The following is a 72,089-nucleotide window of genomic DNA, read 5'->3' on the forward strand; positions in this document are numbered from 1 at the left end:
GGTGGAAGTCTGGGTGGTGGAGGGTGTTTGATGTAATTTAGGTATACAGATAGTTGAAAGCAATTTTGTTATAAAGCAGGCTGAAAGGGAAATAAGAAAAAAAATTATATAAAAAAAGCCAAAAATATTGTTACCTAAACTAAAATAATAGGACGAGTAGAGAAGGTGGAGATAAGATAAGCCTGGAACACCCCCCCCCCCCCCATGATATCGAGTATAAAAAAATAAAAAACACACCATAAAATATCAAAATCACAGTTTGGTTGCGGCAGCTTCATTAAATCCACAGGATCCTCCATATATGGATATTCAGAACAACGTGTCTGGAATTACTACTCGTGGAAAAAATGGATTATTCATCATCATATTGTTGATATCAAATGTTTGGCGCTAATAATTTAAAAAGTCTTCTCTAAAGAGTTCTCTATATGGACCATTTAAATATTTATAGAGGGTGATCATATCCCCCCTTATACGTCTCTTCTCAAGGATAATAGATAGATAGATAATAGATAATAATAGAGAATAGATTCAGTTCAGCTAATCTCTCCTCATGGCTGAGCTCCTCCATTCCTTTTTTAGTTTATTTGACCTTCTCTGTACTGTCTCAAGATTCCCAAATATTCTTTGAAATTGCTACCTACTTTTACAGTAATATATATTACTCTGTATAAGTATCACCCTGAAAAAAAGCACACAACCCCCACTCACTAAAAGGGTAAAAAGGGTTTTTTAACATTTAAGTTCAAAGATGTTTTTTTTGTTGGGTTCAACCAAGGTTTTTGCCAAACTGGGTTAGAGTCAATCATAATTAAAAACTAGACTAATGGCATCAAGTCCATTGTTAAGGTAGACGGTGAGTAGGAGGGTGGTGGTTCCACCATTGACAACCTCCTCTCTCGGCTGTGTACCCAAACACGCCAACAAAGTTAGCCTGAATGTTATGTTTGTTTCCTATAAAATCCAATGTTGGATCTTCAGGTGGAAATTGCATTTTAACTGAATCCCAACAGCAACTCTGATCTACAAAATCCATGAAATGATACTTATGCATCAATAAAGTTTTTTTCTTAGGAAAAGAGTTTTATATATGAATGTTGCTGCTGAGTGTTCTGAAGAACAAAATGAACCCAGACATGCAGAAACAGCAGACAAATCTCGTAATGAGACCTTGTAAGGTACGTAAACACACAACAGCGCTTACATTTAATTATTTGTTAATTAAATTTCCATTAATCTGTAAATAGCCTTCAAGACGTTAAATACAGCGTGTGCACTCACCCTGAGTCATTTTTAATTAACAAACCTGAATGAAATAGGAGTTCTATTTCAAGGTTAATACATTTATTCGTACCTTATGACATTTAGACATTGATGACATTATAACAAGACCATTTGGCAATAATCTGTTTGAATAAACATAAAACTCACACCTTCATTAAAGAAGTGATAAAGAAGAATCCGCCATGGATTTCAAACACCACAGTGGGAAAAATTATTATAATGCTGACCGTTGCTAAAGCACGGAGGATGTTTAAGAGCATTGCCACAAGAGCATTCACCAGAATGAGTCAGCAGCAAAGATTGCAGTTTTGGGAGATGTGGCGGTGACAGTTTCCTGGACCTGTCATTGTTTTAAGGTGCGTACTAAAAGATAAGTTTTGTGCATTGTCCACAAGTATACTGGTAATGTCTACTTTAGCACAATCGCATCCACATGAGATGGAGTGGCACAGAGCTAGTCATTGCATGCTTTGCCAAGGTACATGAATTAAGGAGGAGAAAGCAGAATAAGCTAATCATCGCTCTGCTTTTCTGCCGTCCATTCATAGGGTGGTGGTGGGTCCATGAAAGCCTCAAGGGAAGGTGGTTTGGTAATGTTGGCTGCCACTAGGGTAGAATAAAGAGGAAATGATAAAAAAGATGTACTGTAAAGGATAGTTCTGTATTACAGGTAAGTACGGCAACTGCTTTATTTTTCATCTTCTCATTTTTTTTTTTTTTTGGCTGAAATTCTGCCCAACATCTCAGGATGTTGACCTTGAGGAATCAGCAAACCAGAAATGGATCTGGTCCAGGATTGAAAACATTTGCAAAATAACAGCATAAGATTAAACCAGCCCCTGGTATCTAAGGCAAAAAAACTTTTTGGCACTGACTGAAATTTATGTTATCTGTTTAGAAAATATTTATTGTGTTATGATCTCTGTTAGGGCACAGTGAAGTGTGGGCAGTGCAGAAAATAATTACACAGAATGTACTAAGACTGGTCTGGATCTAATAATACAGATGCTGGAACAAGAGTGGAATGACGGCAGAGTTGGTGGATGAGGTAGTTGTACGCCCCTTGTAGAGTGACGGGTGGCACACAGGCCTGAGCTTGTTCATTTGCTCTGCATCATTAGCCCAACATGCCGCATCTGATGACTCTCCATACATTTGTAGAGCGATGAAGCGCTGTAGAGACCATTTAGCTGAAGCTCTTCTCTATTTCTTCTCATTTTGCTCACAGTCAGCTCGAATAAATAGATGAAATGCCTCAAATTAGAGCGGAGACCCATAAAATCTCTCTGTATGGTTGAGTTCTCATCTCCTATGAATGCCGCAACTAAAAGCTGTGATTGCTTCTCTAGAACTCACCATGTCTGTATCACACCTGCCTCTGGGCAGAAAATACTGAAATTCATCAATAAACACCCTGCCTGATTCTTACAATGCACGGAAATCTTTGCTTCCTACAATGGAGGAATAAATATAAATCCAATCAATAAAATCTCACACAGGTTTTAATATTAAAGGGGACCTAAACTGAGAAAATAAAAGCCACCAGAAGGCAGTACTAAATGACATACAATTTCTTTTTTTGTCAAAAATATAAAACCTTGGCTCCCGGGGGCTTTTTGTTTTGACTCTTAATTGCACAAAGGATGTGCCATGTAGTGTAGAGCTTGGCTTTGTGTGCAGTGTTGCTCATCTACTGTAGAGCCAGCTGCTGGGGGCTATGTAGCTCCTGTGTTTGTGCAGGGATTACATCGCCAATAGACGTTCAATGGCCATCTTCTTATGTTATAAAACATGAAATAATATCTGATTGATAATATCAAAAGAACGATGTGTTAGTCCTAAAATGAGCTATGTATTACATTGTTATCTTCATTCATGGTAAAGTTAACGAAAACAGGCTCAGACAGAAAAGATCTGATCCATGGGGGGTATACAGGTGTAAAAGCTGAACTTATTAAAAAACACAAGTACATTTTTATTACTTTTATTTCCTCTTTTTACTTCAAGATTTTATTTTATTTTATGCCAACTTAGTACAGCACTGATCATTAATCAAATACATACTAACATTCGAAGCCAATTTAAACCAGTTAGTGTGTTGCAGTGCCAAGCATTTTTATGATAATACATCTCTCAAGCAGATGTGTTGCTGCTCACAACAACATATTGTAACACAATAGGCCTTTTCAAAGTTGCCCAAGACTGGAGACAATAGAATATCATAGGTGAACCTGGGTGATTCAGCAAACCTAGAATGAATCTGGTCCAGGATTGTAAACATTGGCATAATAATAGCAAATTATTTAGGAAATACATTCTAGATTTGTTGGATCACTTAATTTCACCCAAGATGGTCTATCTTCTTCTGTCTTGGGGAGCTTTAATAAATCAAGGTCATGTGGTGCATTGTATAAAAAAAAATGGTGCATGTCCATTTTTTGGTCCTTTTTATGAACTGTTGGCCCATTAAACCCATACAAATGCATAGACATGGATGGCAGATAATATTGGACTCCCATAAGCACAGGGGATACATAAGACACCTACTAAATAGAAGGTTGTTGGTTCCTCATATCCATTGGTACATCAAGCTAGATAAACCCTTAAAATCAATGATCAATCCTTGCCATAATCTACATACAGCCTCAAAGACAAGTATGCAAACAATACAAATAATTTTTGGCTCTAGCCAAGTGAGTTATGTGCAGCCCTAAAATGGCCAGTAAAGTAATTCCATTCTTCTTGTTTTGTGTTAATGAGGAGGACAATCAATTTCTCATTAACGTTAGATATTTTAGTTTTATTCTCCAGCTCGTTCCTACGTTAATTGCTGGTTTACGTCTTGTGCTGCGGATCCAGTCCCAGCTCAGCCGTTTCTGTAGTGTTCTCAGAGTTTTCTAGATCATCTCACACCTCATTATTCTATCATTCATCAGGATGCCTGTCAGACTGATTGTTTTTCCAATAAGACAATCTATGGAAATGAGGGTGACCTTCCCTCCGACTCAGACACTGTTATTTTGTGACTATGACATAATGTGGATAGGATGATATGTTAGCGGTTGAGAAAAAAAAAAGTTTATAACAGCCACAAGAATTGTTTTCACTTTTAAGGTAACAGCAGATATGGGACATATGGAGGATAATGAGCACCTTACACGTGTTTATAGCAAGCATTTCAAACTGATGTTTCTAAAGCGCAATTGTAACCATTAAATGAAATTTAAATATCATTTACAGTACATATAATTACCCAAGGTGTAAAAACAATGGCTTAAATCTCATATAAGCTTTAGCATGTTAATGTTGTTATAAAAAATAATTGCCATCATTTTTAAATGTGCAGATTTTATTAAAAAATGTTAATCCGCTTGTTAGGAGACACATATCTGTCCGGCAATCCCATGCTGTGCGCCAACACAGTATTACACCCTGTTTATTATGTCTGGCAGTGTCACTTGTAGCAGCAAGGAAAATGACAAAAAAGCAGTAACTCCTGCTCCCCTTTAGCTGTGCAGCCTGAGATGTACCTTTCTGGCATCCCCAGCACAAACTTTGAGACTGTGCAAAGGCTGAATAGATTAGTCCCTGGCTTCATCTTGCATTGCCATTGTCTGCTAGGACTTGATAGCCTCTCTGCTCACAGTCACCAGTTGCTTGTTATAGTATTATGGTGGGCTAATCTGCTGCTGGTGGTTATTTTGTTGGATTTACTGTTGCTGACCCTGCCTGTTTCTGTCCATGCAATTGTAGGCTGCCTGGACCGACCTTTTACCTGTTACCCCCACTGCCTGTGTTTATCCTTGGATACTTCATCTGGTGAGCTGATTACATATGTAATTCTGTATTCTGGATTTGCCTCTGCTGGAATCCCTTGTACTGCATTTTCTGTGGGCTCCTGTTCCTCTGTTAGTCCTTTGCCAGATGCCATTCATTGCACACAGAAGTTCTGGGGGTCTGTTTACTCCAGTGTTGGAGAGCTTTAAAAAATAAGGCCCAGTATGTACCAAGACTCAGCATGAACATGGGTCTGTAATACCAGTCTGTAACATAACTGGGGTAGCTATTGCCAACAACTACCCCCTCCCTGGCCATTTACCCACCCCCTTGTCCCAAATAAACACGCCACACCAGTTATTAACAAAGCACTTTACTAAACATCACAACATCATACCTGTATTATAACACTAAACAACCTAACAAACATATCTTTACCCTGCCTTGGAAAAGATATCCTTTGTTAGCAGTCCCTTCAACAACAACCCCTGAAAGCACCACTGTTTTACGGCTTCATTTGGGAATGCCACACATACAGCGGGCCCCCATCATTTCTGAAAACTGTTAACCAAACTTAACTAACCAGGATTACTGCCCTCAAGGACCTTAGCGGTCCCTCATTGAAACAAACCAAAAGCAGCCCATAAGGGATGGGTGGCAGGGTGTTCGCTCTAGACCTTAGCAGACTGATTACTTTCTCCGCACCCCCCTACCCCCTACTTATCCTCTCTCATGCCCTCCCACTTCCACCTGAACCAATAATACCCTCAGTCCTCTCTTTGAACCAACTACCCTAACTTTTCTTCTGCCAGCTTCCCCTCGTACCTTGTCATTTGTCCTTTCGCCTACTCCTATCATCACCAGGTCCAAGACTTACTTTTTTATCCACATTATTGCTTGTTTTTATGTAAACTGGATCCTTATCTCTTCTTCTTCACTCTTCTTCACTCGTCTTTTTTTGTGCTCCTGGTGTTCTACACCTGATGTTCTGCACCTTGTTAAAGCTTGGGCCTTGGTAAATCTCATTGGTCTACCAATGTACTTTAAAACCTGGATTTTAATATGTAGTTAGCAGATTTAAGTGGCTATAGCATTTTCTATTCCTCTGGGATGATTTTCTACAAGATTTTAGAGTGTGTTGTGGGTATTTGAGCCAGAAAAGCATTTGTGAGGTCAAGTAATGACATTGGATCAGACATTGGACATCTAAGTTCCTCCACACCAATTTGGTCACGCCACGCCTTAACGGACTGGGTTTTGCACATACGGGCACAGTCAAGCCAAAAGCAGAAATGGGTCTTCCTCAAAACTGGCACCACAACCTTTGAAGTGTCTAAAATATCTTTCAACATTAACAGCATCCTTCACTACAAACAGTTGACGTCAGGAACCTGCATACTTTTCACCTTTGTAAATAAATGCATGCTATAAGAAATTTTAAAACACTAGCAAAGGTACATAAAATTTCTCATTCTGTGCTGAGTTATTTTACACATATATCTATGCAATAAAAAAAAACATTTTATATACATTGTTGCCATTTTTAGAAACATTTTATATGCTCAATTTACTTTTTAAAAGCGCAGCTAGCCTTCAATCAAGATCCCTCTTGTCATTTTTTTTATGCAAAAAATTTCCTTTGCAATGCTATTTTACGCTCCGATAAACCTCCTTATTAAGCATTCCAACTTCTTGATCTATGAAACAATTGGGAAGTAGCATTAAAAGAATCTTCTATCTATCTACCAATAGCTTACCCTTAACACCTCATGGTGATTATCACCATAGATCCGCCAATGTGCTGATGTCAGCAGGAGCATAATCCTTTGCTGATCAGAAACTCTTTTTACATGTAGCTAATAAATAAATCTTTATGACACGCGGAGAAAATGAAGTGAGGCAGCTCTGATTGCTGTCTTTCAGATCTCTCTATCCCATGGTTTTTTAGCTAGAGGAAAATTCTGCCCTTCAACATAATTGTTTGGAAAATTGCTTAGAGAATGGATTGCAAGCCTTATGACGTAGGTTTGTTGCTAAAGATGTACATTTAAAGATGGGTAGATGGAACTCAACAACAAATCCTGAAAATTGCTATGTTATATATGGCTGAATAAGTTTGCTGTTTCTGCATTGAGCCTATTTTCAAAACCTAGCTTCTTTCCATAGTAAGAGAAACACAATTGATGTCTCTATAATGAAGAAGCTTTTAATGCTCGAAAATCACCTTCGAGTTTGGGTCCCATCTAGTGGAGAAAATCTCAGAGAGTATATTTTATTTATAGGTGATAAAACTGGAGGATATTTTCTTCCAAATTAGAAACTGGTTTAAGGCAGGGAACAATGTGGATTAAAGGGGTGCATTTTAAGAAAGGTGGTATGTAGGGTAGAAAGGATGTGTTGCAATGCAGGTGGCAAAGTTTGGGGGATTGTAGCAAGGGCTGGAGGCAAGGTAGAAGGGATACACAAAAAGCTGGTATACAAGATAGGTGAAAGGGATGAACAGTGAGCTGATGGTGGATAGGAGGGATGAGTTTTGGGCCAGGGGGTGGGTTCAGTGGAAAGGTAATGTCGTCAAGTACAGTAAATACTGTGGACCAATGGGCGAAGTGGGTGTTAGGGATGAGACATTACTTGTGATCAGAGGTGATTTAGAAGGATACTTTGGAAGCCAGAGAACAAAGGTCAGAGGGAGATATTACTTCTTTCCACTTATAACCCCTTACCCCCACTATCAGCTGCATTTTACTCTCAGCTTACTCCTTGCCCCCGCCCATGCCTAGCTCCTTGCTGCCCTGTAGCCCTTTCACCCCTGACTCCTTGTTATATATGAGCCAGGGAAGCAGTATCTATCAGCCATGTCAAAGATCTCTATGTGCATCATCCTATAAAGTGTTAACAACTCTCTTTTAGGCCTTCTGTACCTGGCATATTTTATCATGACAGCATATATTGTCCAAACTGTTGCTATTCTGGATCTCTGCTGCTCTGTTCTGCCAGAAAGATTGTTAAGCAAGCACTCAGCTGCATTGAAGCTTAGTTTGAAGAGGGTTACAGTGCTTGTCTTTCCAACCCTATGACCCGCAAGGAGTTAGAAGAGGAATGTTGCAGGGATCAAGGAGAAGAAGGTTGCTTTGGGGTTATCATTCCCCAGGCCAATGTTACTATGATGTGTGGGCCACAAAATGAATTCCTAAGGGTCTTGTGCATCCCACAGAATTGAACGCATACTCACTGCTACAAAGGGTAAGATCAACACAGAATATTACATAAGAATACTGGCTCCATATCCATTCATCATTCTTATACAGTGCTGCATTTAAATAGCTTCATGAACTTTCACCTCTTGTAACTGTTTTTTGACTTTACCTACCTAATGTGTGTTTTATTAGCATTGAAGCGTGAACTCATGTAATGACAATATTATTGGCTGCATCAAAAAATGGAAATTAGAAAAAAAGAAATTAAGGTTAAATAATATATGTAAACCAAATATCTTAAAAAATAACTAATGGACTCATGGATTGAAATACAAAAAATAATAGAAATGTTTCCCATGCTGTATGAACAAAACGAAATGGAAGAATGCAAGAACAAAAGCCAGATTACCTGTGTATATAATAAGGTTCACACACTTTCTATTTATGATTGGATTCTTGTTTACACGTTTTTTGTTCTAGTTGAAAGGTGCTTCTTACTTAGTATCCTCTACTTTTAAGGTTGTTCAATTCAGAACAATCTCTTTTCACCTTTTTTGGGGATCCCCTTGATCGTCAAATTTAACTTTACTGTACTTTACAGAACGCTACTGTAGTGCCTGGTGCAAAGGTATTTGATATGATGATTGCTCAGAGGTCAGTCCTAATATACTCTATTCCTACACCAGTAAAGCACCATACTTGCTGAATAACCCGATATTGCTTCCAAAACTTTGTATATCCTCTCCAGATTGACAACAATGATTGATATATAAATATTACCTCACTAATATTCAATACATATATTATATGTAGTCCTGCAGACCTTGGGATTAAAATTCATGGGAGTCAATATTCTGTTATTTGTGTACATACCTTTATTGACAAAGGACTGGCATTATCAAGTTATTTAGAGCCAATGTATATATAAATATATATATATAAATAATTATATAATCTAATGTTAACTGATTGGAAATAATTTATTTCTCCAACACAAATGCCACTCTAAACCCGATCTTTTTCTTTCCATGGGATATGTGCTCCCGTATGTGTTACTCACCTTGAACTCCTCTGCAGCCAACAGGAGCAGCAATTCTATTCGCTGGTTACTTCCCGGTCCTAAGCCATCTGTTGGTGGAAGTTTGAACATCACCTGGGCTGATTCTGCTTCAGAGCTCCCTCTGGTAGTGGGATCTGTTACCTGCTGGTCACATGATCTGCATTTGTCATATGACCTCCTCGATAAAAGGAAGTGACTGGCAACAGGAAGTTCTCTAAACAAGGAGTTCTCCTAAACTTTGCTTCCATGTTCCTGTCTGAATTTCCTGATCCAGATTCCGACTCTTTGGTATACCAACCCCAGCTCTGTCTGACTACTTGTGATTGCCCCCTGCCCTGACCTTTGGCTCATCTGCCTTCGTTTTTGCCTCACATTCTTGTACTACGCTTTGGTCCTCCCCAGTCAGCAGTTACCAGTACCTGCGTGTACGGGGCCACAACCTGGGCACCGCCTCCTAAAGTTCATCACAATTTGCAGGGTGTCCTGGCGTAGCTGGAGGCTGGTGTCTTAGACTCTTCACCTTGTACATATCCATGCCAAGTGGGCTGGTGACACAAAGAGTCCACCATTCTGTCTGTAACACCATGACAGGGTGGTTGCCTTTTATGAAATAATGACTTGGCAGCCATTTACCTCCCTCTCTTTTTTTAATAATATATGATTACCCCTTAAGTATAAGAGAAGTTCATCAGTGAACCCACACAACATATATATATATATATATATATATATATATAAATTCTTTATACCATATGACCACGTGTTAAAACAAGCAATTTTATTCTTGCCATAGCTAGACTACCTGTAGTGCTCATTTACTGTAACTTTCTACTTTAATCCAATTATATAAAATGTTGTTAGCATGCAAAAGGCAGCATGCAATAGATATGTCTTAGCATTCAGGTTGACCGTGAAAAAAAGCGTTTCTTGAAATGACATCAACTAATATATAATTTGGCATAAATGTGTTTTTCTTTATGTTTGTCTTTTTATCAAAAAAAAAAACACATTGAAAAGTATGAACATAAGGAAAATTATGTTTCGCTTAACTGCGAAGATTTCTAAATCTCTTTTTTTAAAGTGTTAAAGTAGTGGAAAATTACTCTATACTTTATAAATGTTCTTGTTTCAATTGTATAGTTACATTTGAATACAGCCAACACTCAAACATTTCTATTACTTATGTGAATGGAAGTTTTATGCAAAAAAAAATAAATAACACTTGAATTGAAGATGCTGTAGGAGTAGAGTTTTTCTTCCCATTGCCTAAACCTTTATAACTTCATTTTACTGAAATTATAATGTTTGTATGTTCATCATTTACCTAACAATACAATATTTATGTATAATCATTTTATATTAAAAGAAAGAAAAATAATTAATGTTATATAGGTGTTTGATCAATTAACGACAGTAACAAATAACAGTATTGTCAAATAATTCCCTTGGTGTCAAATTTTAAAGATCCTTTAAAATTTGATTGGCCCCTGATTATCAGTTGGGACACTAGCAACCAATAGCAGTCAGGATTGAGAGTTAGCGTCTGCTGGAAAAGTGGGAAAAAATAATACAGAGGTTTTAAAGTTTTAACGGGTTTCAATGGATTTGATTTTCACATTGACTTTAAGATAGATGAATTTCATATAAAAATATTTATTTAATAAATTGTTTATTATTACATATGTTAACCATACCTTACTAGTAAAACATATTAGATTTATACATCCAAGAAACTGTGTTTTATATGTCCCAGCTAGCTTTTCCTACAAACCAATTGTGGACACTCAAATGACTTTGTTGAAAATCACTAGGAGCTTGATTGATTAAATCACTTCAAGACAAGAGAACACCATCATTTAAGGTCCATCAGTTTTTTTTACTTTTTTTATTTATATATTGTTACAGCGCAGATTCTACAGCTGCAGTATTGAAACTTGCAACTCTCTGCTGTCATTTTGACAGTCAGAAATTACCAGCAAATATGAACATGTGAGCAGGGTCAAAAAGGTTTATTTTGGTCAAATAGGTTTTAAAAATTAAAATACATGTACCGTTCTTTCAATAAAATGATCAATTGAGCTGATCGTTCAAACATTAAAATCGACCATGGTCAACCAAACATTCTTCTAGGATATTTTATCAAGTGGCAGTTGTGGCCAACAGTGGGCCCCCTGTGCAGAAATGACTTGGCTATGTGCAGAATCTGTTGGCTATGGAGGGCCAGGGCCCTCATGCATCAGTATAGTTTGCACCTCCCTATGTCCGCCACTGATTCTAGTAACTGAGATTTCTTCTGCATTGAGATTTAAATCCTTTACCATTCGAATGAGATTCCAATCACCTGTTTACTGGGACTGAACAGAGGAATGCTGAGAAATAAAAAAAAGGTATATTTTCTTGTACAAGTAAAATTTACAGGGCTTCCCCTTTAATAAAACATGAATATATGGCTCTTCCATGCAAAGTGCAAAACCAATACACATGTATAGTCTTCCCCTTTGGCGATTACAAGTTCATAATTACCACAAGTTTTCTTTGCCAAGAAGAGTGAAGCCGGGAGCCTCCTCAATAATTTACAGAATTGCTTTCAGAGAGAGGCAATCAATTATTGATTTTACCAGGAGAAATGCTCTCCTACAGACAACTGGGTTTTACTTTTTTATTTTGATTTTTCGTACATGTAGAATGTATAAAACAACCTGATTTGTCAGGTCTAACAGCCGGGTTTCATAATGGCAGGATAATGGGCACATATTGTATTTACACATCAGAAAGAGAAAGTTGCATAAACATTTTTCTGTGTCGCGTCATGTCACAGTTTTCAGTTTTGTGCATTTTTCCGAGAAACTGTTTTACATTTACACAAAAACTAGTTATGAGTTGCACAATGTAAAACTTGGAGTGCATTAAAGAGGTTTCTCAACTTTGGAGAGAAAGAGACTTGTCACTGTATTTGCCCTACTTCTGGTAAAGTTTATGTAAGTGTAGCTTTGTATAGAGCAGGTTCAGGTTATTTGTTTTGCTGTCTGGTCCCTTCCAGGGGAATTTCTTCTCAAACCTTTCTCCAAAGATTTAATGTTGTGATACATTTAATGTGAACATTTTACCAAAGTGAACAAAAGATTGATCCCACATTTGTCCACATTGGAGGATTTCCATCTTCTATTGTTCTAATGACAACTTAAAATGTTCAAGTGTTCAAGTGTCAATAGTCCACAAAAAAATAGATAAAACTATCTAGCAGGAAAACCAACAGCAAAAAAAAAAAAAAAAAAAAAACACAAACTTAACAAAGAGTCTAAAACTTTCCCACTTTATCCAAAACATAAAAGAAAAGAAAATGGCTGGACATTCACTTTAATCATAAAATGTCGCCAATAAAGCTTAATTTTGGAAGGTTTATAAACCCCTGTAATGAAGAATAGAAGGTGTGTACTGAACACAGTTGAAAGGAACTTGGTATGTTCGACCACATTAGCTATTTAAAATATTCATTTTATTGAACGTGTATGCTTTAAACAACTCTGTATACAATGACATTAAAAATGTGAATAATTTACACCAGTCAAGGATATGTATAAACAACATTAGTAGAAATATTACAACAAAAAAACTCCTGGATGGAGGATGTTTCATACAATTACTCAAAACGGATGAATAATATTTGTTGGATATTTGTCCCAGTGTTGTATATTGTTGAGCTTATTCAAGCCAGTCCTCTGAACAGATATACAGACAACTGTATGATTTTCTATGCGTTTTGTAGCACATGCTGCTTCCTTAAGAGAAAAAAACTTAATATGTCTCACAAAGTGTTAATTTTATGCAATAGGTTCTGCAGGAGGACTTCTGAAGAGCAAGAAAGACTGCTTCCTGTTTGCTGTTTGCCCCAACCTCAGCTTGTTCATGACTACACCTCCTGCTAGTTCTGATCCTAGTCTGTCTTGAGTCAGCTCATTTGGCAATTCCTACACCAGAGCCATCTTATACTATTTGCCTCAAGTTGGGGGAAACTGGGGACCACAATCTGGTGACTTATTAGCTGAAAAGGAGACCGGTAACCATTAGGGTCAATGGGCTATTAACTCTTGCAAGATGATTTGGTGAACACTCTGTGTATCAAGTATTCCTGCTTCACCTTCCAGGGAGCATACCTGCAACATTACCCTTCAATTGTTGTTCTATCTGGGCTTGGAAGATCTATAATGCAATTCTTAAATTAATGTGAAAAGAAAGTGTCCCTTATGGTAAATGAATTAAATGATTTCCCTCAAACAGAGGCCGTGGATAGTGTGTGGCATCTACTCATCTGACAAGAAGATTTGGCATTATAGGTTTGCTCTGTCCACTTTGTAATTAATTATGTTAGTATATAAACCACAAAAATGATCTTCAATTATTTGATTCCTTTTGCTCTTTTATAAAAGTGCTTCCCAGATGGAAAAGTGAAGGCATTGTCAGGGGGAAATGAAAATGATGTGATCTTTGATGATGTTACCCTTACACATTAGGTTGCAATCTTCATCTCCCATTAATATGTATTTGATTAGTGGTGGAAAAAGCCAGCAGTGGGCCTCTGTGTAGAACTTGCCCCCAATACCCCCCCGCTTAACTCACTTGGGACCCCTGTGGGGGCCCTTGTTAGCTGAGGAGGGTTCAGGGTCAAAGTGCAGTGGAACTTTTTGCTCTTCCTTTTATCTGCCCCATATCTGATGTTAGGTACATTTTATGTGGCTGATGGTATCCTACCGAATGGGTAAAATTCATTAGTCTGACATCTCTCCGCACATTATACATGAATATAGTAAGCCCAATCTGAACAGTTCTGATGCTGAAAGGATTTTTATTATTAAAACCTTTCCCTGAAAACTACAGAGAGATGTAAAGTCGACAATTAGCCGGAGCCTGAACAAAGAAGATCATTTTCTTCAGTCAATTCGAAGAACAAAGAAACTGGAAGACTTTGTGCGCTCCTTTCCTTGTTTTGATCATGTTAATATCTGGAATTTTATGATAGAATTGTGTTAGCATTAAAATCATGGAAACCTTCTAACACAGCCAACGCAACCTCTAAAGACAGAAACAGCAGTCAAATGAAGGACATGTTAATATTATCGGATGTAAGTTCTAGTTGTAGAGATTTTTATTTCAGCCAACAAAATGTGTGCCAGTGTGGGTACACAAAGAGGTCCAAGGAAGGAACAAACAGGGGTCACAGAATATTATTATTTATTTTACTGCTCTCAAAAATGCCCACTGCATTTGTATTTGTCGAATTACTGCTTCTTTACAATGGAGTAGTTGAAGTCACTGGGGACTTGTGGACTCTATTGGTCAGCACAAATGCCCGCTTTTTCTCTCATTTTTTAATTTCTAGTTTTAGTTTAGTAGATCACATGATTTCCAATAACATTTGCTCAAAAATGCAGCAATAACATTAAACTTCCAGGAGCATACTAAATATGCAAAGCCTGCTTACGTGACAAGAATTACCTAATTGAATGCTAGAGATGGTCAATGAGATACAGAATACAAAATTTAATTTTTATGCAACTCACATTCAAATGTCATGCAAATTGCACTACTTTAAAACTGAGCCAAATTAAATGCTATATTTGAATTTGAGTTTGATCCAGTTTAAAGTCAATGTGGTTTGTGTGGCATTTGCATATGATTTGCATAAAAGTCAAATTATCTGAATTTCATTGACCATCTCTATGCCTTAACAATGCAGCTTATAATGTGAAACTAAACATGAGTGCTAATCCAAATGGTGAAAATGTTCAGAAAGATTTGGTACTCTTATGCAACAGTCAGCACATTTCAAGGTCCAAATGCTATTATTGACCCTTACAATATCTTGACTGTTGTATCCTAATATACGATCCTAATATTGTTAGTTGAAATTACTTGGACTCCCTCATTTGGTGTGGCCTATATTTGGTGATTGGTTTTACCTTTTGACACTTTATTGGCACTAATTAAACTGAAGTGGGAGGCACTAGAAAATAGCCAGAAAAGGGTGGAAAGTAAAGCGGACATTAAAGTCTATCCAAAGCCAAACTTTTATAGTAATATTTGGATACAATGGCTTGGTTTATATTAATCTTCCCTAAGTGGGGGAATTCAGGCTTTTGTTCTCCCTATTTACCATGTTCTTTAAGGCCATAAATAAAGGAAAATCTCAAAAATGTGATCTGTCACCAAAACAAAAATAGATACATTTTTCTTTGAATAATTTTGATACTTATTTAAGTGACAACTGTCCTAATAAAATGGACACAGATGGAAAGGAAATCCCGTATCACAGTATTTATACAGCGCTGACATAATAAGTAGCGATTTACACAGTCCACAGTCATGTCACTAACTGTCCCTCAGAGTTGCTCACAATCCATAGTCATATGTCTTTAATACAGTTCAACACTTCAATATAATGGGGTGCTATTATATGCAAACAATACCACAAGGGCCTGAAGGACAGCAAGGCTAAGCTAAATAACCTAATTGTATGTTTTTAGAATGTGGGAGGAAACCCACGCAAACACAGGGAGAACCTGGAAACCCAATGCAGATAGAGTCCTGGCCGAGATTCAAACACTTCAATATAATGGGGTGCTAATATTTGCAAATAATGCCACAAGGGCCTGAATTTGAAGCCTGCAAGAAAGAGGTGACATGTGGAGGAGAAACAAAATTATAGCTGAGGTACCGTAAGACCTGAAAGTTATTTGAAGGGTGTTAATAACAGTGAAGAAAGGCTGGATTCACCCTCAAATTAGTACTGAATATGGGGTAGGTAGAACAGAGAATGTATATGGGAGCAAGTTTGGAGAAAATGCTGCAGGGAGGTTGAGTTGGATTTTCTGCATTTTTTAGGATTTTTGTATATTGAAATGATAACCAATAATTATCGCTATTTGTTTATAGCCAAAAGCATTTTAGCAAATTACGGCCATTTAGCAAAACATTTGGGTTTAGAAAAATGCTGTTGTTGGGAACATTTTATATCTCTTTTTCTGCATGTGGAGGAGGAAAGAAGCCTATACGAGGAGGAAGGCTGATGAATAGAGGAGAATATTTTTATGCTTTGTAATGATTTTGTAGTTTTTTATTTGCACATTTCTATTGCTTTATTTTTCTTCTAGCCTACAGAAGGAATTAAATAAAGAAGAAAAATGGCCTTGTGTACAATTTTTACGTTTGTCATGCATCTAAGTGCATGACAAAGTATGACTACCAAAATGGAATATGTTTCAATTGGAATAAGCTTGTGTTCAGGGTTATGTTAGGTTTGAGCTTCCATAAATGTTTTTTTTTTTTTGCTGTTTGTGGTGCAGGAGATTTGGGGTCCTAAAGCAAAACACACAGTTTGTTGTCACCTTTTATAATATGACACACACAGCACAATCTCCACAGACTTTGAAGCAAAAATAAATTCAGCCAGTTGATCGATGCCGTCATTTGGATAATAGTGGTAAAAATAAAAATTTAACATCACTTCCTACTTTAGTTTTAATTCTTTTACTTTTTTCTGCAGGTCCACCAATCCCTTGCTTAATTTTAAATACAATATCAAGTTTAGGAGTTTTGTAATTAGCTCACAAATCCATGTTTATTCATAGCTCAGCAAAAATACCATTAACAACAGGTTGTCATTAATCGTGAAGGACTACTACTATGATATTGTGGAATGTGGCACCAATAAAAGTCAAGAAATTACTTTTTTTCTTGAGTATTTTTCCAGTTTGTAAAATTGTTTTTTAACTTTTTTTTTTAATTTTAACAGTAAATGACTGTTACAAGTAAGTGACTGCTTATCATGAAAAAGAACTGGAACAAGACTGAATCCAGCCCAAAAGCTAACTGTTTGATGCTAAAACAAGAACCACAAAACTATATTTTGGAATTTGCGGTAGGTGTCAAAATGCATCTACAATTAACCTCTCATTAGCCCCCCCCCTCTTCCCCTTCTATTTACCCTACCTCCCTTCCCACTACCTTTTCTGGCCTTTCTTTAGTAGAGCGCCATGAAAAACCTTTGCTACCAACAAAAACAAATAAACAGAATTTTCTTGTACGTGATTGGACAGTTGGATGTAAAAAATGTTCTCTGTGTTGGTCATGGTCATGGCCGTTCCCAATAGTGCAAAGAAAGAAAACATTATTGATTGTTTTCTCTTGTGTGTACATTTAAATATTGCTTTATCTTTATAGTGTGTGCTTTAGACAGAAACCAGCCTAACTGATGGATGAGGAAATGCTCGATAAAGGGATATTTGATTTTACAACTGCGCAACGGATCTGCAATAATCACCCTTTGTTATTTGCAGAATACATTACATTAATTAAAGGAAGACTTTGTTTGCAAAGTTAATATTTTGTAATGAAAGAAAAGAAGATGCATTATATGTCAAGCGTAATCCGTTTAGCCAGGTGCACTTTGGGAAATTAATTACCAAACACAAATAATGCCTGTGATGTAGAGCTTGAGCAGCTGTAGACATCAGCATCTGCCTACAGCATCGATTCCCGATAGTTCTCTCCTCTGCCGTTCCTGATATATAGAACCCAGTCCAAGCAAACTACATGCTAAACCCAATCATTTTCATAATGGACAACCAGAGCCCTGCGATCGATAAGGTTGGAGAAGGAGAAGGGTCATGCTGAGTCAGATTTGGTTCCATTGAAAATTGGGTTTACAAAAGAATAGAACAAGCAATGACTAAAATACTTGAATTGTTTGTGGGGTGGGGTGGGGTGGGGGGGCTGACCTTTTTCCTCTATGTTTCTGCCATTGTCTGCTTTTCTGTTACCTCCAGCCTGAGGGAACAGACGAGAGCACATCGAGAAGAAAGACTTTCTTTTACATGTTAAGAACCTTTATCTGAATTAATTCAAAACTAATACAAACAATTTTTTTTAGTTGAAAGAATAGGGGGCATTTAGGACACATGGCTCAGATGTCTTTGGTGGTGTTGCCATCTAGCTTTCTGACCTTGTTCTTATAGAGCAGTATTTCTTGATCTTGTTAACATGATTGAGCCCTTGAAAATAACTTTCAGGTCTTCAGGGAACCCCTTCTATAATTACTAAATCCACAACTCACAGTATATTAGTGTAGTGGTCAATAGGAAGAATGCCTCTTACATTGACAGCCATTGGTTAGAATGTCACGCCTACACCAAAAAGGTAATTGGTGTCACTTACTGGCCTGAGAGGTACAAACTGCTCATTGCTCATGGAACCCCCAGCAACCTCTGCAGGAACCCTGGTTGAGAAACACTGGTCTAGACAAACTTACTTCACTGTTTTTGTATTTATTTATTTACATTTCTTTTTGGCACATTGTAAGCATAATATATCTCCCAGTTATCTAAATTTTATTCGATAGGCCATTTAGTAGGGCTATGTACACACGCTCGATTATTGTCATTGGAAACAATCTTTCATAATCGTTTCCAGTGACAAACTACTGAAAGACGAATGAACGAGCACTATACATACAGCACAGTTCTGTTCTATAGAAAGGGGGAACCCGCTGCACTCTCCTCCCTTCACTTCACCTGACATATTTCTAACTGTTAACAACACTGGTATTCGTCCCTCCCCTCAGGCACGTAGTTTTGGTGTCACCTTTGATTGGGCCCTTTCATCTACCCCCCATATTCAGAACGTTTCCAGGTCCTGTCACTTTCACCTATGCAACATCTGCAAAATCCGCCCCTACCTGTCCCCTGAGACCACCAAACTCTTTGTACATGCTCTTATCATCTCTGGTCTGGACTACTGTAACCTCCTCCTCTCTGGTATTCCTCCAACCCGACTCTCTCCCCTACAATCTATTATGAATGCTGCAGGTAGACTCATCCGTCCTTCCTTCCGCTCCTCTTCCGCTGCATCTCTTTGTAGTTCTCTTCACTGGCTTTCATTTCACCTTAGAATCAAGTTCAAGCTCCTATGCTTTGCCTTCAAATCATGCCTCCCTCACTCATAACCTCATCACACGCACGGCTACAAGACTTTTCTAGAGCTGCCCCAATTCTCTGGAACAGTCTTCATCATCCTATTCGGCTTGTTCCTACTTTCTGCCCTAACACTAACACTAAGTTACAGTCACAGTCAGTGTCCTGCTTCTGTTCGATTACAACTACCTATCCACCGACCCCATTCAGTTTATCACTGCAGACTTGCTTGTTGCTGCAGCCATTGGACTCCGAGCCTATTCCCAGATCCTGACAGCCTCTGATTTTTTTCCCAACATCTTTACTTTACATAACTTTGTATTTTATTAAATGTGACTTTACAGGTCATGGCCCACCACACGGCCAATTCTCCTATTTAATTTTTACCTTCTGTTTGTAACTAAGCAACACTGATTCATACAATTATTTTAAATAATGCAGTTACAAACAGTCAGAGTTCATTTAGTGATATCAGAAGGTCTTGTAATTCCTAAGGAACGGATTTCTGTTGGGTATCTACAGCAAAATTTCATAAATGGCTTCCATGTTTTTCATTTTTTAAATTAATGAATAAACTGCTGCAAAGCCGATCTAACATAATTCTGAGAGCCAAGCACCTGGTGTTATTAAAAGTTTGTATAACAGTTAAAAAAAAACAAAACAAAGAAAATTGTTTCTAAAGCATTAGTTAGGTTATAAAAGTGACTGGCAGACTTACACCCCAACTTAATGGGTGAATGAGAGTTCTTCTATTTTGGAAATTCTGTCCTAAACAGCTTAAATGCTTGAAAAGTGCCTATATTTGTCCCAATAATTTTACAAGGGGCATTTTAAGTGTTTAGAAGCATGTATAGATGTTTATGTTTTTTGGAGAATTTGTGAAGCATTTTGGGGTGTTTATGGGCATTTGTTGGGTGTTCATGTCCTTTTTAACACTTTCTAGGTGCTACATATGTTTTCTTTACAGCCCAAAAATGTCTGTTGTCGAGTGGACTATTGGAATAAATAGGGATTTTAAACTTTGGCACTGGGGAAACCTTCTGTGTAGACTAATCCTTAGGGTATAATGGACATGAAATGGCACCTTTGAGTTACCCCTTTCTATCTATCTATCTATCTATCTATCCTGGGCCTGTCCTTTGCTGACTTTTCTTTGGCCTCATTATTTGATATTTTATTTTTACAAGAAAAAAAAAATAACAATGAAAACAAACAACAAAAGAACACAAACTGCAACCAAATATGCAAAAAATAATCATGATAAAAAAATAAAAAGACAACAAAAATGGAAAAAGTACACAAAGTACACTAAGTGACCCAAAATACATTCTCAAAATATAGATAGTTACATAGGCTGAATAAAAGACACACATTCATCCAGTTCAACCACTAGGAAAATAAACATACTACAAACCAGCATATCCCTAATCAAACCATACAATCCACCCAGTGGAAGGTGAAAAAAAACTATAACGTGTGGTTCAATGTACTCTAACAGGGGAAAATGTTCTTCCTGATCCCGTGCGGCAATCAGATGTTCCCTGGATCAACAATCTCTGTTGTCTATACTTTAAAACTTTACTACATAGTTATATTCTGTCCCTCTAGAAAAACAGTAAAGAATCCCTTCCTTATCCGGAGCTTAAACTTTTTTTCCTCCAGATGCAAAGAGTGCCCTCTTGACCTTTGCAATGACCTTAAAGTGATTATTTGGGAAGAAAATTCTCTATATGGACCATCTATATATTTATATAGAGTGATCATATACCCCCTATATGTTTCTTTTCAAGGGAGAATAGATTCAGATTAGAAATACATTTTTTCTTTTTTTTTTTTTTTTTTGCAAAATCCATTTACACCGCAGATTGAGAGGTTTTGAGTATCTCTGCTTCCCTAATGTTTTACCAAAGATGAAAAAAATAATTTGCAAGGAAATAATAATGTGATGTCATTGCACTCATCTCTTGTCTCTGACACTATCCTCCAACTGGCTTTTGAAAGTCAAAGGGAACTAGATCTACTAGACTTCTTCAGAAATTGCTCACAAGGAACTCAAGAAGAAATTAATTTCTTCAACTGATGTCTATGAAAACAGATGAGAATGTGTATATCTTATGTTATTTATATTAATATATATATATATATATATATATATATATATATATATATATATATATATAGTACCAGTTTATTTTTTAAAGCCACCATGGGCTGTAGTATTATGAACCTCTGTCTTATTATCCAAGATCCCAGAAGATGAACTTGTTTTCTTTGTTGGTATGGAACTGCAACTGGAATAATATGACAAAAAGTCTTCCATGGCACAAAAAAAAACCAAAAAAAAAAACCTCAATATTAAAAAAAAATAGTCTCTATAGACCGTCTAGCCTCTCCTCAGCCCTTTATTAAGCCAGGAGTAATAACCAGTGCTGTTATTAAGCTCTCATGAAAAGCTGACACCAGAGGTCTGTGACACCTGACACAACTTCAGTGGTGCTTGCTAAAAATGTGAAACTTTTAGTTGACACATTAATGCCATTTAATCAAAAATAAACTTTCAATTGAGTGTTCCCAACCCGATATTTTATGATAGAATCATTGCTGTAATATACAAGTCACAATAATTGCACAAAACAGCACATAATTATTTTTTAGCCAGTGTACAAAATGTAAATTTAAATTAAAAGACTTTAATTTGTAAAATTAGGATAATATGAATTGATCAATGTTTACCCACTGAATTAAGGGTTGCCCTTGTATCAAGTCCCTTCCAGTGCTAGAATATTCATCAGAATGGTTGATGATATTTATTGGGCCTGATTTATTAAAGCTCTCCATAATTGGAAAAGATAAACTATCATAGGAGAACCTGGGTTATCCAGCAAACTTGTAATGGATCTGGTCCAGGGTTAAAAACATTTGCCAAATAATATGTATGATTTTATGAAATCAATTCCAGGTTTTCTGGATCATGCAGGTTCTCTTATGATAGTCTATGTTCTCCTGGTATGAAGAGCTTTATGAAACAGACCAAATATGAATGCAGTCCAACAAGTCTAGAGGAACTGGATACGGGGGCATCCCTTTGCCTTTCCCGTTGAGTATTCTATCTTCAACAATTTTATTTTATTTTTTATTAATTTTGGACTTATATGGCTCCTTAATCTATCCCTGTATTTCGTATGTTTTGGGATGGGGAATGGCTATCAGAAATGCATGCTGCAACTAATGTTCAAAGGGAATATAGGCTCTATTTATAAAACATGTGACATTCCCTCAAACATTCCCTGGTATGAATCAATTACTGTCATTGAAGCACATTGATCTGGAAGATTTCCACCAGGTAATGTCTGATTAAATGTCAGTTTCCCTGTTTTATTCATAGAGCCCTACGAGATGGTGCTCTGATAATGTCTGTGAAATGCATCACTTGTCTCTCTTCTTTGATATCTTCAACAAAGTGACTGGTTTAATTTTTGGATACAGAGACCTAAAAATTCATACTGCACTACAAAGTATGATGAATTGCTCTGTCATTTTATTATGTCTGGTATTATATTTTCTACAAGGTTAGGTTATTAGGAATATTTGGGTTTGTTGGTCCCATATTTGTTCGCTTTAGGACAGTAAGCCTTAAAATTAAACTAAATTTTGTAAAATAAAGGATCAGGCAGGTGATTATTGCAGAAAGGGACAGGCGATGATGAAAAAGCTGAGCTGTGCATCCAAAGTGTCACCCTTGATTGCCAAGGGAAACCCGAGCAAGACCTTGCATGTGCTGGGGATGAACTAGCTCCTGAACCTGCACAGGAGTTACATGAGCCTGGTATGGCTAACCAAGATGGATGAAGATTGTCTCTGGGAAGAAGAAGAAATTAAGATGTTGGCACACTGCAATGGAACAGAGATAGGTGAGTCACGTGGGTTTAGTTCTGCTTTTCACATAGGTACATTTTTAGATTGAAAAAAGACAGAAGTCCATCAAGTTCAACCATTAGGGAAATAAACATATCCCAGATAAAAAACATATACACATAGTTGATCCAGGGGAAAGCAAAAAAAGAACTCTGATAAAGCCCCGTTTAATTTGCTCCAACAGGGGAAAAAAATTCCTTCCTGATCTCTGTGTTAATTTTCCATTTGGACTTGGCTAAAAAACAAATTGCCCCTCTTAAATCATATACTGTGGCTTCAGGGAAAGGAAGGAGGTCACATACGGAAAATAAAACTTAATGGAAAATTTAACTCTTCCCAATTATATCCAAACACATTCACATTAAAATTGTTTTTGTTTCGAAAAAAAAAATGCAATCAAGTAAATAAATATATAACATTTCTGAAAGTGTTTCACTGCTATTTTAAGCCATCATTTTTCCACAATGGCCTCTCATGCATAGTTAATTGACTCAATTGTTTTATTAATCACATTGCGTGTTCCACCATTGCACATTACGCATCTATTATTACTAAGCAGCCTCATGAAAGTGGAGACAATTGATTTTTGTTGTGTTTTACTCTAATCATTTTTGTATGCTGGTAAACCGATATCGGACTTCATTAGCTATATGATCTAGTTACCAATCTCTCATTATTGATAAATAATGGTCAGGACTTAATGTCATAAGCAAGGAAGATAACGTCATAACAAATAAAGTATAAAATTAGGTATAATATTGAAGAAGAGCATTAATTAGCCTCTCTATGAAACATTCTCTTGCACAACGAACAAATATTTCGACTCAACCACTTTTATCTAATTCCTTTTTAGCGCTCGCTATTCTTGTACGGAGCGAATTGAGGGAAAAAGGTTCTAATTAAATGCTTTTATTGTACAGACTTTTCCTTGATGTTGCTGTGTCACCCAGTGTGAATCAGCGGGATGTCTTTTGGAGGGTAGGTGAGCAGCCTGCTGGAGTCTGTTAAACTCACTTCAAAGATGAAATATACAAAGGTTCTGTTATGACATATACACTATCAATAAGTGAATCAAGAAATTGTATTTCTGCTTGTAAGGAAAGGTAATGATTCCCTATCTTTAAAGTTCATTGTCAGCAATGTTGCTTAAAACAAAGCTCTAGGTACTCATTAAAAATACTCATCCGGAAGCTCAATGCCTAATATCAATTTATACAGCATTGGAACTTTGTTAGGTGAATGGAGATCTCATGATGCAGAATGGCTCAGAGCAAGAGGAACAGGAGAACTGGTTAATTGTTAAAAGGAAAAACTACAAAAAATGAACTTTGGAGCTGATTTATAGGAACGAGTTAAGAGGTTCTCAGTATGAGGCTACCTGAAGTCTTACAAACTTCTTGTCAGGCCTGTGCTCTGTGCTCCTGCCGTATCACTTGCAGCAGCAAGGAGAACAAGGAAATAATCTCCGCTTCCCTTTAGCTGTGCGGCCTAAGATGAACCTTCACAGCATCCCCAAGAACATACTCTGAGGCTGTGCACAGGAGATTTTAGGAGCAGATGTGTTCCTGGCTCCATTCTGCCCTTCATTTGGCTGATATGACCTTATAGCTTTATGCTCTCAGTCAGCAGTTGCCTGTAGTGTTAAGCTGGGCTGACCAGCTGCTGGGGTGTTATTTTGTTTGATTTACAGTAGCTGACCGGGCCTGTTTCTGACCTGGGAGTTTATGTTGCCTAGACCGACCTTTGTCTGTGACCCCAACTCTGCTTTGTCTTTATCCTTGGATACCAGGTCTGGTGGTCTGATTACCTGTGTGTGACCTTTGGTTCTGTACTCTGCAACTGTTGGAATCCTTTTTTACTGTATAAACTGTGGGCTCCTGGTCCTCTGTCAGACCTTCCCAATAGGCCCTAGGGGCAACTATGTGCTAGGACGGAGCATCTAACTTCCTGAGGCTGAGCAGGGGCTTGCTCTAGGTGAAGAGCATGTCATTGGATTAGGAGGCTGGTATAAGGCGAGCACTGGGGCTAGACCAGGGCCTTACACGAACCTTTTGTCATGGCAGTTGTCTGAAAATATTTCCAGGAGAGCTTGAAAGAGGTAAGCTGGGCAGTGAAACCCTTTTGATATGGTATCTCTTCTTTGTGTGGATAAGTGCAAATGTTCTGGTAGTTATTTTCATATGTTGTATGCACTTTTTTGCAGATACAGCTTTTAAAATTAACTACCAGGACTCAACACAAATGAAGGGATGCCATACCAAAAATGGATCCCTACCCAGTTTAACTGGTGTAGTTTGGCTTTCAATTTATGATTATGAACCGCTAATGCCCATTGCAAACTGTGTAACTTAATTTATTGAGTCCTCTCCTAATAATGAAATATTGCTTTGGCATTTACACTCTACTCTTTGTGTGGTTTGGTTACTCAAGGTTTTTCTGGAAGTGTGATTAGAAGTTATGGTCATGAGATTTTATCCACTGGAAAAATTATCTGGAGAATTGTAGGCAAGTGTGGTCATTTTTGCACGTGCATGTGCTTGTTTATAATGATAGTCCTGTGTGATAGGACTTACCTGCCGACATTTCAAGCAAAGTTAGCCTTTGTTCGCTTTGCTATTAATTGATCTGTAAGCAAAGCACAGATAAAAATGTTTATACTCAACGAATAGGCTGTTGAAACTGAGAATGCTCATGCAAAATTATAAAACGTTCCTGAGCGTATTATTGTACCTGAACACTTGTTATAAAAAAAAACAAACTCTGGCACTGATCAAGAAACCACAGTTATGGCACAACATGAAAAACAAATTGGTTATAGGTTGGCAATTACAAGACCGCATACTCTTAGTGCATTTTTTTAACCTATACGCTGAACATACAATGAGAAGTGAAAAGGCTGAATAAAGACGAGAGAGTATTCAAGATTGGTAGACAAAGAATAAACAATATGCTGATGACTCATTACATTATACTTATTGCTTAAAATGTAGGAGACCTTGAAGACTGCATAAGGAACAAAGCAAAATAATGAGACTTTAGCTAAATATCAAGTAAACCCATGACATTAAGAAATGTAAAGTGAACATCACTCTGACCTCTCACCACACGGACGATGCACAGAGGGTCTGTCCTTAGAGGCATGAAGAAGGGGAAAACTGTGAATAGGGAAGAATAGGAAGAAAAAGCAAATTTTTGTTGAGTGGGGTTTTTGTTGTTGAGGGTGTTGATTTTCATAATAATAATGCCCTATGCCAACAAATGTAAACTCAGTACTACAGATTCAAATATATAAAGGAATTTTAAAGGTATTCATCACACATTAATAAACTAATAAAAGCATGACATTTGTTTAAAACATTTGTTGCTAGAGAAAACGTACTGATAGTAGAACATCAACCATTCCAGCATGGTTTGGATATCATCACCCAATTAAACTCTATGCATTTGACAGACGGGCAAAGCTGCTTTATCAGGAGAAGAGGGTGCAGAAAACTAACATATTACATGTAGACTGGGGTCTTTTTGGATAATGTGCAGTCTCCCAGCCTCCTTGTTGGTTGACTACAAAAAAGGGACCAAGGGTTGAATGCATGGTGCAGTTTGGTGTTGCTGGTCTAAATGTAATATGCTAGTTTTCTGCAATCTCTTCTCCCAATAAAGCAGCTTTATCCATCAGCAAAATGCATACAGTTTAATTGGAAGACTATGGTCTTGCAAACTTTAATCATTTTGGATCAGGTGGAGTTCCCCAGCTTCCCCTGTTTTTCTGACTCTGGCTGAATGCATTGTGAGGTTTGACGTTGCTAACCTACGTTTAATATTCAAGTTTTCTGCACCCTCTTCTTCTGATAAAGCAGCTTTGTCCATCTGTGAAAACACGTAGAGTTTAATTAATGACAATAACCTAACAGTGCTGAAATAGATTTCAGCACAGTTTGTGCTGAATTTCAGCACACATGATTAAACATGATTAAAATAAACATTTTAATCATATTGTAAATAAATGCCAGGCTTTTATGGCTACAATAATGTGTGATGAATGTCCTTTTACACATTTAAATCTTAGTTAATTTAAGAATGGAGATTTGGTTTGGGGGGCACTCGTTACTACTTACCTTACTCTATATGCCTTATTGTTCATCTCATACTCCTAAACAAAGGGTTCATTTTTCTAACTGTTGCTGGTTGCTAAGAAGTTCAGGATTACTTTTAATGAGGTCCTTTAAGGTAGACTCAGGCAAAGTGTTCATTTTCTGTTCATATTCTGTGTTCAGAAAAGGTAAAATATGATAAAAGTTTATTATATGATTATATGGTTTCTTTGTGTCAGTGAGTTTCTCGCTTGTGACGCATTTATTAGGACAAAAGGTAAAATAGGGTAAACTCAGATTCCAATGAACAATTCAAAACAAAAGTCATGCCCAAAACAAAAGGATGCCCAAAAATGCCTGTTTTTCTTTGCCTATTCCAACATAACTGGTTTCCCAATCTTCAATGGATTAAACTTCCTTGCTCTTCTCTGTATTGAATATTTTTTTTCAATTCTGTCTTAGCAGCTGTATGTGTACTAGGTGCCATCTTTCACCAAAGCAAGGCTACTCCAATGGAAAAATTGTCAAAATAATTTGCAGCATGCGTCAGACATCAGACTGGTAGTTTTATGTAATGTCTCCTTTTTCCCTGACCCATAATATATATTATATCTTAAAATGAATCTATCACCAAAAGTTTTACTTTATGAAAATAGTTAAATAACCCTTTTATGTAAGGTAAACATTTCATAAAAGTAAATATTCAGTATAAGCTCCTCCTTCCTAATTAAACAGTTCTTGAAAAAATTGAATCTAGTGCCTGCCCCTAGGACAATTATACAACAAAATGAAACAAAGAAGGCAAAGCAGGATTTTTTTGGAAATAGAAGAATTATATTTTGCTAAATACATATGGTACCTTAAGGACTTACGTTCATAGGTTTTACAAAAAACACCATCCTATTGTAGTCATACCATAGTGTATTGACTTCATCCACTAATGGTATGGTTAAGGGTGTCTGATCTAAAAAAATAATTCTTCCTGTTCTTTTCCTATAGCCCACATTATGGGTGGACAGAGGTGAGTCATCATAAAGGTGTAATCGAAGAATAAAGTAATTGCACTTCCCGAAACATTTCACCACTCTGGCTTCCTCAGGGGAGATTGAGGCAAACATCAAAGAATAGCTCGTGATCAATGGCGTTAGTTGGTGTAAAGAACCAGGAGGTAAAACCTGGATGCTACCAGAGTAAGGGTTAAGTCTTCAACCCTTCTGTGTCACACCCACATTCTGTGTGTCATGCACTGGAGTTGGTAGGTGCTTTTTGGTCTCCTAGTGTTATTGTTAACCCCTCCTCACCACCTCCAGGTGGGCGGAAAGCACCTACCAGTTCGACTGCATGACACATGGAGCCTCCTCTCTCTACACTCTACAGACCCCTCTTCACTGGATCTTGGAAGAATTAACCCTTTCTCTCCTCTATAGTTCTATAGGTCAATCTGATATAGCCTCCTGGTATCATCCAGGTATATCCTTCTGACACTTTACACCAACTAACTCCATTTAACAAGCCATACTATGAAATGTGTCTCAATCTCCCTTAAGGAAGCCAGAATGGTGAAATGTGTCTGGAAGCAAGATTACTTCATTACATCATTATGATGACCCTCCTCTGTCTACCCATAAATTGGGCTATAGGACGAGAACAGGAAAATTTTGTTTAGTTCAGACACCTTTACCCAATACAGATGAGATGGTGATTTTGTAAAACCTATGAACGTAAGACCTTTAATGTACCATATGTATTGTAAATATATTTCTTCTTTTGACCAAAATCCCTGCTTTGTCTTTTTTGTTTCATTTTGATGTATAAGGTATAAATTTGCTCGCCCCTCCAAGTTATTTTTTTTATTTTAAAAAAAGAGAAGGCCCCCCTATTTCTATTTTTACTGCAGCAGCGGTAAAGACTGAATGGGATTGCAGAGCCTCTGGGGATACTTAGATCACATTCATGAGATTAGCAATGCTTACAATGCCCAATCTTTTGTCCGTGCAGTTTGTGATGGGGTAACAAAGCCAATAAAAGGAAGAAGATGGCGGCGCCTGCCACTTCCTCCACGCTGGGAGGAGGATTGCAGGACAATGCTTGACCTAATTGTGGCCACATGTGGAGGGATCGGGGGCTCTGCACACCTAAAGGTAAGTGGAATTTTTTAATTTTTAGTTTTTAGTACAGTTCTGTTTTAAATACTGTATTTAAGGAGTTGCATTTATAATCTGATTCTGGTCCATGCACTTTTTAGTCACTAACACTTGTCCAAAATTTGCAGCTTTAATATTCCAATAAAAATTGTGAAACTTTTCTAAAACAAACTGGCCTTTGCAAAGTAAAAAAATATAAAGTAAGATGCACCCTGGTGAATTTTATTAAACTGTTCGCAGGGTAAACGGAGCGCTGAATCAACCATCTGTTTTATTTCTTGTAAATTATGGATGGAGAAATCCAGAAAGATTTAAATGCTTAGAGGCAGTTATTTTAAGTGATAAAGATGTTAACTTGTTGCTGTTCAGGTTGGAATTGAAAAATGTTCTGAGTTTTCAGATTAATGGTTACCAGAGGAGGCTGTCCCATGTGCAAATATCATGTCAGAGTCAAGCAAGAAAAGTTTTAGGAAGTTTGAGATTTGTGAACATTGTGTGCTTATGATGTAAAAAACTGAAATAAAAAATAAAATTCATATGCACTCATATATAGCCACACACAGAAATATAATTGAAAAATAAAAATTCATTTGAATGGTAAAATTTAAAAAACAAATGCTATGTAATAAACTAATGAAAGCTTATTCTGAAAAAGAGACAATGTTCCCTACATACACACTATTCTTATACATTTATATAGCTCTGACATATACCATGGTTCTGTACACATAACACTGAGCCAATCACATCAGTCTCTGTACAGAGGAGCTGACACTCTAATGTCCCCCCACAGTCACACACTAATATTGTGATAATGTATTTAACTAAGAACATGTTGTGGAAGAAAGCAGTGTGTGTAATACATAATTCCCTGAAATCAGAAAGCTGGGGCAAAACCCAAGTGTAATTTTGAGCCTTCATGACTGAAGGAAATGAAATCCAAAGAATGAAAAGAGGGGCCCAGGGACAGTAAGGCTGGGGTATGAGGGGCCAGATGATGCTGACATCCTCCAGCATATTAAATGAGGGGGCTCTATCTGACTTTCTGCAGCTTCTACAGTACATTGTTAGAAGCTTGCTGCTGGTGAATATGCAAAACACTGCTGGAAGGATCCAGGATTCTGCTAAGATTTTCAAAGTTAGCCAATGGCAACCGTGGTAACCTGGCAAGTGGAATTATTTAACTTTTCTTGCAACCTTTGTTTCAGGACCTTTTTAACATAGGGGAACACTATAAATAACTTTCAAGTCTCAGGAAATCGCCACTATTGGTACTACATAAATAGCTCACTGAACATTAGTGTGGTGGTCATTGGGAAGAATGTGTCTTACATTGCTGGCCATTGGGAAGAATGACACTCTTATAGATAACCATGAAAATCATGACCATGACCTTAACCATCAAACTGACCTGAGTGGCACAAACTGCTCATTAAGGAACCCCCAGAAACCTCTGGAGGAACCTTGGTTGAGAAACACTGAAATGAAGGAGAATTTTTCTTCTCCTTTTTGGAAGGATACCCCAGCTTACCACTGGTTCATTGGAATCTCCTTTCCACCTTTACAATCATGTTCCTATAAAGGCTTTGTGGAAATTAGTGTAACATTTTCAATTGCACATCTCATTATCCCCTGAAAAAGCCAGAAGGGCACATCAGTTCAAATGAAAAAACACACCCACTGTACACAAGGGTTGTTCTTTGAATATTTTGTTTGAATACTTTGAATCTTGTGTAATGTTCATTTTTTTAAATAAAAATCTTTACTTTTTTCACCAAAAAGACATTCTTTTTATTAAGCCCTCCTGTTAAAAAAGTGTTTAAAATGCCTTTTTCTCCATGTGATGGGATGTAAATGGTCCTGACCAGTGACCAAGCTCTAAGAATGAAGTTTCTCTCATGCCATTATTTATTTTTACATTTCAGCCCATTTCATAGTAGACTTAACCCTTGATCAAAGGTTTGAATATAATCACATGGTCAAAACACCTAGGTGGCAAAGACAGCAATAGAGGCATCACCACTGCACCTAGAAGGCTCTTTGCCATTCTTAGGGTTTGAGTACTGTCCAGGACCATTTGAATTTCATTAAGTGGCGAAACAAGTGTTTTGAACCCCTAGTTAACAAATAAGACCCATTGCCTCTGTCTTACATTCATTCTGCTGTCTTGGTAAAATCATACAAATCAACAGCGCTGGAATAAAAAAGATAGCGTTTCCTCTCCATGGATCCAGTGGTGTCCTGAGTGTCTGGATGCTCCATCCCGGTCCTGCAACTTGCCTGAATAGGTGGAAACTAACAATTCAGATTTGCTCTCCAGTTATCAATATGAGCACCCACATAAAGAAAACACGTAATTCGGATTCTTTAATTTCTATTTACTGATCTGACATCTCATTGCATCAGGTCTGGGATAAAAACTTTAGAATCCATCCTTCTACGTAGTATTGTGAGTCTTTAATAAAAGATTTCTGTAATGTTGAATGAAGTTATAAAACTTTAATATAAGATCAGAGGAATGGAAAGACTCAGATATCTGGCTACCTTGAAAAGGCTGACTTGATAAAATACAGCATGTCTTCTCTATATTTCATAACTTTTATTATTTGTTTCTTACCATTCAAAAGTGAATTATTCCCAGATTATACTATTAACCTTTATTACACAGAATGTAAGTGCTGACCCCCATCAAAACAGCACACAAAGCCTTGGAAATCACACAAGGAGCTCACTCAACCTGCTCATCCAAAATGAGATCATCCAATCCACCTCCACCAAGATATTGCCTGCATTATATATATATATTGCCCATCTTCACCAATATATTTTCCACCGCTACCAATGATATTGCCTACCTTCACCAATATATTGCACGCCTTGAACAAAATATTGCTCATCTTCACCAAGATATTGTGCACCTACCGATATATTGGCCACCTCCACCAAGTTTTGTCCACCTCCATCAACATATTGCCCACCTCCACCTTGTTTTTGTTTATTTCGAGCAAGATATTGTTCACCTTCACTAAGATATTTCCTACATCCACTCGAAGAGTGGCAATCTACCAATCTTATCTTTTTCCCTTATGGAAATTTAAAGCACATACATTAAAATTTGGTTGTGATATCACTTTTACCAAGAAGTATGTAGTGCAAGAGCCTGTATGTAGTGCAAGAGCCTGTTTGATTGGATACAAAATTGACTAACAATCATGTTTTTTTAATATATAAAAGAATGGATATTTAAACATTTTTTAATACTTTTTTTATTTTTCAGGGAAGACCCCTCCTCTTCCATCTTTACCTCTGGGACCATTGACTGGATGGGAACCCAGAGCCTCTTGGGATACATATGTCACATATCCCAGGAAGCTTCAGGCTGCTCCTTCTGAACATAACGTATCTTGGGCATTTGTAAAAGGAGCTTTCCCGGAATGTTTAAAAAAAGTTCCAATCTCACCACAACTACATTTTTATAAGGAAACATCACCTGATCCCAGGTCTGCGCAGTGTGAAATTGGGTGACATAAGAAGCACCCAGAAAAAGATGTCAGTGCCTGGTGATTCCTCCACACCAGATGCAAGGAGAAATCTGGGACAGCGAGGACCTACTGGAATCAGATTGCCGAGGGATTGAGGGATCTTCCAAAGTAATGGCAGTTCCAGTTTTCATTAGTATGGAACAAGCTTTTTATGGTCCAAACTTAACTATAGATCTCTGATCACCTCTGATCAAGCTTGTTCAGCCTGTTCTATTATATGAGCCTGTTCTATTTACAAAAACCATGGTCATTCACATAGATTTAATTTTTCATCCTGCTAGAAAAAGACGTTTCACATAGTTTTGGAAGTTAGGTTCTGATTAGCATTAAGGTCGAAACTCTAAAACCCAATTCCATATTTTTTCCAAACAAGCCTATAAGATAGAGGTTTGGGGTGACTGCAGCCATGGGTTTGTGACAAATACCCAGAATTTAAAGTTTTTGTTATCCTTGTGTTGGACAGTTTGAAGGTTCACAACCAGAAACAAGGGATGTTTCATGATGCAAAATTTGGGCTTTTCCCAATCACAAGAGCTATTAAATGAATTAGTATCCTAGCCACATTGCTGTAAAAGGTTGGGCTCACAAAAGCCATATAGTTATTAGGAAGATGTTGGGAAGAACCAACATTTTTTTTTATTTATTTTTTTTTATCATTGGTACATATTTTCTGTTTAGCCTTGGCCTACTTGTTAGCCCGACAATGATCAGAAATACATAACCATAAACAAAGGTTTGTGAGCTTTAAATTTAGAGAAATATGGACATACCAGAGCGCAGAGCCTTCAGGGGTACATACGTCATGTATCCCAGGAGGCTTTGGGCTGCTCCTCTTCTTGCATAGGGGAAAAAAATGGGCAGTAACGCATGGACAGTAAGATCGGCACTCTTTTTTTTCCTATTTACATCAGGCTACATCACTTGATCTCATTTCTGTGCAGGACAAGATTAGGTGACGTAGGCTTTTGTCTATGTCACCTAGTCTTGCGCTGCACAGACATGAGATCAAGTGATATAAGAAAGAAGAAGGAAGAAGATGGAGTATTCCAGGATGGCATAGGACTGACTCGAGGCCACATGTAGAGGAATGGGGGGCTCTGCGGAAGTAAAGGTAAGTGGTAGGAAGAGGTGCAAAACCTTTAGAAATATTTATAAAAATAAACACATTTTAAAAATTTAGCCAGTGTCTATGTTTCATATTTTCACCAGCTGCTTCTTTCTTAGGTGAAAAAAGTTAAACTACAAGGGCATAGAAAAGGATCACAGATTGTAAAACTTCATAAATGATACAGGTGTATTCTGAAAAGCATAAAAGCCAATTGACATTTTCTAAGGTCCAAACTTGGCACTTAGTGGAAAACAAAAACTCAGTGGCATTTAAGAAAGGTGAACAAACAAGGTTTTTCTGGCGCAAGGTCTTGTAATTTGTGTGTAAAGGTCACGTTTTCATTGTGTCTTGTGTCTGCAGCAAGCCAGCGGTGGAGCGTGTAGATGCCACTTTGTAGAATGGCCAGGAATGGAATGGTATTTTGTGGGCTTTAACAAAATACATACCATTGGAAGACAAAGCAAATGCTAAATGAGCAGTAGGTGAGAATCTACAGACATGGAAGAGAAAAAGCAACAATGTAAAGTGAGATGCTGTTTGTATTTATGTACAATCGTAAACTGATCCACTTTCAGCAATCCTATATGCCATGACGGTATTCATGTACTAATGATACATTCTGGAATGATCTGGTGTTAATTGCTGTCTGGGTGTTTTTTTGGTTTCCAATATAAATCACTCCTTTAAATTTGAACTTCACGAAAATAGCACAAATACTTCTATACTTCTCAATTTGCTGAAGGATTTGTAATTTTGGCTGGCGATTTTGTGGCTGAGTTCAGAGGGCAGCGGAAAGAAGCATTTGCACCAATGGCGACCCCCCAGCTCCTGCATTGATTCCTAATGAACCAGTGTTTCAACATTTAAAGGTTGGCAATACTGAACCACTCATTACTCTTCGTGGTCATTCCCGGTTATTCCAAAGCCACAACCCTCAACCACAGGCATGGTCAATGAACTGCACCTTCACCATTTTTCTGAACTTCCTCCAAACTCTCGGAGATTGCACAACCAAGTGACTGGCACCATATTCTCTGTTAGAGCTAAATTATGATGTGATGGGTGCATTTATTTATTTTCAGGCTAGGGGCAATTTGTAACCCACAATGATCCTCAGATTTTGCCACAGGCTCAACAGCGGTCCCAACAGCGGTCTCACTTGAATTGGAGAACCATTTTGTGCATATTACTGCACATGGCTGCACCCACCTGTGGCTGCAGTGGACCATGGTGTGGTTTTGAGATTTTGGAGGGGATTAATATGTATGTAGATTCATGTAAGGAATTTGTTTGATCATTTCATTTTTCGTGTTGATCAGGAAAGACAAAATTTAAACAGAATATGCTTGAGTTTTAAAGTGGAACTATCACTACAAAAATAATAAATAAATAAAAACTTACTATTACAGATTGCATCAATCCCTTGCCCCTTTCATCCTGTCTTCCTCCTTTGTCTCAGACACCGCCATCCTCTTATCTCTCTTCTGCAGTGGTAAAGCCAGGAGGGGAGCAGGCTACTCTTCAAATAATAAAAAAAATACAAAAAATAAAAAACGTTTTTGTTTAACTTACCCTTTTAAAAAAAGTAAAAAATGTAACAATAGGTCCACTTTAGGCACTGGCCATAGAAGACATCATTCTAAGTAAGTATATGAAATAAAGGTTAAAATCTTTTTTCCTGACTGCTTTTCAAAAACTTGATAACAAAGACATTTTAACTTAGCCTGATAACTATTAGTGTGTGGGGTACAAATGACTGCAAAAAATGAAAAAAAATCAGAAACTGTAATTGTTTGAAGGAAGCATGCAATATGTACTAAAGGCTTCTCGAGGACTTCTGGGAGGGTGTAAAACAAAAGTCAGAAATAACTAAAAGCTATACAAAAATACAGTAAAAAAATGAAAAAAATCTCTGTCTCAAGTACAAAATGCCATTAAAACGACTTATTAATAGGTGACTTGAGTGGTGCAGGGTTTAGGTAATCAGAACAATATATAGACATTTATTTATCCTGCAGAGATTTTTGCCGTCTGTTCTGATTATATGAGCTATTAGCAGCACCGAAAATAAAATCTGTAGTGTTTACTTCCCTGATTTTATTCCATTTATCACCTTGTGCTTCTTATATTCCATATGATTTTTCTGAATACAGCCTAAATTGGCACAGAATTAAATTACCCCACATTATTATTAAACTGAACTGAAATCAGAACTTTGATTATTTTAATTAATGCTTTAGAATAAGTCAGAATGTTTTTATGTTTTAGAATTGTTTATTTTGTTTGTTCATAATAAAAAAATTTTTTGTGAAACTTCCAATGGAATTTTTTCTATCTCTCTACAGCTCTTGTCCCACGACCTTTCTGCCCTGATAGAAAAATACCCCCAAGCTGCTCTCTTCACTCCTCCAATGACCTATTAATGACTTCCTCACTCATAACCTCATCACACGCACGGCTCCAAGACTTTTCTAGAGCTGCCCCGACTCTCTGGAATCCTATTTGGCTTGCTCCTACGTTCTGCACATTTAAGAGAGCTATGAGATATGGTGGTATATATAAATACAGTTTATTAATATTAATATATTAATATTAATAATATGCTAACCTAAAGCAAAATTCTGATGTGTATAGACAACGCCTTGAGTGTCTGAGACCTGCTGGGCCCTAGAGGGTTAACAAGAATATTACACGGTGCTCAATGTCTTATATTGTAAAACAAGAAACTTTAAAGATTGCAGTCTAAATTGTTTGTATTTACAACCTAAGGAATCTCTGCAACAAATGCTTTAAAATGGAGGAAGATTTGATTTTCAAGCAAAAGATAGCAGTAGGCAAGTCACACAGTGATCCTGGAATAAATTTAGGTAATATGAAATAGAAAAAAATATAAAATTAAATATCACAGCAGATATAAATGTGGTAAGATATAAATGCAGAAATAAATGGCCTGATGTCAGCTGCTTGCAGTCCCTGTACAACATGGTTGAATTGTAGGAAGGAAAAAGGAACACAAGAACCCAATCAGTCAGTGCAAGGTCAAGGAACATTGATAACTTGTGTATGCAGCCCAATCCTTGTTTAGTTGTGCTTTTTGTATCTACTGGGTTAATCCTCTATTCCCTGTACATTGACAGGCTGGGACTGGGTCCAGAATGACCAAGACTCACAAGAAATGGGTTGAATAATCTTGACCATTAGACTAAGGATGTCTAGTTCAGTGGGCAATACCTTTGGATTAAATATTACTATTGCCAGAAAAGTGTTTTCTTTTGTAATAGGCTCATCTGTTTTTTATTGAAGTTCTGCTTTAATGCCCCCTGAGCTAAGGCATAATTATCACACTTACCTTGTCCTCGCTAAAGCGCAGGCCCCTCTCCCCTGCACATGCGGGCAGTTCTGAGCCTGGGCACGCCTGCTCTATCAGACTTATTCAGTTTCGCTCCTCCCACCAGCCAATCAGGAAATAGCCCCTTAATCATTCCTGGCTATTTAGCTAGCTCAGACAGAGCACTCTGCATTCGTGCAACATGTCTCCACTAGTGCCGAGCCCCCTAGCTCTGCTGAGTATATCCTCTACACCTGCTGTTTAATTCAGTGCTCTCCCTGTCCAGCTACTGTGTTTAGCCCTCATTGCCTTGTCTGGTGTTTCCCTGCCTGTTCTTGTGTTGCTCTGTGTCTGCAGAGTTCCCTGTGCCTCCTGTCACTTCCTGTGTCTCCTGTGTTTCCTTGTGTCTGCGGTGGCCCCCGTGTCACTGGTGTTTATTTCCTTGTTTTCTGGTTCTTGACCCCTGGCTTATTCTTTAATATTCCTGCTTGCTGACTGCCTCGACCCCGGCCTTTCTTGACAATTCTTCTGCTTAGTGATTTGGTATACCGCATCATACTACCCCCCCTGGTGTGCCCTAGGACCTCAACTTAGCAGCAGCCAGCAACTCAACATCCTCACTACAGGCTCTGGAGAAGATCTGGTTACTGCTTAGATTCTGCATCGTGGCCCTTCTCAGGACTCACAGCCTTTCTGTGCAAGCCGTAGCACCCCCACGAGGCTCCTGTCTCTCCAAACAATAATACTTATTAAAACAAGTATCCATCTTGGCTGTAGGAGCAGTATTTATTATACAATATATGAAATTCCTATTTTCCATATAAAGGTAAACATATCTACATCCCAAATTTCATATAGTTATAATGCACTTTTTTTTATTTTTCTAAATATAAGTTTTTTTTAAATAAAAAACTTTCCAACACATACATCCCTACATCCCAGGAGGCTTTGGGCTGCTCCTTCAGTGCTTGTCCAATGTTGGATACATGAAGAAGGCGCTATGTAATAAAAAAAAAAAATGCCAATCTCACGCATGAACAGTGTGAAATCAGATGACGTAGGCAAAAGCTGAAAGAGAAAGGATGAGGATAGCCTAGTTAAAAAAAAAGACCCAGGGTGGTGCAGGACCGTATGGAAGCCAGTTGTGGAGGGATTGAGGTCTTTAGGTTCCCGGTCTGAACACTCTAAATATAGGAATGCATAAAAAATGCAACACAAGGATGGCCCTGTGGATAGGTTGGAAGAACCAGGGGGTTTACTTCTGAGCATAGAATAGAAAAACAATCCTGTATTTTTTTTATTCAATGTTTAACAGAAACAGTTTTGCTTACAGCTTTTTGACTGCAGATCAGATTTTGTGTAAGGACCAGTGTATCCCAATGCTCCCAGTAACCCTGTCTACATATCCTTAGATAATGTGCAACTTGTTTTGAAGCATAGCCATGTAGGCTAAGCTGAGCATGGAAGGACGATGTAGGAGGGAAGGAAAATCGCAAGAGAATCACAGCAGGCTACAGTCGATCTCAGAAAATGTTTTATTCAAAAGGAGCAAAAACATCCTTTAATGAAGGATTCCCTCACACCAGATGTTAGTTTAAATAATGGAAAATCAAATCAAAATTCCCCAGGAGGAAACCCTTCACCAGTAGGATATTATCATATATTCAAGTGCTTCATCTTGCAATGTAATGTAAAAAAAAAAAAACACAAAAAAGCAATATAATAAGCCATTAAAGGCTGACCTTGCATTCTCTGGCATTGTGTTTCCCATTCTTGTTGTGCTCTCTTCTGTCCTGTGATGCCTCCTAGCTTTTCACCTGCAGCTCGTAGGTCCCTGACCCCTAACTCTCTTTCTAAACTTTGTTTCTACTTGTGTCTGTTTATTGTTGTAATTTCTCCAAGGCCATTGGTGAAGCTTTGGTGACTTGTATCTGCATACCAGTCCTTGTTTTGTGGTTTTGTTGTGTTCTTGTTATATGTCTTCATTCTTACTTCTTTGTTTTGTGAACAGGAATCACCTGTTTGCTTCTTTCCATTTCTTTTAGGGCAGATTTAGACTTCCCCCGGGATTCAGCAACATTGTGTGGTTCCTGGCAGCTTGGGCCTTACCATTCGTATAGTGGCACTGGTCCTTAAAGAACCACCATCAGCACATTTAACAGCTGGCGGCAGTGAGCAGTACTGGTACCTCTCACTGCCCCCCCTATTTATTTTCCATGAGGATGCCATGGAAAAAGGCTACTTGTAGCACCTCCCCCAAGGCACTGGCTTGAGGAACCTTCTGACCAGTCTGAACTAACCTAAATCTTCAATTGCTCTATTAACCCCTGGATATTTTTAGCCTCTATTTGACTGGTATCCAATTATCCTAGAGCTAGCATTGCTCAAATATGCTTCTTTTTAATTTAGACAGCAAAGATGGGGATATATGGTTTCAGCCAAATTTGAATTGAAGTTGACTTTGCCAAATGCTTGGTTGGTAAAATAGACAACATTCGAATGCCTTTAAAAATGTCTGCCTAATGTGCACGACTGCTCTCCACCCAAAGCCAGATTTGTACTTTTTTCTTTCCTCTAGGCAAGCTAGCTTGTGCTGATGGGGCATGATAATAGTGGCAGGTTTCTGGTAGGAGTCATGATGGTTGTGGACAGAACAGCTCCATGCGAAACACTCCTATTTGTTATATTATTAAGCCAGGATAGTTTAACAGATGACACCTGTAGTGGCCATGACATCCTAGGTGGCCTTGTGAGAAATCCGTCATTGTCTCTGGCCTTACTACTGGACGTATACAAGAAGGCTTACAAACTTTTGGAACTATATGCTTGCTAAAGAACGAATGCATATTGTTAGCAGTATATTGTCCTGAACATTATAAATAATGTATACATCTACAAGATTAATACATATTCCCTTACATGCACATGCTTTAGACTGTTTCACTTTCTCCTCTTTCAACTAAGGCGATACCTTTAAAAAATTTAGAACTGCCCCCACCCTTTCCCCTTTAGCCTGGGTATATCCTAATGTATGAAGCTTCAACAAATATGTTTCTAAAATTATGAAAAGATTACAAACTTACACAGACTGGCTAAGGCTCAGTTGCATTAGAAAAGAAATCCTCAACTTGCTTGGAGAAATCATTTACCATTTTTGTGGTATGTGATTAGACTCATGGCCACATGACAGCGGATGGTTGTTTTCCTAAAGCTGAAAGGTCAATATGTTGGATCGATAATTTCTCCCCATCTGCAAACATAGAAGGATGCATTACATGTCAACCTTTAGCTCTTGGACCTTGGGAACATTCATCTTCCAGATATATATCCATAGGTTCTTCTCAGAGACTGTTATTTTTTTCCTGTCTAGTGAAATAGATAGGACACCTATTCTCATCATTAGCAGCTACACGGTTTTAGTTGTAGCAATTAAAGACTCTTGCTAATAACTTTGTGCAAATAGGAAATGGAAATAGAGCTTATTGATTGCTGGTTAAGGATAGAGTTAATAGGTGGAAGACTTTTTCTTAAGGATGCATTACACTTAGTAGACATTAACAGCCTGCAGGGTACACAAATGGTTCCATGTATTACAATCAATCTGTAATAGTGTTTTATGGCAGAACATTTTAGGTCTTCAGTTACAATCTTTTTGTTTAAAGATGGCACACTGCAAATTGGCAAATTAACCAATCTCATAAGGCAAACACCCAGGATGAGGAGAAGAGGTGTAGAAGAAGACTTCCTTTCCTTCTGGTCCCTCTGATCAGAGAACCTTTTCAGAGTCTGATCTGTTGAGTTTTTCCCAAGAAGGGGGGGATACCAATGTAAATTCTTATTTTTAAAAAGTTTTGTATGTGTTTTTTTTTTTTTAATTAAATGTTAATGAAAAGAGCACTTTTGGTGGGTAAATAGAACATTTGCCAAAAAAGTCATCAAACCAATAGGAGGGAGAATTGAGGAGAAAAAAGGAATAGAAGGATTTGGTTGAAAAAAGTTGGGAGCTATGCATAAGACTTAGTAGTAGTAGTCGCAGTAAGTCTGAGAGGAGGAAGTCTGAGTATTTTCTCAAGTTTTACTACACAGATTTTTTTTTTGTGAATCAACTTGCTGAAATAACTTTTTTTTAAGCAGGTGGGTGCTTGATTGGTCCGTGAACTGGTAACATAATCCAAAGAGCCATTTAACAGTTCACAACATGTGTGGATGGACAGAAAACCAATGCTGTAAGGGAGAGTTCGCTTCCTACCCTGTATTACTCCTGGTCCTGGAAAGATTCAGTAAGAGCAAACGTTTTAAGGATGAAAGGGATTGTGAGGTGAGAATTTCCATTCCCATTGATTTAATTGGCCTAACATATTGGTCTTGATTTATTAACACACCCCAGCACTATAGAAGATAGACTATCATGGGATAACCTGGTTAATCCAGAAAATCTGTAATGGATCTAGTCGAAGATTAAAAATGTTTGCCAACTAAAAGCAAAAGATTTTTAAGAAATACATTCAAGGTTTTGCTTGATCACCTAGGTTTTCCAATAGATAATCTATCTTCTCCAGTCTTGGAAAGCTTTAATAAATCAAGGCCATTGAGTCAGTAATGTCACATAGATCAGTAGTTGACTGGCACATATAAATGAGCTCATCTTTAATTGAAAAGTAAGCTCCTCGGGGGCAGGGACTGCTCTAAATAAATGCTTTATAAATTAATTCATTGCCCAAATAGTGGAGGAATGAGATAAGAAATAATACCTGTCTATCGGAAGTATGACTTTTTATGTGTGCATCTGTTTTCATAAATTCCAAATCCATTTGTTAGAAAAACTAAAAGAGAAATATTTTCCCATAAAAAGTTTGTATTTTCATCCTGTAATGTTTATTATTCAAATAAAACAATGCATACATATTCTTTACTGTTACAAGCCAGTTACATTGCCAAACTGAGATATACCGGCTATTTGTTAAGTCCATAAATAAGTCTTTTTTTATGGATACATTTAAATATATTTTTAACTCTCATTTATTACGACATTCATTGTGGGCCATCTATGTATTTGTTTTGATTGTGCGCATTTAAATCTTATAGATTAACAGTGTGAATTATTACCCACTTTCAGATAGCGCAAAGAGGAAGTCGCATTCCATTTTAGCTGGCGAATATACGTTTTTTTATCATTCATATTAATTTCACTCTTGTCATTGACAGATTGTAAGTTTTATTTGTTGTATAGATTCATCATATGGAGGAGAATATAAAAATAAATAAATATAGTGCAGGCTTTCAATTTTACTGAGATTTTATTCATATGCTGCCTCTAACATTTTGTTATAATTATTATACAGAGTGCAATTTATGGCTTGTGCTGGTGGTATCTGAGTAAAGAGCAAAAGAGGATCACACTACATCACAGTACAAAGCGCATTGTGTTGTAAACCTCATGTGTAAAATCTCATACAAGGTTTATATGGTATTCCAATAGAATCAATGGTGTTTGGTATATTTCAGAAGCAATTGTCATGGATTTCAAAACTGCAATTTTCAATAAAATACACTTGGTGATCCTTCCTTGAGGATCTTTGGTAAGATTCTTCTTGTAATAGGGTGGCATTGTTCAGTCCCTGACTTCTAGCTTTCAACATGTCACATGGGGCTCCAATGGAGGCTACAAGTTGTCTTTCAATACACATTACACAAGCATCAATCTTTTTTGTTGTCACACTTCTTAAAGCTAAAGTGCCAACACCTCTCTCCTGGGCATGCGGGAAGTTCTGACTCCCGGCATGCCTACTCCTCCAAGTTTGCCTACTCCTCCAAGGCATGCCTACTCCTCCTACTCCTCCAAGTTTATTCAGCATCATCCCTCGCACCAGTCAACCAGGAGATAACCTCTTAATCGCTCTTAGCTATTTAGCTGGTTCATACACACCACTCAGTGTTCGAGCAATATGTTTCCAGACCACAGCCGAGCCCCCTAGCTCTGCTGGGCATTTCCTCTACATCTGTTGCCTGACTGCGTGTTTCCCAGTCCAGCTCCTTTGCTAAACCCATGTTGTCCTGTCTGATGTTCCCTATGGCTGTTCCAGAGTTTATTGTGTGTCTTGCATTCCTTTTGTCTTCGGTGACCCTCGTGTCATCTGTGTCTCCAGTGACTTCCTGGGTGTCCTGTGTTACCCTGTGTCTTCAGTGACCTGTATGCCTCTGGTGTCTATTTCTGGCATTAGACTCCTGGCTTTGTTTTTGACTTCACTTGCCTGCCCTGACCCCAGCCTTCTTTGACTATTCTCTTGCCCACTTATTCTGTAGAGCACATTGTTTTGCCCACATTGGTGTGCCCAAGGACCTTTACATGGCAACAGTCTAGAGCATAACATCCTCACCTCTAGGGGCTCTGGAGCAAACCAGGCTGTTGCCTAAAATCTGTGCCTTGGCTCTTCTAAGGGCTCACACCATCATTGAGCATGCCATAGCGCCCCTTCTCTCTCCAAGCGTGACAGCTGTCTTTGTTGACAACACAGACTGAAGGCAACTTTTGACAAAGAAAATGTTCTCGTTGAATAACAACTCCATATTGAAGTTGAGTGTTGCAGCCAGAACTGTGTTTCCTAATCTAGACAAGGACATTAAAAATAGCTCAAATTTGGGCTTTAAAGTTTGATGTAAGAACAGATTTAACTTCTGACCCGTCTACAATATTACCTTAGGTCCATCTCTCGTTGGGACACGGAAAACCACATCTAAAAGGACTCATTTATCAACTCCAAATTTTCACGGCGCTGTCTCTGTTGTGTATGATTAGAATATGGAGGATTAATGTATCTACTGTCTGTCTTATGAATCTCATTATCCTTCATTTAAAGTGTCGGAATGGCATGATTTGTGTGTCCCTCTCAAATGTTCTGATGACCTTCTGCAGTTGAGGCTATAGACTGTGAAAATTTAGTGTGGTATGGTGCTTTCCAAAACTAAATACAAACTCGGTTTTCCATGTTACTCTTTATTGGCATGGACACTTTTGGATTTTTGTTCTATGCTTTTTGTAGCTTTTTTTTATGTAGATTTATCTGTCATTTAGCTGCTGGTGTCAATGTCCAAAGTAGATGTATACCCAACCATCAGAATCTCATATAATCTTTAACATGTTAATGTCATTTCAAATTCATTAAATTGTCAATGTTTTCAATTCCGTAGTTTTCATTAAAATGATACCTGGTGATCTCATGAACCTCTCGTCCATAATATTTGATAATGTTCCCAAGTTGGCTCTCTGCCACACTGGTTCTCATGACCCATCTGGGCAAAACAGCCAACTCTTTCTACCTTTCAGGTCACACCCATCCCAACCCAGCGTGGGAAAGAAGGACACAAGATGTTTCCAAGGGCAAAGTCCAGATCGTTTACACAAATCCACCTGTACACCCACAACAGATGTATTCAATATTTTATGTTTTTGTATTTAACTTTCTAAAAAGAATAACTATTAGGTGGCTTTCCATGAGATTAATCAGAAAGCCTCACTATCCCTGCTACACTGGGGAGCCCAGACTTCTCTCCAGGTGTACAAATGTATAAATGTACAGGCAGTCAGGCAGGACAGAGAAGACTGATGGAAATGGTGAAGACATTGGGAGGGGCAAAAATGCCTACCCTAGTGACCATGAAACCCTACGCCAATGACCAGGTGGCCTTATGGGATATCCAGAACTGGAAAGGAGTCATACAGACAGAGGACAGATGAATCAACAAAGACATGGCGTGACCAGGTTATAGTGGTGGAACTTCAGTGTCCTGCAGAGAGCCCTCATCTCAACCTTACCGAACACCTTTGGGATGAATTGGAATGCAGATTATGAGCTATATCTTCTCATCCAACATCAGTACCTGACCTCTCAAATTGAATAAATTCCCATATACACATTACAAAATTGTGTGAAAAGTCTTCCTACAAGAGTGAAGACTGGTAATACGACAAGAATGGACAACCAAACTGTTATTCCTTTTTGGAGGTGTCCAAAATTTTGTTGCCCAATAATGTTTTTTTATAAACTTAGAAATTTAAGTTCTATGTGAACTCAAATAACATAACAGACCGAACTATGGTAATCTGATACATGGAATTGATTGCAGGAATCATACTCCTGTGAAAACTAATTCATTAAATGACCTGGTATAGGTCCTTTGGATCATATTTCCATCTCTGCTTTATTTATGGGCAACTCACACTGCTCAAATGGAGTAATATTAGATATAATACATGGCAAAAAGTAAATGGAAGTCTGACTGTGGCCATTAATTTGAAGTTACACAATTGGTATAGAAGTCTCCACTCCATTGTTAATCTTTTCCAAAAAAAATTTGGAGAGCCCCTATTGATATTTGTGCCTATGCAGCAAAACAAGCATTTTGCTATGTTGGTGGAAAAGAGCTGGTTTAAAATTAGAGCTCTACTTGATCCCAAAAGTGTTCAGTAGGGTTGTGAGCAGGAGAAGTGCTTCCATGCCAAACCTATCCATCATGGTCACCAGGAAGGGCTGTGGACACTGGCAAAAGGAACACCTCTTTGCTGAAGAAATGGGACCCAGAAATGAAGATTGAGTTTATGGCTTGTTTGCTTTATTTTAAATTTATTGTAGTAATTACATATATATTACCTAATGTTAATAAAATGTATAAATTAGTTCAATGTCTTCATTTTGAAAGAACAGCCTGCCTCTTTGTTAGATCCCGTTTTTTCATTTTCTTTAACAACCAGGTAAAACAAAGGCAAACTAAAAAAGTCCTTCTTATGTATGACTGTTATTCTGTTAATAAAACGTGTATATATTATGATTGCCTGCTGGATGAAGAACACAGACTTGTAAGAAGTGATGAAGGAAAATTACATTTGCAAATTCCTTCACTGTGACAAATCTGACATTCCTCTTTGACAAACATATAATGAGTCTATTCTGAAGTATTGTTACAAGAGAATATTCAATTCCTATTGTTAGGTAAATTAGACAATGTGTCAATGACTAATGCAGTACTAAAAAAAATAAGATATGTGAGTAATAGAAAAACAGCTTTTCTGGGGCTCCTGGTATCAAATGTTATATTTATAAAGTACAGTGCATTTTACTTTTTCTAAGCAACATTGGTGGATGGTTAATATATATATATACTTCTTCCAGAAGTTGCTAGGGGATTCTTAAGCAATGAGCAGTTTGTACCTCTCAGGCACTCCCAGTAATATCTCTGATCTCTAGTAAATGGATAGGCTGGATTCTTAATAATGTCGCTTGTCTGTAGTAAATAGATAGGTTGTAGTTTTTTTATGTCATAGGTTTGTAGAGTAAATATAAAGGACACTGTAAATACCAGTATTCCCCAGACACTTGTTTGCCCCCAGGACTTGGTGTGCAAGGGATGGTGCTTGTAGATCGGCCAGCAGCCAACCTGGCGCCCATAAATGCAGAGTTCAGAATGTCAGGAAACCCAAAAACAATCCAAGGTCAAATACACAGCAAATCAGTCCATCCAGCGAAGTACAAAGGGGAAAGGCACAAACAGAGTTGGGGTCACAAGCAGAGGTCGGTCCAGGCAGAGTTCAACGTATAGTCAGGGACAGGTACAGGTCAGTAACAGAGAATACTCAAAAATCACTCCAACACAGGTAAGCCCAGCAGACGCTATAACAGGCTCATCTGACAGGGAGCAGCCCCAGCATCCAATGACAGCATGGGATTACACAGGAACCACTCAGCTTCACACAACTCCAATTTCATTCAGCTGTGCAGCCTCAGTGCAGAGTATGCCGAGGGAAAAATCCCAGCTACAGGGATGCAGCAACTCACAGGGCCCTGATCCTGCAACCCCAGTGCTACAGCGAGCACAACCGATAGAGAGAATAGGATGCGGTGAGGCATCGCCTGGGATCGTAGGTCCAGAAGACGCCTCCTACCAGACAAATACTCTGTAATGTATGTATAGTTCAACCAAAAAAATGTAAATAACATATTAGAAACTAGCATGTCCTGGCTAAAACTCTATATATATTGTTGAAAGCAAACAAAACCTTAAAAACATGATTCAAATTTCTCCAACAGGTGAAAAAAATTCAGTCCTGATCCAGTAAAACACCCGTTATTAATTATGTCCCTGGTTTTAAGGGAACAGATAGACTGCTTTCCTAATAAAGTCATTGGTATGAAGTAAATAGGTAACTGGTATTCCCAAACATAGCATTAGTTTCCAGATATAGTAACTGATATTCAGGGAATGGATAAAGTAAAGTCTCAAATACAGCACTGGACTCATAAATGGATAGGCTGAACTCAGTATTCTCACTGTTCTATAATGAATGGATAGGAAAAATCATCTTTTTCAGGGACTGGGGAGATATAATTTTCAGTTATGTCATTCACCAGTAAAAAACTTAAATAAATCAATTACAGAAATCAAATCTTAAGCCTAAAAAAATGCTGTCCTTTACGGAGACCATGTTACAATATACATAAAGTTTAAAGTAAGTACAATCTTTCACAAAGTAAAGAAGAAATGAAAAGAAGGGGGTTGAGGAAGCAGATTAGGTAAAAACAGAGGAAAAATTCATGTCTTATTGTTTACAATAACATAGTCAGTATATTTATATAAATGTGGCATCATCAAAGATCCATTTATTGTGTAGCATAATTGATTGTGAGTCCTGTTGTAGGGTTCATCAAAGGATGGTAAATTCTATGTATATTTCCATCATATATATCCAACGTGTTTCACAGATAAACAGTTCTGTTTCTTCACATAAGTTGTTGGTTCACATACATTTAGTACTATTATCCAAAGGATGAAAAGTGGTACTGAAGCAAGGCTAACTTGTGCTGTCATCACAAAGTTTTTGTTCTGAGTAAACCCCATAGACGGATAGGGATGACCTTTTAAAGGTTTTTCTTCAGATAGAGACCAAAGTTTCCAAATGAAAGAAGTCAAATTTGCATGAGTTCACTGAAGACAGTCATTCAAGTGGTTGGCAGATGGCAGTTTTTTCTTGATCTGCTGCCTTTTTCTTTTCTCCTTCACTTTGTAGAAGATTGAACTTAGGGGGTATTTTAGGGGTATTGGAACTAAACTGTAAACTTTAGGGTTTACCCATATATTGATAATATACTTTTAAGTTTAACATGAGTATTACTAATATATACCAGCTCCTTACAACTGATAAGGAAGGGTTTTCCCCCTGATGGAGCAAATTGAACCAGGCTTTAAAAGGGTTTGTTTTGCCTTTCTCTGGATAAACTATGTCCATAAGGTTTTATGTGGGATATGCTGGTTGCCAGTATGTTTGTTTTCCTAGTGGTTGAACTTGATGGTCTTTTCTCAACTATGTAACATAAATAGGCACACAGAAGCACTGCTTTCACCTAATGGAGCTTATACAATATCAGTACACTTTATCTCCCTCACTGCTGTAAAATGCATTATGATCCGTCCCTTGACAAACCTCTAATTTGTTCTCTCTTCTTTGTGGCGGTTCCCATCCACCAGGAAGATTTCATCAGCACAGCTTACAAATCTACATTTACAAAATGCAATTATGGGATTCTGTACAAAGATACCTAACCAAAACACGGGGGAGTCGTGTTGCATAACACCGAGATCTCTTACAACTCGCAACTCTAGAGGCTAATGTATTTTGATTTGATAAAGGGCAGGAATCTTATTTCAGGCCTTTTATCTTTTCTAATGCCTCCCTTCCTATTTGGTGTCATCACACGCTATCTGTGTCCTTCAGACACCGGCTGGGAAAGATATAGAAATCACAGCAATACGATCTTTTGATGTCCTTAACACCTCAAGTGCTGAGCCGCACCGTTGTCACATTTAGCAAATGATGCCTGAAAAAACATTTCATGGAAAAGATAAGGCCGTGTCAAAGCAGTCATGTTTGCCATTCAATCTACATTTAATGTATTTGTTTGGGTAATGCATTCATACTATTGTCAACATTCAGTCTATGTCAACTTTTGGGCTTATTTCACAAATGTCTGTGATAGGGATGCACTTCTTACAGCAAAGAAGCCTTAGAAAAGAGAAAGGGTGCTTGAAGAGACAACCACATATGGTGCCATGTAAAACTCATGAAAACAGAAGAAGTTACCAACACTCCAAAGTACAGGATTTTTGCTTTATTGTGAAAGTAGTGTTACAACATGTTTCAAAACCAACGTTTTGGGGCCACCCAGGGTCCCTGCTTCAAGGAAACATACTGACCTTGTAAACAAGCAGGATCATAATTACTTTGTGTTGTGTTGAAGTTTACTGCAAAGTAATCTTGTGTTCTTAAAATGACACTACATTCCCCAGGGACAGTTTCAACTGGTAATTGCAGGAGGGCAAACATTTTTGTTTGTCCAAGCAACTAAAAAAACTCAGTTTATGATGAACCAGATAAGCATCAATAGTTTCATCACAACAAAAAGGAACCTCTTGTATATTTTTGTGATCTGTCAGTAGTCAGCCTTTTCACCCAGCAGGAGGCTTCCACACAGGTCAAAGACAAAGATAGAGAAAGCAGGAGAGAGACAAACTAAGGTTTTGATAGAGGAAAAAACATGGACCTAATAATGGAAGCTATTAAAAACTCTTCACAAATTCCAGGAACCAGAACAACCCGAGAAAAAAAAAAAAGTTCTGGGATCCTGGAGCTGCTTACCAAGTTTGTGTTAGAAACCTAGGTGACACATATACAAATATTCACCCTCCATAATCCTATCAGCCAATGTCTTACTAGCAGGACAATAAATTCTTTTAGATGGCTGTCTCCAAAAATGATTATTCCTACATTCCTATACCTGTGACAACTCAAACTTTTTGGATCCCCTATTTTGTTTTTCAATTCTGGAGATGATGGTTGCTAGGACCAATAGTGAATTTTTACTATGGGAACACGCACCGCAAAAAAAAACATTACAGAAATTGTGATCTCTGCACATGTTTTACAAACTGAGAAAGAAAAGTTTGGACTTTTTATAGGTCTCATCTATAGATTGGTTCAGGCCAAAGGATCAAGGGGGCTGTTTCAAATAACCAGATGTCTCTGCAATAAAGTATTCAGATATTTTCACTATTATATATTTCTATTTTTTCTTAAATGCACCTGTAACAAGGCCAAGCAGAGTGCTTATATGTGTATTTTCATCAACACTTTTTAGAGCTGGATCATTTGTTGAAGGAAACAAAACTTTAGGGATGAACAAAATTTGAATGGTCAGTTGGCATGGAGGAATGTATAAAATGATATCTATGATTGATAGATTATAGATGGAGGATTATAGATAGGAGAGTGAAATGCAGGGTGAACCAGATACCATTGCTAGGAGCGATGTGGATGTAAATAGACATTCCGTGACAAGCAGTAACAGTTTGACACAGAATGCATTAATTGAAAAGAGCATAATGCTGACAGAGCATCTGCATGGACAGGCACTGGCTAAAGAGTTTTCAATGTTTTGTACACTCGTGGAATTTAGATGTGTTTGTTTGATAGATAAATTAGGTAGATTTATTAAAAATTGGAGGATTAGATAGATCAAACACACCAGATTATCAAAAATTCTTTATTATACAAATAGATTTGCACCATTGTAGCGACCCTGCCAGGCAGAAGTGTTCTTAGTCTAAATTTAGTTATTGGTTTGGGAAGTTATGCTGCAGTTAGGCAGTCAGAGCTGTGTTTATAATTTCTACTTTCCGTAGATTTCTTCTCACTAAGAGATTTATTGATTTTACTTGCTGCTGGTGAAGTCTGCCAGCGGACAGAGAAGAAATAGTCAATGCATTGTGAGAGATGTTTGTCTGCCTCACCTAATCACTGAAGGTGTTACTTAGTGGTGTAGGTTGCAGAGAGAAGATCGATATTTAGAAATACCTTTTGTGCAGTTAGGGGGACCAGCCCAATGCAGGACACTGTAGCACTTAAGTTACATCTACTTTATTTAGGTTAACAAAACTCAAAAATAGCTATAACCCAGCAAAATAGAACAACAAACATCTTTGTCTCAGCATAAAGCAACACAAACAACAAAACAGAAAAAACTTTGCCAATAAGTCCTGCCGGGTTTAGGAACTCTTCTAACTACCAACATGGTTATGCCAGGAGGGTACATGGTGCCCAGGAGCTGACTTGTGTTGCGGCCTTCAACCCTTCATCTTCCTCCTAGCCAACCCACCCCCCACCACTTCTGACTGCCCTACTCTGAAAATCCAGCTTGTACAGGGAGGCCTGCAGCAGGGGACTTAGCAGAGGGCCGGCATGACTAAGTGTTTGGGCAGCCCCCACCCCCCTTGGTTTCTTTGTTCTGCTGGAGGGTCATGCAGGGGATAAGGTGTGAAGAAGAGTTCAAGGGGAGGTTTCAAGGGAGGAAATTCCCACCCACCCTCCCTTTTTTGGAGCAAGGTTATGTGTGCGGGCGGTTGGGGTTTAGAAGGGTATGAGTCCGGTTGGTAATTGGGAAGGGCAACCCATTGGTAGGGTGCCCATTTAAATGGTATTATGGTGGGGCCCCTGAGGCGGCGCTGGGCGCCTAGGGGCCAGTGTATGGAAAAACAATTTTGGTGGAACGGACTCTACCTGGTTCCTAGACCTGCAGCTTGGAGGAGTAAACCGGAGTGTTTTGGTGGTTATAGTGCAATCGTGCACAGTAAATTGGGGTTGTGTTAAAGTTGATGGTGTTATAGTTATTGGTTGGAAAAAGGTATTATTAATAAATGTAAAGTATGTTTAAAGAGTATAAGAAGGTTATATGTTATTATATATGTTAATTTATGTTAATGGAAATAATATGTACATTTATGTAAATATGGTTATTATTACAAGTATTTATGGTTATTTATGGTTATTTATTGTCATTTATGTTGTTATAATAAACGGCTGCTTGCCAGCCAATTTAAACCCAAGAAAGGTGTCTGTGAATTTTTAGGAGGGTGGTGAGTATTGGCTGGTAGGCATGGGTGGTGGAAGTGCAGGAAAGTAAAATTGATGTTGGGAGCGGGAAATGTTTTGATGGAAAATTGGTGTTCGGGGTTTTCTTTTAAAGGGGATGGGGCGGGAGATCCAAACTACCTAGTCATACAGTGGAATAGAAGCCCCTCCCAGATTATTCCCTTCTATCCAACAGTCCAGGCCATGTAATAAGCTAATCAAAGAGTAACTGCAGATCGCCAACCAAACTTTTTCAGACTCGTTCCACAATAGGCAACTTGTTCTCAGAAGGTCCAAGATTTAAAGTTTGAGGAAATGTATCTGCTATCCAGGACTCAACCCTGTACACTTTATAGTGGGTAGTCGGTAAAGTCAGAGCCAATGTCAGAGGTTAGGCCTGGCCCAGCCATAGCCTGTCCTGTCTCTAAAATGCGCAGGGTTTATGGGTAAGATTTAGTGCGGGTTCTCTTGAGCATAGTATGAGCATGATGGCGGCTGCCATAATGAAGCATCTTCCAGGTTGGGCATTTAATTGAAGACTGAATTTGGAACCAAATGTTTGCAATCAACTAGTGCTTTATTGCAGACGTGCAATGTCCCTTCTTCATTTCTTACCTGCTTGATCGCTCCTTGCAAATGTTATGTGCATCACCACGTTTATTGTCAGGATATATGGCGCATCCTGGCTTGATTGAATGAAGTTACGTCATCCCCGCCTGGACAGTTAGGATAGCTGAGGGAACAAGGAAGAGAAGGAAGAAAATGGAGTAGCATGTGATGGAATGAGGACAGGTAAGTGTTAACTTTGTTCCACTTGCCCTTTTGCCCCACTAGAAGAGGAAGTTAGGTTCTGTGGAAAAGTATCCAGTAAGGGCTTGGAGGTAGCCATTCTGTGATATGGGACTATCATGTGAGAACCCAAGGAGTGATCTAGCATACCTGGAATAGATTTCCTAAACCTCATTTGCTGATTCTTGGCAAATGTTTTCAATCCTGGATCAGATCCATTCCAGGTTTGCTGGATCATCCAAGTTCTCCTATTATAATCTATCTTCTCCAGTCTTGAAGAGATTTAATAAATAGGGTGAAAAGAACTTCTGACTTGGTAAAAGAGAAAGAGTGCTGTGGGTTAAGTCTTTTGTAGAAGGGAGCCCAGTGAAGACTTAACTATCTTAGGTTGGATCTTTTGTGAAAGAGTGTCCTGTGAAATACACTAGACCATATATGTGTTCCATGCATCATATATATAGTTGTCATTTATTGCAAATGACACCCCAAGAGCAATATACTGCATACTGCAATATACTACATTTATTGACCACCAGCAATAGGCTTTGACACCAGCAACAAGATCAAGTTTGATCATTGGTCCTATGAGCCCTACAGCCAAGCATAAGGAAAACCACAGGCTACACACCATGAATCAGTGTCAAGTTCAAAACTTTAAAATATTCAGGTGAACCAAGATGAATCACAGGTGAATCACAGAAGAGATATACCTGCATATGTTTCACCCCCAGTGGAGCCTAACTGTAGCATCATTTGTTGGGGGCTAAACATTTTTTCAGTGTTTCTATTCTGTAATGATCTTGGTTCACCTGGGACCAACAAAATGTGGACACCAAAGTCCACATGGCCTGTCTGTCCACATGGAGTCTGGCCTGTCCTTTTCTTATAAAAACTATGTGATATGGTGTATCGGTTCATTTTATAGGGCTGCCCTGATGCAATGCACACAACATGCTTGGCTGCAAGCTTTTTTTTTTTAAACTATTGCTTGTTGCAATCATTAAAATACTATTTACTCAAAGCATTTATTTATATGTAGGCATTTAGTAATGAACTTGCCAAACATGCATTTCATTGCTTAATTATTTTATTTTTAAATTTTGGGTTATTAAAAAAAAGTGCAATCTTTGCTGTTCCTTATAGGAGAAAACATAAAACCAACATTTTATGGGAACAATGACTGCATCATATGTATTGAATTACACATGATCAGCTGAAAAAGGTTGTTAAATCATGGTCACGCATGATGAGAACATATACAAGCATTCTTTCACATGTTGGCATGCAATTTATTGTATGCTGGTGGTTTATTCCCTGCTTCTGTTTATTTTATTTAGAGAATCAGCTTCAATGTGCATTATAGTGCAAGAAAAAAACTGTGACCGGTCCATCACACAACCATCCAGCATGAGAGATGAGACGGCACAGACATTTTTTCCCGGCATATAAAGCAAGTGCACCGACAGTAATGAACATATAAGAGATTTCAATAAAACATAAGAAAAAAAATATTACTTTTAAGATCAAACTGCACATTTTCAGATAGAAAACTATTTATTCCGAAAATTTCTAGGCTAAGGCACTTTTCATATTCGAGCTGTTTCCCCCGCGTTTGCCGGCTGGAAATTATTGCAGCTTTTCAGAAACAGAGAGCGCTCAGGCTATTCTCGGCTTTTTATATTCATATTTGTTCATGTGTTTTGTCTGAAGCAGATCGACTTAACGTTGTTTACTAAAATAATAGCAGCAGATAAAGCAAAGTAAGTGCATAGAACATTTCGCCTTTTGTTTTGTGGCTCCAATTTCCTTCACGTTTAGATGGCAAATGATACAAAACTGCAGGGATGAATATCTCGGGGGAGTCACAGGATGTGTGCTAAATTATAAGTGCCTCAAGTTTATGACAATCAGTGAATGTAAGTTAAAAGTTTATTTTTCTCTGGGAATTACCCTTATAGCTGAACTCCAACCCTTCTAAAATGTAATTAGCATGGTAATGAGTGGAACCGGGACAGGCAAAAAAATAGGCAGAATTACCTTCAATTTTCAAATATATAAATTTTTCCAGGAAGCAGGTTCCCATAGGCCCTATCTGAACCCCCTCACTCTTACTAAAATTGTTTGATGAACATGCTAGGTTCAGGAACTTTGCAGTTACCTAAAAAATGAACAGGTGGTTCAAAACTTTTTTTTTTTTGGCTGTACTTTAACACTACCCTTTAGCATCCGATGCAAAAATATGCCTCCCCTTCAAATTGACTTCAAATGACTTCAGAAACATAGGTTGCAGACATAGGGAGGTGCCCCAACTCTCTTTGGTTAACAGGAGTCCCAGGAAAGATCAGCATGGGGATCTCCATGTCATGACTGTGCCAAGACAGAGTACCACATTCAGCAAATTCGCCTCCCTACCCCTTTTGTTTCACTCATAACACATAATACCCAACACCAATAGTGGTTAAATGGACTGTAAACCTTTGATAACAGTTCAAATAACCTCTTTAACATTATTAACATTAACAATAACAAATACCAAATAACAAACCAATAGGACATAGTATTACCCATAGCCACAGTAACATAAGCATTCTCCTAACACTATCCAGAGATCCTTCTTAAACTTTTGGTCCTTGAAGGCCTCCCATTTCCATAAACCTCCCTTTAGGGATCTGGACTACCATGATATATGTTACCAGCCACATCCACACCAAGCTTGGGAACGATATCCACACTATTGGCAGTTCCTATCCTACGACCATTCCAACCATGACTATTTGACACAATATTCCAGAGATTCCTCACCACTGGATCTCCCACCCCATTGAAACCATTACCAAAAAACAACTTCCTCTTCACCACAACAAAACTAACCTCCCCCAAACCCCAAGGGGCGGCCGGGTTTGAAATCTTTTTCCTCACACTGTCCCACCTCTATGTCACCCTACACCTCACATAACTATCCCTCACATTACCCCATTTTCAACTTTAACCCTTTTCCTGCCTGCTCCCTATCCCCCCCAGTCATGCAGGCCTTTCACTACGCTTCCCTGTGCTAACTCACTCCAGGCCTGTCTATCCAGCACAAGGGTTCGCTGTTGGCTATGTCCACCTTTGGTTGCAGGTTTTGCTGCTCTCTACAGCTGTAATGCCCAAGGTTGCTGCATATTCTGTCCACATCTCTTCTTGATCATACCTCTGCACCCCACCCTGTGACCTACCAGCAAAATAACAAGACAGATTCTAATCACAGCAGCACAATGTTACAATGTAAATTCTTCTTCTCTTAGCATGCAACACTCCTGAATGGCTGCCCATGCTGCTTCTTTCTCCCACTTTTCAGGTTCTTTGATTAGATTTCTTTTAAATGTGTTTCCTAATGTATCAATGATCAGAAAGCTGCATTAATTTACCTCTTTTACATCTGCATGGAGTTAGCTCACATTTTAAATATGTGCCTATAAGCCTGGATTTGTCTGCCACTCACAGGTTAATTACACAGATTTATTCTCGCCTTTCATCCATTTTCACTTTCTAAGTCTGGTAAATAAAAATCTGAGGTTTCACCATGCAGCAACTAAAGGAAGAAACATTTTATCCAACGGAGACTTTTATCCAACAGACAAAAAAATAAATGACAGAGGCAGCTACAGAATGAAGGTGTCCGGGGTACAAATGACTGAACTCTCCTCTGCAATAAATGGTTGTGTTGCAGAACACGGTGTAGGCGCAGCTTCCAATCTGCACTATAAAAGGTTTCAGCTTTGCCTGATGGCCATGTATAGAGCCGTTCTGACAGTGTAGCAGATCAAGAGACGCAGAAGGAATACAAAGGTGATTTGGACCAGAAGCAATCTGTGAAACAGATAGAAAGTAATTGATGACTATTGGCCCCCAAGGTCCGTCAGCACAGCAGCACAATAGGATTAGGGGAAAGTAATGTATTAGAACAACGGTCTTGTGTGGGTTCTTATAGCTTCCTTAGTATGGCGCAAGATGATCTGCAGGGAGTAGTAAACTATAACAACCAGCCAAATTTGAGGTGAACACATTTGTCAGCAAACAAGGCTAGTTAGCAAATGTTCAAGCTGATTATGTATATGCCAGGACAAAATAAAAATATATACAGCACATCCCTGCAATACATGCATGCCCCCATGTTTTATTTAAAGATCCTGCATGTACTGATCAGTACCTTTGAATATGTTGATTTGCAACATATTAATTTCTAAGTGTAGCCATCCGTTGTGCTACATAGATTGGGTGTCAGAGTCCATAACAATATCAAAGTTAAAGAAAATCTATTAAGATCAGGGCATTCCCAATCAATGTTTGGTTGATATACGAATGGAACAATAATCGGAAATGGCAGTTGTCAGAGGTGGTTCCATCCCACAGCCAACAGTCAATGGGAACACCATGCATTGTTTACCTTAATAATGGGCACATTTTTTACCCATTGTAAGATTACCCAGCAGATAGGGATCTCTTTGGTCAACCACCAGCCAATGGAGCACTGCACAGTGTTTACCTTAATGATGGGCACCATTTTTACATTACCCTTTTTCGTTTACACAGCAAGTAAGACTTCCTTTGGCTGGTAATTGTCAGAGGTAGGACTTCCCATGCCATCCACCAGCCACTGGGAACTTCACCACTTGAATATCTTAACAATGAAACTGGAATATAAAAAATGCAAAATCTATAAAGACCATGGCATTCTCAGTGAACTGATGAAACATTGATTGCAAATGACAGTTGTGCTGGGTGAATCCATTCCAACAGTCAATGGAAACATTTTTTACCTTGATGATGGACACAACTTTGACATTATCTGTTGTTAGGTTACACAAAAGGTAGTACTCTCTTTGGCCAACCACCAGCCAATAGGAACACTGTACACTGTTTACCTTGATGGGCATTGATTTTCCATTACTCTTTGTTAGGATACCCAGCAGGTAGGACACTCTTTGGCCATGAGACAATGGGAGCACCATGCACTGTTTACCCCAACCATGCACACATTTTTTGGGAACTCCACCACTTTTATATCTTAACAGCAGACTTAATGTTCACACTGGATTCATGTTAATGTTCAGCTCAAACCAGGTTCATCCAAATGTGGCACATTCATCCAAACCAGGAATGAAAGAAAATAGATCCATGTTTACATACAGCTTGTTGGTATAATAGAAAGAATGCTCCTGGCATTACAAAGTAGCATTTCCTTTTCCCAGGATATTCTGCTACAATCACTTCCCGCAGCAGAGCCAAATTACAACAAACTCAAGTATATTTCTGTTCATTTAAAACTACTTACTCTGGCCGTGAATTTTGGATTAGGAACAAATACAATGATTTGCTAAGCACCATAAAAAAATTGTGATAGCAATCAGAATGCGCTTTAAACAAATCAAGCCTCTGCATGTAATTTAAAAGCTAAGCATGTAACGATGAAGCTTAATTTCTTTGTGGAGTGGTGAGTAAAATGAGAAGACGGCTCAGAGAAGAAAGTTGCATAAGCTATAAGTCATTGTGGACTCACATTTTAAAATGAATCAGAGAAAGTTCTAACTTCTGAGATTGCATCTTTGTTTTGTGTGCTCAGGAAAAAAATATGTCTTACAGGTTCCTTTTATGTAATTTTAAAGCCATTTCAGCCATTGTTTGCAAATTGATGAAGAAATGAAGTCATATTTCAGATTAGGCAGACCCTCCCCTCCCCCTTTCTGAATACGTACCTACATTTTAGCCTTCTTTTTCACAGTTACATAGAGTGCCTCTTCCTCTTATGGCTTCTTCTTATTCCCAGGAGTGAATAGTTCTCCATGATACACAGAACTGCTGTCTATGCAGCACTCCACTGTACCATGTTATGATGGCATGACATCCAATAGCATTGCACTATGCATAGCCAAAGCTGTTTTAGTATCTACTGTGGGGACATATCAAAAGTGGAAAAATCATGCAATCTTCAATAAATCAAAGTGAATATAGTCAATAAAATGCTTGGTTTGTGCCACTTTTTAAAGAACATCATATCACGCTCCTCCCTCTGGCCAATCAAAAGATGTCTCTTGTTAGTCCTTGGCTATTTAGCTGGCACAGATACAGCACTCAGTGTTCAAGCAACATATCCTAAACTTGTGTCGAGACCCCTAATCTGTTGAACTGTTTCCTACTCAGCTGTTGTCTATTTGAGTGTTTCCCAGTCCAGCTCCTGTTCTAACTCCTTGTTGTCCAGTCTGCTGTTCTCCCACCTGTTCCCTTGTGCAGTTCCTGTCTTGTTGTTCCAGTGTCCACAGTGTCTTCCTGTGTCTCCTGCAATCCTCTCTGTCTTTGGTGACCACTGTGTCACAGATATCTATTTGTTGCTTTCTAGTACTAGACCTGTGGCATTGTTTCTGTCCTAGTCTGTTTGCTGCCTGCCTTGACCCTGGCCATCAATGACTATTCTCTTGCCCGCAGATTTGATAACATGGAATGTTCTGCCCATCCTAGTGTGCCCAAGGACCTCAACCTGGTAACAGTCAGCACCACAACACCTGCTCCTCTTGTGGCTGGAGAGAAAACTAATAGTTATACTCTGCGCCTTGACACCACCACTGAGCAATCGATAGTGCCCCTCCAGTGGTTCTTCAATGTGACATATAGCAAAGCCATTAAACATAAAAACTGCCTCAATCTAGAAATTGTTTTTTAATACCCAAGCAGAGGTGGCCATCTACCAGAAAAAATACATTTTTAACATATTTCAGTAAATACGAAATTCCTTCAACAACTTTATTCTGCAATTTACTTTACATGTAAACGAGGCAGCAAGAAGAGCGATGATTGGGTTTAGATCTGCGTTTTGTGTATCAATGTTTTCTCTACAGCAAGGGAGGCACAGATGCATCAATTCCAACCCCGGAATTAGTGCCACCAGGGACTGCGGCCTTATGAATTATTCACTGCATCGTTTTTGAACCGGCATCAGCTATTACCCCTCGCATGATCTTTTTACTCTAGAGGACAAAAATTGCATTTTGATGTTCCCTGCCGATGTACTGAGAGTTGATTAATGAAACACAACTAGACTGTGTGTTATGTAACATTCATAATCGTCAAGAAGTGCGTAAAGATGAAGTTTAAGATTCTATCCAAAAGTCTGTGGTGGCACTGTTAGGGGGAACTTTAAAAACCTAATTTTCAATAAAATAATCTTTGGGTATTTTGCTATAAGAGTTATTTGTTTAGACACTTACAGTTATAGGGAGACAACACACCCTGGCCCTATCTACAATTCAGCTGTTGCACAGCCTCCCTGGTATGAAGATTTCTGATGGTGACTTCAAATGGCTGTTTTAACATTACTCAATCATGTTGTCACCATCAGCCATTGCTTGAGTTCATAACAGCAAAAAATAACTAAAAAGAGGATGCCAATGATTAGCAACTCTTTTATTGAAAATGAGGCATTCTGAGGCATTGACCAGCCATTTCATGACAAACTATGCTGTCAAAATGACAGCCCATTCCTGCAGATTACACTGGGAATTCACAGCTCTCCCAACTACAGAAAGCCAGACAGAACCAGCCTCATTACTTGGTTGGAGAATGTTCTGAATCAACTGATTCCTTCCTGCCCAGCCTTACTGCCCATGACCCCCCCCCCCCAAAACCAACTTGCCAACAGCTCTTTGCAAATAGTGAGGCTTAAAGTAAGGGTTTTTGTGGCCTGTTTAGCAATCAAAACATCAAAAGTTTATTAATAATCAAAGATAAAACATATATATTTGAAAATTTTCTTCCAATAATGATTAAAAGAGAGTAAAATAGAGCAAAAACAATATCAAACATTCAAGGTTGTTATCAAATTTAATGTTTAATTTTTGAACCAATATTTAAAGAGACCCAATGCGTTTTGCAGATAACGACCTGCTTCTTCAGGGGGTTATCAGTTAACAGTGAATCTTAAAACTGGTAAAGTAAACAGAAGTTATTTGTAATTATTGTTATTTTAATTAGAAACCCTTCATGTTTTACAGGAAGAACCCAGGAAGGTCCCTGGAGAAGTTGGTTCTTCCTGCAAAACGCATTGAGTTCCTATGAATATCAATATTGTGTTATTATGGATAAGTTTTCACCATTTAGTCTATGTACCTTACTATTCGTTTTATGCTAAGTGTTATGATTGTTGGTTGGATGCCTTTTGTGCCACATAGGCCACTACTATCTGTTTTTCTCCTACTAGGTGATCAGCCAGAGGCCTTTGCATTTTTTTTATTGTATTCATTGCTAGAAGATATCATTGTGGGTCATTTCCTTCAAAATTCATTGGATATCAATAAATTTCAAGGAATTATATAAATATAAAAAAAAATTAGCTGTGAATGTTGATATTGTTTTTGCACTGTTTTACTCTCATTTATTAATTATTTGGAGAAACTTTTTTTATCTTTGATTATTATAAACTTCTGATGTTTTAATTTCTAAATTGGCTACGAAATCCCTTACTTTGGGCCTCCCTTTTAATGAGGAGCTGTTGGCCAATGGCCAACCCATTGCCTATGGCCCCTTATTTTATTTTCTGGGATGTGACAGTCTATACTTTGACTGCATGTGGGGAACCTCTCTACTGTATATCTTATCCTTCATGCACCTGAACGTAACCATTTGGAGGGGTGTCTGCATGCTTTCAGTCATAAAGCTCTCATTTCCAGCTCTCTACCTTGGCTAACCCTGGCCACAGAAGTGTTAAACAGGAAGTTGGGTCCTTGATTATTTACACATTGTTTGCATATACTTGGCATCTGCTGCTCACTTGTATATCACCTAATATAGCTGCATATAAGCAGAAATAATAAGAGCAGTGAGCACCAGGAGGGCAGGAGAAGTACAGAACAAATTGCCTCTTCTAGTTGCCACCTATTGTTTGCATAGTTTTTGCCAAATAAAATTACTGGAGATTTAATAACACAAATACCCTCTGAAAATTAGCTGACTTCCATTTCCATGTTACTGAGCAGCTAAAACTTTACAGCCACATCCATCTAAGGCCGTCAGCACAAACCTCATTGCTTGCAGAGTAATTGTACTATTGTGTGACTCCAAATGCATTATCTTAATTGCAGCACCACTGTAACGAGCAACGACCGTTGTACAGCACTTTCAATATTACGATGCCTATAATGTTTGGCGCAGTCGTTTTATTTCTCATTTTATCAAAAAAGAATAATTTTCTTAATTTAAACTTCAGCAGAAGTGTTTAGTTTATAATACTGCCACTCAACAAACAATTTTACGGAATGAACAGAGGGAAAACAGGTCTGGGGTATCACGGGATCATATTTTTTCCTGTAAGTGTTTAGTTTGAGAGTAATGAGAAGGAGCTATGGTAGGCAATTAATTTTTGACTGAAAATCCCGAGCACACCAAAAGACCTCTAGTACGCCTCCCAAAGCTCAGGGTATGCATAACTTCTGTTTGTTTCCAGAAGCCATGGTGGAGGAAAGTCATGCTTGGGTTTTAAATATTTGCCTTCTGCAGCCAGTCACAGATGTTTCTTCATATAAATATGCTGAGATTAGGATAAAGGTTATGGAGACACCATTCAAAGTGTTCTTTGAGGCTGGAACTTTGCTTAGACAAATACTCCTACCCTAAATCATGCTTAGTAGGACCCTGGGTCTAATTATATTCTGATAATTCATTCTTCTTCTGGAGAAATTAATAAGAAGGAACTGGAACAGAAGATGGCTGTCTAAGGGAACCTTTTTTGAGTCTTGCACACTAGAAAGAATGCAGAGAGAGCTTACAAGAAGCTGCTGAGAGTCCCAGGCAAGAACATATGGGTGAAGGTAACTGTGACTACCTGACTTGTTGCTGAATATTATTTTAATTATCAATAAACTGTATTTTTATAGTGACGACATATCACGCAGCGCTGTACATTAAATAGGGTTTGCAAATGACAGATAGGTACTAACAATGACACAGGAGGAGGAGAGGACTCTGCCCAGAAGAGCTTACAATCTAAGAGGTGGGGGAAGTAACACACAATATGACGGGGGAGATGGAATGGTGGGTGAGTAGTGAAGGTTTAAGAGACAGAAAAAGACAGAGAATCGCGACAGCTCTAGAGAAGTCTTGGAGCCATGCGTGTGATGAGTTTATGAGTGAGGAAGTCATTAGTGGGTAATTGGAGACGCGAAGAGAGCAGCCAGGGGCAGTATTTTTCTATCAGGTCATAAAGGTAAGGTAGGAGAAGAACTGTGGGGGATTTTGAAGGCAAAGCACAGGACCTTGAATTTGATTCCAAGGGACATAGGGATATAAGGAAAACATCTCTGTGAGCTTTTAATAGCCCCAAACAACCATCAACCAAAAAACTCTGCCTGCTATGGTTGTACCACCAATCACCAACCAATAGGATCACTGTTTGCAATGCACAAAAGCAACTATCTGACAATGGCTTACAGCTAATGCATGGTGGTTGTTAGGGGTGGCACTGCCAAAAACAATCACCATTCAGAAAGTCATCTGTTGTGTACACACTTGTTCTCAAATCCTGAAAACTATGACCTACTAGAGTTCACTGCAAACTCAAATTGTATCTCTAATGTTAGGTTAGTAAAATTATCCAGTTAAATATCCTCTTAATACGTTATCTTTAGTGCTGCATTAAAATGTATCGAGGCAGCGTGTACCGTGTTATTTAAGAGAATACTCCCTCGAGATGTAAAATCAAAGTTGTGCTGCAGTATGTATTTAGTCACTGTCAGCGAGATGTTGCTCCCCTCCAGTTACACGTCCAATGGTATATTATTAGGAGAGTTATTCGCGATGGAGAAGAGCACTTTCTGAAGGTTTAACATTAATAAAATGTTATTTGAGTCTTGAAGCAAGCCAAATTAGGTCTTCAGGGAAATATACTTAAGTAATTCTATGGTGGCACTAGCGTTATGCAAATTTTACTGTGTGCTAGTTAATATCAGGCAAGGCATGTAAATATTTACTTTCCAAAAGAGCCGTAACAGCCCATTTTAGACAATTAGGGTTGACATTTAGTTCTATGTTGAAGACTATTAAAGTGGAACTCTATTAAATGGTCATCTTAGGGCCACAAAATAAAGCATTGGCCCCATGGGGTTGTCACCACCAATGTTAACATTTATTTCACCAACAACTTTAATTTCTTTAACAATTTTATTTCAGTTTAATTTTATAGTATATGAGGTGGATAGACTTTTTGGCTGGCCTTCCGCATTTTTTATTCCTTTTGGGTGCCTGGTGTCTTTGAAGAGTGGGCGAAATGGGGTATGGCTGATTTACCCCTAACTTTGCCATGAAGCAATTGTGAAAAAGTTGTAGCAGTTTTGTACTTCGGAAAGTTTCCTGCCTACTGACTCTGGTTGTTGCAGTTTATTCTTACTGGGAAAATTAGTTCCAAATTGAGGGTCTATAGAGTTTTGCACGATTTTTGGGCACCCTCCAGTCTTCCCTTCAGTCTTGGACAGTTGTACAGGCTCTTCTCCTGTAATAAAAGTGCTTATTCTGATTTCTCTGCAAATTATGAACTCCTCTATAGTAACTATAGTAGTGTTCACCCTTTTTCCTGGCTACATTTTCATGTAGTTCCTCCTTTTCCTGCCTAAATGTCCCTGACCAGCCATTTTCATTCAATGGATTTTAATTCTTTCAGACCCAGCCTCACTTTTTGCATCAGGAATGAGTGCTTATAAGGAAACTATTGAGAAACAGGGATATGATTTATTATTTAAGTACAATATTAGCCTTTTCTAACCGTCATGACCTGCCTGCATTCAACACAGAGACCTTAGGAAGATATCACCATGGCTAAAATAAGGGGTGTACAAAAACCAGAAAAAATGTATTCTAAAATTTAATTGGAATGTTAATGGAGGAAGGGGGGGGGGTATCAAATTAGGAACTAGGTAAGGCAAATATAGACAGATTGACCCTCACTTTTCATATTTACTGTATTTAATTTGAAGGCCTTAGAGAGGTCTGACAGTAATGCCACCAAGTTTAATAATTTGACTCACCAAGAGCAAGGTTTGTTGATTGAATTTATTTGCACTTTATACATATCTATAACTATGCTGTAATAAAGAGAGGTCTAATGGCGCCAAAAAATAGAAAGTTTTATTGCTGCAGCCAGACTTATCCATCCTTCCCACCACTCTACTACTGCTGCATCTCTTTGTAGTTTTCTTCAATGGCTTATATTTGACCTTAGAACCAAATTCAAGCTCCTGTGCTTTGCCTTCAAATCCCTCCACAGCTCCCACTTACCTTTCTGCCCTGATAGAAAAATACCCCCCTAGCTGCTCTCTTTACTCCTCCAATGACTTACTAATGACTTCCTCACTAATAACCTCATCACACACATGGCTCCAAGTCTTTTCCAGGACTGCCCCAGCTCTCTGGAATGGTCGTCCTCATGCTATTCGACCTGCTCCTACTTTTTGCACATTTAAAGAACCCTTAAAACTCATCTTTTCAAACTCACCTACCTGTCTTCTTCTGTTTCTTTAATCCCTCACAACTCACCCATCATTCCATATCCCCCCCCACTGTGTGCTACATCTCCCATTTGAACTCTTTTGGGCATGGTCCTTTTATTCTTTCTCACCTTTGTCAATCACTTTTCTATATATCCAATCTTTGAGGAATGGGGATTCTGTTACCCCCAAAACTCTGTTTTTTAATTGATAATAAGACAAATTATTTGTACCTTAAAACTTCATTGATTTGTTCTCCTTTTCTCCCTTACTTTAAATACTTCCCCTAGCAAGCTAAGAAGGGTAAAGTCACTTTCCTTTCTAACCTTCCAAAGTTTTCACTTTACTCATATTTATAGAACTGTTTCTGGTTGGATACCAGAACCAAAAGATTTGCATCCCCATAGTTACCGTTGTATATTAAGTCATACGTGGGCCCATTTCATATTCAACCTTTGCATCTCCTATTTCTACACAGACAGGGACTGTTTCCACACTCCAGAGGAATGCAAATAATTCAAACATTTCATTTCTTTGTTCTGACAAAAGCAGATTGGATTTGCATTGTGAGGGAATGAAAGAAAGCAGAAAGAGACACGTTTTTGCCATTTTTTTTTCTTTACAAAGGGCACAGTGTCCCTAAAGTGCCAGGAATCTGTCATCCTGTGGTAATGACGGTGTGAAAACAGCTCTTTAATGTCAAACAAAGGCTTCCGATTTCTCATTCACACCGGTGAATCAGATCAAACGGATCCTGAGAAAGGAGCACAATGCGGCAGGATCCATACAGGTGGCACTCAGTCTTAAAGGTATTCACATTTAATAATGATTTTGCTAATTAATTAAACACCCGGTTATTTAACAAAGACTTGTGAATCCAAGCTGAGCTCTTTTCAAACTTTACCTATGCTTTTTGTGTCTCAGGTTCAGTTAGTTATTTAAAGCTAAAGAAAAAAAAAATCCTCCCACCCCACCTATATACCTAAACTTTAGTTTTTGTTTTTTTTTTAACTACAGTTTTATGGCACCTTAGGTTCCAGATCTTTTTTTCTTCTGCTTTGTATTGTGCATGGGTAATGTCTGAAATGTTCATGTCACATGTGTTGATGATGCCTATTGGCTGTTGGAAGAGCCCATCACAGGGTCCTTACAGGGACCTTCAGCTGTGACATCACACAAGGGACACACAAAAGACTGGTTGGGTAGGTCCAGTGAAAAGAAACTTCAGACAACTGGTTGTCATTGCAGGAAGATGAGCCTCAAAGACCACAAGCAACTTAGCTAGTACTTATTAGTGAATTCCCAAATTCCAAATTCTTTTGAAAATTCTTTAGCAACCAATGTGAAAGTCAGAATTTCAAAGTTTAAGATGTTTAATTGACATCATAACTGCTGAGGATGTAAGGGGAATGTGCAGGTCAATGTCCCAAAAAAAAGAATTGTAAAATAGCATGTAATTTTGTCAAAATTTTGTATTGGCGAAATAGCTTTTTAAAATTTAGGGTATTGAAGGTCAATGGCTTTTTTTGCATTGCAGTGTCAACAAATCAGGGAATGGAATGGTCACACACCTGTATGTCTTTGGCTGCCCTAATAATTTGTCAGTTGGGGCAACTGGGGCTTTAAATACAAAGCCTTGGAATTCAGATGTTAGAAATAAATTACAAAGCATAAATAGGCATTATTAACATTAAAATATTTTTTTTGAGGTGGCTAAAGATCTTATATAGTAAATGTTGTGAACAGGGATTTAAGTAATAGATTTAGAGACCAAAGTAAAAACAATAAATCTGACATTTTCCAAATGTCTGCTGGTAGAGAAATGTCCAGGCCAAAATGCTTTTAATGACAGTGGTTGAATTTCAGCTAGAGAATACTTGGTTAACAATAGATTCACAGGTTAAAGAGGAATAAAAAAAAAGGTACTTACCTTTATAAGTGGAAAGCTGTCAATCCCTCTTTGATTCTAGTCTAGTAGGTCCAATGCCATCCCTTCTTTCTGCTTTCTTGCCGGTGTGTACTGGGTGATGCCATTTTCTTTCTTCTTCTCATTCAAGCAATCTTGCACTGTGTCAGATCAGGTAATGCACCTACCTGTAAATGTAAAAAAAAATAAAATGAGCCAATCTTGCTGCACACACAGCTACTTCTGTGAATTCATGAGATTGGGCATAGGCAGAATGAGCAGCCCAAAGCTTCCTGGGATACATAATGAATGTATCCCAGGATGCTGCCAGTTTCACCTTCAGTCTTTACAGCTGTAACAGCCTCCCCTTCTAATTAAAATTTAAAAGTATTACAGAAATAAACAAAAAAAAAAAAGTAAAAAAATAAATGTTTGGTGATATGTCTGCTTTATTAAATAGACCATTTAGCATATAATGTATGTTAAGTGTTGAAGCTTAAAGCTAGGCAAATACAATTGTTCTAATGCCCCTACCTCAGTTATTTGTCAGTAACACAGTCTAAGGGCAATTTTTGTGAGAAAGCCAATTCACCTAATTGTCGGTTTTTAGATGTGGGAGAAAACACACACACACACAGTGTCCAGGCGGAGATTGGACCCTGGCACCTAGCACTGCAAAGGCCAGGGTGCTATCCACTGAGCCACCATGCCACCCCACATTTTGTTCCTTACATACATTAGTCTTTTCCTTGTAACTTACTTCTTCCTTTACCTACCTAAATACTTGTGACTCATAATACAAAACTTGTTCAACATCTACAAAAGAAAAGTGCCACGTTGTCAGAAAGTGAAATAATGCAAAAATTGACTTTTTTGAGAATATGTATAATTACAAACCCCCATGAGACTGGCAACTCCTTTCCCTGACGCAGAGAAGCAGCACTGTTAATTATTTTTTTTTGTACCGCTCATGTCAGATCAATATTATATTACTTGGTCATGACCTTTAAGACAGTGGCGGACTAGTCACTTCATATCCGCCGGGTTTGTTAGACAATAGTTGCTGATACTGAAGAGCCGTGAAAGCTGGAGTGGATGTTAGGTGAATTGGAGAAGGAGGTGACAATAGTGGCAGACTGGCTTTATTACCTCTTCAGCGAGGCTATAACAATATAGTTTTATAGTGGTCACCTGTTATCCAAATCCAATGCCACATCCCAATATGCTCTAAACAATTCAAAAGTAACAACCAAACGGGACATTGAAGCCATGTTTAACTACAAAATAACTAAAGATCAATCCGCTTTCTGTGAAATCCAATAAAGTTTGGTTCTTTTGGCTAAATTACATGAAATGAGGATTGACCTTTCATTCATACACAGAACGGAGGTTGGAAAATGAATGTGTTCCTATTTTCCTCCCCTTCTCTTATTTGAAATTTATTTTGGTTGCTTGTCCCTCCTTCTGTCAATGTGCATGCATTTTACCTTTGCTAAGGGTGAAAGGACCGCTTTGGACCAAATTTCGTTAATGGGCTTGGTCTCAAATGAACTCCTGAGGAAGCAGACAGTTAAGTCAGTGAAACTCTTCAAGTTTGTAAACATTTGAGATTTTAAAAGTACTTTGTCATTGTGATGAGGTCCGCTTTGGTTGTTGCTCTTAGTCTCTTCAGTGAAGCTAAAAAACACTGTCAGGTGCAGCGGAGATACTTGGAGAGCCAATGGCTTCCTGGACGTGACCCACTTAGTCATCAGGAAAGTGACATCTGAGTCTTTCTATAATGGATGTTGAACAGTTGAGACTTTCGTACTAAGATGGCAACAAGTACAAGTGACCCTGTCCCGCGGAGGTTTAATGAAATCTTAGAAACCTTAAAGTGGACCTTTTAGCAACTTTGAATGTTTGCATGAATACATTTATAATACATTATAAAAAAATTGAAAAGTTCTGATACATTATAATTAAGGATCTACCCCTCATGTCCTGCTAGTCACTTTGGCTAGGCAGAATTGTTATAATTTATCTACGAGTAATAGGAAGCAAATTCTTAGTGTTCTTCCCCCGTTGAATAGAGGGAGGTAAGTGTGGGATCTTACAGGCATCTAATTACTCAATATAATAATGTAATAAAAACAGAAAATGGTTTTGGTACATCATTTAAACATATTAGAAATCACTTACACCATATTAAAAGCACATCATTTGTAGCTTCTATGAGCTATACAAGTTTGCCTGAGCTATAAAAAGAAAAAAATATAGCTGTAAATTTTGCCATGGGTGGTATGGGGAGATGGAGCAACGGAATACCGTCAGTAACCAAATGCCTAATTTTCAAAATACACCGTAATTATTAGGGATTGTCACAGATCCCTGCAAGTCTAGGGGATCTGTGCACTCGTCTTTGTCACCCACTGTTCCCTACTCTGCAGCCTGCAGCAGCTCTGCTCTGGAATCCTGTCCACTGGTCTGAGTTATGTGACACCCTGAGAACTGCCCCTTTACCCCAGGAGATGAGAAAATTCTGCAGATGTTCTTCATCTGTTGGAAGAAAAGTGAACATCATCTGAGCTGCCTCTGCTCCAGCACTCCCTCTGGTGAGGGGTTCTGTTTCCTGCTGGTCACATGATCTGTATTTGCCACATGACCTCCCCTATATAAAGAAATGACTGACAGCAGGATGTTGCCTAAAAAAATTATTCTCATAGGCTCTGCTTCCAGGTTCCTGTCTGCATTTCTTGTTCCTGATCCTGTTTTGACTCTTTAGTATACCAATTCCGGCTTTGTCTGACTACTCCTGATTACTGCCTGCCATGACCTTTGGCTTATCTGATTATTAATATTAAACAGGATTTATATAGTGCCAACATAATATGCTGTGCTGTACATTAAATAGGGGTTGCAAATGACAGACAGTTACAGCCAGTGACACAGGAGGAGAAGCGGACCCTGCCCCAAGGAGCTTACAATCTCAGAGACTCTTCTGCTTTTCACTCCTGTACTTTGCTTTAGTCATATTCAGGCAGCAGTTACAAGTCTCTGCATGTACTGGGGCTGCAACCTGGGAACCACCTGCTAAAGTCCATCACCCCTTGTGTACTGGTGAACTGATGGTCTTAGTCTGGTGTCTGGCAGTGGTGTCTTAGACTGCGGCCCGTACATGTCTCTGCCAAAGGGGCTGGTGACACGAAGAGTCCATGATTGCACTAGGAATACGGTCACAATATTTACTTTTTAATCTTTAAGTTCTATTTTCCTGGTAAAAGAGTTAGTTCTAAACAACCCTGATAAATTATTTGTGCTTCTATGTTCCCCCAAAATATGAACCTCTGCCCCTGAGTGCCCCTCCTTTGTGAATGTTTTCACCATTTTCAGATATCTTTAGACTGGTTACATGACACCACAGAGTTTTTTTCCTCTTCAACTTTACAAAACTTCAACACTTGTTGGGACTGGAAAGTTTTCTATGTGTAGAGCTCATGTAGACGAGGTTCTCTATGAATCAGTATGCTGTGAATAATGGGCACCACAGTGTATTTTAGACATTTAAGTTATGGAAAAGTATCCTTCCATCTTCCTAGGTCTCCTGATAACAGGCTGCTAATAATGATACCTCACATTTACCGGAGTAAAAGCAACGTAGCAGAAGCTATAAAGTCCATTATTTAAAAAGTAGATAAGTGAAGCACCTTCATCCTGTTTATAAATGACCCCACTGATGGAATAATGAGCCATCATTTTATGTCACCTTCTGTATGAAAACTCCTGAAGACATGAAAGTTCTGATTTGTGTTATTTCACAGAATTAACCTGGCAATCTACAGAACTTTGCGAAAAAAGATCTCAGCACCAAGAGAGATGACCGCTAATTCAACCTTCAAGCTAATTCTATATAATGGGAATAAGTGAGCCCTTATGGGAGGTGCTGTGAAAATGTCAAGCAATGTGTTTTACTTTGAAGGACACAACCACCTTGTGCCTCCTCTCCATCATATCATGTTTACCCTCTTAATACCAACAAATTGTTTAGGGAATTTGTCTTATTTCATTAATTATATGGTAGTAAAGCTTTTATTATTTTCATCTTTTAATGCCACTTTGGAAAGTAATGGCATTTGAATTGTTCCACTTAAAGCATATATCAACCCAAACATCTTTTAAATAAGTGTTTTGTTATAACACTCCTATTCACCCCAAAGAATGGCTGAGAACCATGTTGTGCGTTAGTTTGCATGCAGTTGCATTTGTGTTTCGGTAAGATTGCAGCACTGTTCTCACTAGTGACTGGTTGCTTCGGTTGATGCAGTTGCCTTTCCTCACTGCATTGCAAATGCAAGGGCAACCATTAGGGAAACGCAGTATGACACTCTGTTTATTTTGTCTGGTGGTGTCATTTGCAGCAATAAGGAGAACAATAAAATAGCAGCATCTCCTGCTTCCCTTAAGCTGTGAGTCCTTCTCGGCATCCCCAGCACATATACTGAGGCTGTGTACAGCTGAAAGAGCAGGTCCCTGGCTTCATCCTGC

Source organism: Pyxicephalus adspersus, chromosome 7 (genome assembly GCF_032062135.1).
Source record: "Pyxicephalus adspersus chromosome 7, UCB_Pads_2.0, whole genome shotgun sequence".
Taxonomy (NCBI): domain Eukaryota; kingdom Metazoa; phylum Chordata; class Amphibia; order Anura; family Pyxicephalidae; genus Pyxicephalus; species Pyxicephalus adspersus.